This window comes from Canis lupus, chromosome 5, assembly GCF_003254725.2.
Source record: "Canis lupus dingo isolate Sandy chromosome 5, ASM325472v2, whole genome shotgun sequence".
In the NCBI taxonomy this organism is placed as follows: Eukaryota; Metazoa; Chordata; class Mammalia; order Carnivora; family Canidae; genus Canis; species Canis lupus.
In genome coordinates this window covers 15,655,916-15,726,936 of record NC_064247.1, presented here as the reverse complement: position 1 = coordinate 15,726,936, position 71,021 = coordinate 15,655,916, and the positions used below count along the sequence as shown (strand labels likewise).

General features: G+C 48.1%; 2 protein-coding genes across 2 annotated transcripts; one reads left to right on the top strand and one right to left on the bottom strand.

Annotated features, from left to right (window-relative positions):
* Positions 1–28,273: 28,273 nt before the first annotated feature.
* IL10RA (interleukin 10 receptor subunit alpha) lies at positions 28,274–40,887 on the top strand. Its single transcript, XM_025465357.3, has 7 exons — positions 28,274–28,450; positions 30,724–30,844; positions 31,422–31,606; positions 32,498–32,667; positions 33,283–33,430; positions 34,825–34,946; positions 38,214–40,887. Exons 1-7 carry the CDS (start codon positions 28,384–28,386, stop codon positions 39,117–39,119), a joined length of 1,719 nt encoding a protein of 572 aa, XP_025321142.1. The 5' UTR covers positions 28,274–28,383; the 3' UTR covers positions 39,120–40,887.
* A 576-nt stretch (positions 40,888–41,463) lies between these two features.
* On the bottom strand, positions 41,464–56,477 carry SMIM35 (small integral membrane protein 35). Its single transcript, XM_035715843.2, has 5 exons — positions 56,282–56,477; positions 54,912–55,028; positions 53,879–53,912; positions 53,048–53,180; positions 41,464–49,728 (listed from the first exon to the last, which is right to left on the bottom strand). Exons 1-4 carry the CDS (start codon positions 56,475–56,477, stop codon positions 53,081–53,083), a joined length of 447 nt encoding a protein of 148 aa, XP_035571736.1. The 3' UTR covers positions 41,464–49,728; positions 53,048–53,080.
* Between the last annotated feature and the right edge of the window lie 14,544 nt (positions 56,478–71,021).

Here is a 71,021-nt window from a genome sequence, read left to right as displayed (position 1 = left end):
CCGGAGACCAGGCCCCAACCAGGAGCGCATCCAGAGCTGCTTCATTAGAACAAAAGATACTCTTATCAGGCAGGAAATTCCAAGGGTCTTAGGAGCCCTGAGTCAGAAACTAGGGTCAAAGACTAAATATTGGAATAAAAGATTCTCCTAGCACCCCTATTTACAAGGGTTTTAGGAGCCCCATGTCACAAACTTAAGACAGAGACATATATTTCTTATTATTTCCCAATGCATCTCATTCAATTTAGACAGTATGACTTTTATTTGAACTAATTGCCAAAATCTAGAAATCCAAAGAAATCTGGGCTGCCTTCCAAGATGGGCCAATACTTTGTCCATAACATGCACTAAGTACTCACTAATTGATTGATAAAACTCATTTGTATCCCCCTCACAATGCCTAACACAAATCCAAACAGTCTGTTTGTCAGTCAACAAGTCTTCATTGAATCTCTACTATGTGCCAATCAGGCTTACTTAATAACTAACTTGCTTCCACTGCTATCTCCATCACACACATGCACACACACACACACACACACACACACACACACACACACACAAAATACTACTGCAAAGAGGATCCATCTCACAGGGCCATGATACAAACATGGCCAGTACGAACCAGGATGATGTGCTTAGAGCCATTGCACAGTCTCAGTGCTCAGTAGATGTTCACAATCAGACTTGGTTACAGAACGTCAGAACTAGAAAGGACCTCAGAAATCCTCTTTTCTGAATCATTCATTTAAATTTCTGAGTCTGGGGGTAATCCTCTAACACCTTGTGGCAGAGTCTTTGAGAAACCAGGATAAAAAAGACCTGCTTCCTGCACCCGGCCTTCACCGCCAAGCCTCAGCCCACACCTTGAAGTCTGAAGATTGCCCAAGGCTGCTTTGGTTCAATACCAAACCACAGGGCCTGGTATACCAAGATTAAAGCTTTGAGGCAAACCACGAGGTTAACCAGTCAGCTCGCCTCAGCCCTGGCTGGAACAACCATGGCCCCATCTGCTCTGGATTCCAGTTCGGGAGTGAGGATTGAAGAAGGCCAGAGAGCCCTCCTGCACAGCCACTACTACCCCTCCCAGTGCTGAGTGTCCTAGCTTTCCACTTGTCCCAGGTGTCTGGAAGATCTAGTTCTCCCAGTCTGCACTGGGGCCAAAGCCGATGTGATGCAATATGGCCCCAGTCATCAGCCCCAAGTTCAGTTTAATTATTCACATGTGCAGATGACACATAGAGAGGGGCTAAGGAGTGGTAATTACCCGGGTGGGGTTACAGAGCCCAGGTGACTAAGAGAATACTTTGCTCTAGCTGCAGAGAGCTAGGAAGAAAATTACCAGGAGCCCCTTCTGGGCCTGGACCCTGACTGGCCCTCTAGGACATCATTTGCATGAGGTGTCCCACAGCACCCCTGAGGTCCTTTCCAGTTCTGACATTCTGTAACCAAGTCTGGGCATTTCCTATAAATGGAAACATATACTATGTAGCGTATTGTAACTGGCTTCTTTCACTCATCATAATTTTCAAGATCCACTCATAGTGGAGCTTGTATCAAAACCTAATTCCCCGGGGCACCTGGATGTCTCAGTCAGTAGAGCATGTAACTCTTGATCTCGGGGCTGTGAGTTTGAGCCCCGTATGGGGTGTACAGATTACTTAAAAATAAGACCTTTAAAAAAGCATTTCATCCCTTTTTATTATGGAATAATAATCCATTGTATTATTATACTATGCCTAGTTGATCCAGTTGTCAGTTGATGGACATTCGGGGTAATTGTTACTGGGTTATTGTCAGTTGATGGGCACTTTTTGGCTATTACAAATAATGCTGCTATGCGTATTTACATGCAACTGTTTATGTGGATATATGCTTTCAGTTCCATTTAGCATATACCCAGGAATGGAATTGCTGGGGCATATGATAATTCCACACTTAACCTTTTGAGAGACTTTTCCACAAAAGATTTTGAAGGCCTTCCTATGTGCCAGGCCCGGGCCGGGTACTAGGTATTCTGAACAAACCTAATGAAAATGTCTGATCAAACTTTAGTGAACAAAGCAGATGTGATCCCTGTCCTTGTGGAGCTCAAATTCTAATAAGGAAGACAGGAAGTAAGCAAGTAAAAGTAACTAGGCAAAATCGTTACACACAGTGATGAAAAGAAAACCAATGAATCAGGGCAGATGGAAGGAGTTGCTTTGGATGGAGCAGTTAGGAAAGGTCCCAGAGAAAGAGCCAATCAGGCAGATTAGAGGCAGTGTTCTAGGTAGAAGGAAGAGTTCAGTGAGTTCGAGACACCAAAACAGGAGCATCGTGGTGGGAGTGGAATCCACAAGGCCATAGAAGTCCTATGGCCCTACAGATCACAGGCAGTGTTCTGAATTTTATTCTGCGTGCAATGAAAAGCCATTGTGTCCTCTTAAGTAAGTGGTTGGGGAGTGAAGGGGATAGTAGCATGAGCTGATTCTTTTTAAATTTATTTAAATTTATTTTTTTAAAGTAAACTCAACACCCAACATGGGGCTCAGACTCACAGCCCTGAGATCAAGAGTCACATCTTTACTGCTGGAGCCAGCCAGGCCCCTGCTTTTTTTTTTTTTTTAACAACAACAACAACAACAACAACAAAAACAGATTACACGAACTAGAATTTATGTACAATAAACTTCACCTTTCTAGAGTACGAAGTTTGATGAGCTTTGACAAATATCACCATTGCAAAGCTATGACCACAATCAAAATATACAGTATTTCCATCTCCCCACAGGTTTTTCTAATGCTTTTTCCAATCAATCCTCTGTCTACACCCAGCCCCTGCCGACCACAGATTCATTTCTGTGTGCCTTTCTCAAATGTCATATAAATTTAGTCATATACTACTTAGCGTGTGGCTTCTTTCACTTGGCATGATGTTCTTGAAATTAAGCCATGGTGGAATATGGAAAAAGTTTGTTCCCTCTTTATTGCTGGTGTATTCCAATTATATGGTTATGCCACAATTTGTCCCTTGACTAGTTGATTGACATTTGGGTTACTTTTAGTGGCTAATATGAACAAAGATTCTATGGATATTCATGAACATCTTTGTATGAACATGTTTTCTCTCAAGTGAATATCTAAGAGTAGAATTGCTAGGTCATGCAGTAAGTTTATGTTTAAATTTATAAAAAATACAAAACTGGGGCTTCTGCGTGGCTCAGTTGGTAAAGCATTTGACTCTTGATTTGGGCTCAGGTCATAATCTCAGGGTAGTGGGATTGAGCCTTGTGTTGGGCCCCATGCTCGGTGCAGAGTCTGCTTGAAATTCTCTCTCTCTGCCCCTCCCCCTATTTGTGCAATAAATAAATAAATAAATAAATAAATAAATAAATAAATAAATAAATAAAATTTTACAAAAACACTGAACTGGTCTCTAAAGTGACTTTACCACTTCACATCCCCACCAACAATAGATGAGAATTCAAGTTGTTTTGCATCCTTACCAACACTTAGTATTGTCACCTTGTTTAATTCAGCTATGCCAGTGGGTGTGTACTTGTATTTAAACGTAATTCAATTTGCATTTCTCTAACATCTGAATGTCGAGCATCTCTTCCTGTGCTGATTGGCATTTCCATGTTTTCTTTGGTGAAGTGTGTGTTCAAATCTTTTTGTTCCACTCTCCTGTTTCTATCCAGTTGTTTCTTTCTTTATTATTGAGTTGTAAGAGTTCTCTGTATAGTCTGAAAACAGGGTGTACACTCTCAATATATGTTTTCAAGTATTTAATCTGTGGCCTATTTTGTCATTTTCTTGACAGTGTCTTTTAAAAAGCATTTTTTAATGAAATCCAATTTATCAACTTTTTCCTTTGCAGTTTGTGTTTTGTATTACTTACCTAAAAACCTTTGCCTAACCTGAGAGATTTTTTCTCCTATTTTCCTCTAGAACTTTTATAGTTTTAGCTTTCACATTTAGGTCTATGATCCATTTCAAGTTAATGTTTGTGTGTGGTATGAGGTAAGGGTCAAAGTCCTTTTCTTTTTTTTTTTTCTTTTTTGTGAATATCCAGTTGTTCCAGTACTGTTGGTTGAAAAGATTATCTTTTACCCATTGAATTACCTTAGCACTTTTGTCAAAAACTCAATTGATCATCTGGACCTAGAGATCTCTTTCAGCTTCTCTGGTGAGGAGTGAGAGAGGCCACGGCAGAGGTGGGAAAGAGGAAGAAAAGAAAAAGAAAGGCCAAGGCAGAGGTGGGAAAGAGGAAGGGGTATCATCGATTGAATCCAGGCCTAGTGGGTATGCCCAGATGGAATCAGTTAGGAGCCCAGGTAGTCAGAGGTAGATGACCAAGAGACTAGCAAAGGAGAGAAAAAGGGAGAGAGAAGAGAAAGGTACCCTTCTGTCATTGATAGAAACAATGATAGCAACACAGGTCAGTTCTTGGAGTTGGGGGATAATTAATTAATGGATTTCCAGGTATAAATAATTCTCCATGGATCAGAATCAGAGCACAGAAAAGGCTTTAGAGTATCTAGAGCAATGGTTCTCAAACTTGGCCCCATACAGCATCACTGATAGGTAGGTATCTTGACAAATCTCTGGAAGTAAATTCTGGACATTGGTATTTTCAAAGTACTTTCTTGGTTTTAATTAGCATCCAGGACTGAGATCCCCTGTTCTAGTTCAACTTTATCTTACAGAGGAGGAAGTTGAGAAGCAGAGTTGGGCAGAGGCTAGAACAGAGATTCCTGGGACTCAGGGAGTTCCCAGGATGCAAGATGTTCAGTTCTAAAGCCAGGAGAGTCCCACCACGTGGGACTTTCAGTGCCAAAATTGGGAAAGTCCTGAGTAAACCAGAAAGAGTTGGTCATTCTACCTAAAATGTTCATCTCCCTATTTCCAGTAGCTCTTTCCACTTAAAATGATAGACTTAAAATGATCAGTGAATCCCGTACAACCAACTGGGTATCTTGCTATTTAATCAAACCCATAATGTAGTAGAACTTTCATTTCTAGTTGCCCCTCAGGACATCTCCCCGATTCAGATACATGCAGTCAGTCATCAATTAGCCTTCTGAGGGGCCAGAAGTCAGGGTGGAAATAAGTGCTTAGTAGTAGCCACAACTAGCTTTGCTCAGACATGTTCCTATGCTGGTTTCCTGCCTCTGTGGGCGGACGGAGGGCTTCTCTTCCAGCTAAATTCTCCTAAGACAAGCTTTCACATCCCCATGTACCTCTCCTCCATAGCACTTAACACAATAGTAAACTCATATTTGTATGATAACCTGTTGATGTTTGTCTTTTGTTAAGATTTTAAACTTATTGAAGATAGAGCCATGCCTCTTTCAGCTCATTGCTACATCTCACTACTTAGCACAGTATCTGGCACATAGTAGGTGTTCAACAAATGGGTGAATGCATACATGCATACATGAATGAATAATGAATATCCTTACCTATTATTATGCCCAAGGAACAACACTGACGTGTATCTTTATACTACCAGGAGATTTCAAGCCAGTAGGGGTTAAGTGTTAAGTCCTTGCTTTGTGGGGTACATACTGTTATGATAAATGTAATCCACATTCATCTGAAATATAGAGAGAGGTACAGGAATGATAACGAGGTTGGTGATGGCCTCGCAAAGAGGCCTCTCTTTGTTACCTGCTTCCTAAGACACAGCGGCTTCTGCTCAATCCATATTCAGTCCATGCACCTCTCTGACTCAGTGACCTTTGACATCTTTATTAATATCTGTGACACTCAGGGCTTGCCAGGCTGGGCCCCTGTCACATTCCTAGTACCTCATTGCGGATGGCACATGGATTTATCATCATCATCATCAGATCTTTCGTGAACATCCTTGTGTTCTAGTCACCATACTGAAAGTTGGAGAAGCAGGGGCTGGGGTGGGAGCTGTGAAGATAATAGTGACTAATAAAGCATAATTCCCGATCGAGCATGTTTTACCATTCTGCTGGTTGGAGAGATAAGATATGTACTTAGAAAAAGCTTATCAGACAGTGGGGTGGTTTATAATAAATGCCAGAGATGTGGTATAGCTGATAAGTGTACCTCCAGTTTCAGAGAAAGGAGAGTAGAACTGCAGGTTGGGCGGGGCTGGGGTATTCTCCACTGTGTCAGCAGGAGCCCCCATTCTCCACACTCGGACACCAGCCCTTGGCCTTCACTCCCATCCTCTACTATACTGCCCAACTCAAAAGGAACAGGATAGGGGTGTCTTTGAGGAAACGTTTGCAATGTCCCTCGGGACCAGATGCAATGCTTTGTGCCTTTATGAGCACTTATTTAATGCCAATGAATGTAGAGTGAGTGAATGAGTCAAGACCACCCCAACTGCACCCATCACCTCAGATATAATGAGGTGGTACAGTCGCCCTGGGTCTCAACCCACTGAACCTAGTGAGGAACACCTAGTGGATGAAGTCATCCTGGTGAGTCATTTCCTGGGATGTAGCCTGGAAAGCAACCTCCCACGTTGTTCACTCAGATTTCTAGCACTTGGCTTAGGGTGCCACCTGGTGACACCCCTAGGTAAAGCTCTCCGGCTCTCCTGCTCACTCCAGGCTGGCCAGCCTCAGAATCCTCCAGGCTGAGAAACACCAGAGACCAGGACCCCAAGGTCTCAGTTCTGCAAAATAGCAGAATCAACCATCTTCCAACCTCCCCCCATGCATTCCTGCTGTGTGGCCTTGGCCATGAGCATCTTCTCAAGGGAAAATGACACCTGTATGTCAGCTTCTTAAATGTACCTAAAGCATCCAGCTGTCTGGGGTTACCTGATGCTTCCCAGGCCATGTATGGGAGGGGGGGAATCCAGGATCACTTGCCACACCTCGAAGGATTCTGGAGGAGGGCTTGCACTTCCCAGTATTACCTACAGATCTACACTCAATCGGAACGCTGGCTCACTGCTCTGGGTATTACGTGCTGCTCCTTTTCTGTACCATGTAACCCCAGTCTCTTTACTCCTCAAAGTGCCACCTACTGAAGGCAGTGCATGTGGCACACTTTACAAGGTTTAGAGTCAGAGAGGAGGAATCAAGAAGGAAGTTACATTGGCAAAAAAACTCAATGCTGAGCAAGGGAAGAGGAGGGCTAAGGTCAACATGATACCATATACAGACCTAACCTTGTTGTGGGAAAACAGTCTTCAAGACAGCACAGGTCAGTTCCAGAGAAGAACACTGTATGGACAGGACACCCTGCCCCCATGATGCTTCTTATATTCTAGCAGAAGGAGATGGGAGATAAACAACTAGCTGGCAAATAATTAATTACTTCCGTGGTGATATATGTTATAAAGAAAATAAAGTAATAGGGAGTGGCTGGTGGGCAAGGGGACACACCTTTATAAAATGGCGTCAGGGATGACTTCTCCAAGAAGGTGACACGTGAGCCAAGACCCAAAGACTGAGAAGGAGACAGTGAGAGACGGAGAGGACAAGAGTGAACAGTTAGGAAGAACAGGGCAAGGACTCAGAGTAATGGCCCTCCCGCCCCTGAGGTGAAGTGTCAAAAAGAGGCCCCAAAAGCAAGGTAACCAAGGTGACTCTAAAGGATGGGCATATATATCAGTGCGTCAGTTCAGTTCATTAGGTGTGCGATGAGGGATACAGTGTGGTCCCTCATTTTCAGTAAATTGATCACACAAATGATTTTTGCAAGGGGGTTTTTACTTTTTGCTTTTGTTTCCATTCTGGTTTTGGTAGAAACCAAGGGAAGAACTGAGAACTGCCACTCACGGAGCAGAAGAGAAAACACACATCTGAAAAGAGAAGCTCAGAGCTGAAGGCAGGCGTGAGTGAGCTCATGAGCCCCTGGCAGTTCCTCTGGAGCAGGGCTTGGACCACACCAGGCCTGGGGCGGGGGGGCAAGCTCATCTTAGCTCGCTCCCAGGGAGCAGGCTGGCATGGCTGACATTTAGGTTATAGTTCCCACCCTTTAATGTGTATTTACAAGCACTTTACTCCCAATATCACATTCTATCTTTGCACCGAGGCACATTGTTATTTCCAACGTTACAGATGAGGCAGCTCAAGGCCTAGAGAAGCGAAGCAACTTGCTGCTAAGTGGGAGGGGTAGGATTTGAATTTGGGTCTGACTCTAACCCCATGCTCTGAACTACGCTCTCTATAAGACATACGAGAATGAGTCTAAATGTGAACACTCCTCCTGTTTGCTCGCCCCAACATCCAGACACACAGAGACACAAGAAATTCCTCTTTTGAATCCATCAAAGCAGTTGGTCTGGTGAAATTTAAAATAAATCTCAACTACATAGAGCAGTGGTTCTCATCCAGGGCACATTTGGCGATGTCGGAGACATTTTTGGTTGTCACAACTGGTGGTGGCGGGTGGGTGCCACTGGTAGCTAAGGGGTAGATGCCAGGGTGCTGCTGACTACCTAGTGAATCAGACAGGCCCCACCACAAGAATTATCCTGATTAAAATGTCCCTTTTGTCAAGACTGAGAACCCTATGTAGAACATGTCATCAAGGAAAGGAGCTCTCTGGCCAGATGTTATACATCTTTTATTTTTTTTTAAGATTTTATTTATTCATGAGAGACACAGAGAGAGAGGCAGAGACATAGGCAGAGGAAGAAGCAGGCTCCCTGTGGGTAACCTGATGTGGGACTCAATCCTAGGACCCCAGGATCACGACCTGAGCCAAAGACAAACGCTCAACCGCTGAGCCACCCAGGCATCCCCAGTGTGACATTATCTTGATGGTTTAACCTCAGTCTGTTTCTCAGGTTGTAGAAGCTAGAAACAAGAGTTGTGAATTCTCTGAGATGATGAAATCCCGAACAAATGATTCACATCAGCACCACCTCCCCAGGGCTGCTGAGGTGGCACCCAGGGACAGGACAGACACCAGAAGCAGTCCTTCTAGAAAGATCCAGACCTGGAGATAGTCCAAGAGCCACATGGACAAAGCCAAAGGGAAAAAGCCCAGGAAGGAGGCCAAATACCATCAGTTGAGACCACTGAATTCTCCAAAGCTGTGCTCATTAATTTACCACAGGGAAACCCAGGAGTCATAGTCTAGAATTTTCTCATCGGCATAGAAATGAATTCTCTCCCCAGAAGCAAACCCTTGGAAAACCAACTGCTTATTCAATTTGGAGGGATCCCCACAGAGGAATAGACACATAATAGGTTCTTCAGTCTTTAAAAGTATATATCCCTCAGTCCCAGGACTGATCAAGCCAGGTCCTTCCAGAAAGATTCTAGTACTGAATATATGCTACCTTCAAGCTCCACTTTGCAGTCCCACAGAGACCTGGATTCCACACTGCCGACCCTCCCTCCTCCTGCTGGCACATTGACCTTCCTGCAGCCTGAGGCCAACAGGTCTCTTGATTTGACCTGAGACGTGTTGATTTTCTGGCTTAGCCTCAGAAGACCCTCTGGTTTGCTGTGTTGACCAGTGCCAGTTCATGGGGGCGCCTCCCTCCTGGGCTCTGGCCCTGTGCCAGTTCACCTGTCACTTTCTACACTGTAGCAGTTCCCTGAGTGTGTATCTCCATACACACTCCACCACTAAGTCTAGAGTTGGCACCAAGGCACGTCTCACAGCACAAACTCTCAATTTGGGCAAAGTCAAGGTGATGTCCCAACTGTACCACACACGGGCTGTGTGACCCCGGGCTGATTTAACCTCACCCAGCCTCAGTCCTCTCACCAGTAATCAGGGCTCCTCACCACCATCTTATTGTGGGTGTGAGGATTAAATGAGTTAATGCATATCGGGTGCCTAGCACAGTACCTGGCTAATGTTGAGTGCTCAGTACATGTTAGCTTCCACCACTGCCGTCACCTCGAACGGGCCTAGCAAGGGTAGTTGGTACCTACACGGCACTTCCCACAGCATATGTGCCCAGCACCCAGGGAATCAGCATGGAGCCCCTTGTCCAAAACTTGCTTCATGCACGCGTGCTTGTCTGGCCAGTGTGGACCCGAGACAGGAGGGCAGAGAGCTAAGTGGTGAGGCACAGTCTGAGGCCTGGGCATCCATCCTGCCCCTGCCGCCTCCCAGAGGTGTGACCCCGCCAGGCCACCTAACACCCACCTTTCAGATTCTTCCTCTGAAAAGTGAGGAGGTGAGACAGAAAAGTGATTAGGTGATCCTAATATCTTTTATTTAACCCAAGCTATCCCAAAGCTTATCAGTGTAATAGGTAATCAATTCAAAAAAATTAAGGGGATATCTTATATTCTTTTCTTGTAATACTAAATCTTGGAAATCCCGCTCAGATTTTATATGTACAGCACATCTCAATTCAGACGAGCCAGATTTCAGGTGCTCAGTAGGTACGTGTGGGGAGTAGCTGCCACTCTGGACCGTGTAGTTGTAAAAATTAAGTGAGTTAATGGAGATAAATTTGTCAGTTCCAAGTAAGTGAATGGTAAATGTTGGTGTTAGCACTTTACTTTAAATGGACAGCACATGGGTGGTGTTCGAGTAATTGTGTCTAAGTATTTTCTTAATCTTCCTTTTTTGACATTATGGGCCTAATATGCAGTGTAGTACAGAGGCTAACACCAGGTCAAACTGCCCGGGCTGGATCTTACCTGGGCCACTTACTAGCTGTGTAGCTGTGGGCAAATTACTTAATTTGACTATGCCTCAGTTTACTTCTCTGTAAAGGGGGTTAGAATAGTACTTTCAACACAGGGCAGTTGCTGGGATGAGATGAGGTCACTGAAGAGCTTAGAACCCTGTCTGCCAGCAAATGCCACACATTTGTGGAAGAAAATCTGAGGATACAGAAAAGCTGGAGGAAAAATTAATCAGTTAACCCCCGAGAGCCTTTTCCATCCAAAAAACCACAGTTAACATTTTTCTTCAGTGGTTTCTTGATAAAACAGGGGGCCCCACTAGTTCTGCAACACATTCTGAGAAATCCTGTAGCGTAAGGGTGATAATTCTCTTTGCAGCTCACTGGCATCTACAGACACAAAGACCGAGCTAGACAAGTGATAGTGACAGCTACAGTGAGAGAGTGGAAGAGAAGTGGGGGGGGGGGGGGCAGCCCTGTCCTTCTTCTTGAGTGTGTCACCCACAGTCCCTTCCTTTGAGGCACAATATCTGCCTTCAAGCCCAGCATAGATGGCACCATTCACTGTTTTTAAAATGGTGTGACTTGGGGGCGCCTGAGTGGCTCAGTCGGTTAAACCAACTCTTGGTTTCAGCTCAGGTCATGATCTCAGGATTGCGAGATGGAGCCCCACGTTGAGCTCCGTGCTAGGCATGGAGCCCGCTTAAGATTCTCTTTCTCCATTTCCCACTGCTCTTCCCACCTCTCTCTCTCTCCCCCCTCTCAAAACATAAGATGAAAAAAAATAATAAAATGGTATGACTAGCACATTACATTCCAATGATAATGGAAACAAAATATTATATCTGGTGTCAAATCTTGACTTTGCAACTTATTAGCCATGTGACTTCAGGCAAGTGTCTTCCCTCTTGAGTCTCCATTTACTCATCTATAAAGTAGAGATAACAAAGCCATTATCTCTCAGGATTGCTATGGTATTAAATTTGATAATGTATGTGAGCAAACTTAAAGTAGCACCTCCTACATCGCCAATGCTCCTTTTGTGTGTTCAACAAGTACTTATTGGGTATCAATATGTACCAGACTCTGTGCCAGCTCTGGGGGTATAAAGATGGACCACAGGAGACACCTTTCTGCAAGGTGTCCTCCAAGTGCTAGAGGAGGCAGGCCATGGCTGGACTATGAGATAGAAGAAAAACCAAAGGTAATTTGCTATGCATCCACAAGTTGGGGAGTGGCCCATTGAGACCCAAATGCCCCCTCTCTGGGGTTGGCCACAGAAGAGACATGGTCATAACCTTCAGCCCCTGTGGCAACTAAAGCTAGTCTTCAGCAAAATTCAAATCTGCTGAGTGAGCCAGGGGAAGAGAGGCTGTCCAGGGCACAAAACTCTTGCCTTAAGGTACATCAAAGATCTTTAATATTTATATGTGCTAATCATCCCAGTTCTTGAAATTTCCTTAAAGGAAATGATCTTAAAAGGAGGAAAACTTTACAAATGAAAATGATACATCAAAAGATATTTTTTAAAAAATTCCATGACCCTTAACCCAGGAATTGCACTTCTGGAAATCTATCCTCAAAAAACAGAGAGCCCCACAAAGGCTGTGGTGTATAAGAACGCTCATTATAGTGTTTTAAGCAAGAGTTTCTACTCTAATGTCAAATAAGAGAGGAACTGGCAAGGTAGACTATGGTATTTGCAGAAGTAATATTCAAACACTGGACAACCAGTGCAAATGAGGGCTCTGAAGGGTGTGCTGTGCCGGGGCTTCACCTTACAGTTGCCAGATTGTGAAAAGGCTGGGGAGGGGTGTCCCGGGTGGCCTGGAGAGGAGCAGAGACTGAGCAGATAGTTCGCTTATCTACGGATCTCAAAATTCACATAGGACTCAGAGGAGAAACATGCAGTCATGAAGAGTGATCATGACACATGTATATATGTTTGTCGACACTCACCCAATTATACACGGAAGACCTGTGGATTTTACTATATGCGGTTTTATCATAATTTTTTAAATTATCACGGTATGGGGTCGTGGTTAAAAGCCTGCATTCCGACCTCAAATGGATCTGGGTTCGGAATGCCAGCAGCACCGATTCCCAGATAAGTTATTTAACCTTTCTAAGCCTCCGCTTCCTGACTGTAAAGCGAGGATAATGATAGTTTTCACATGATAGTATTGCTGTGAAATTAAGCAGGATAATTAGTGAGAAAAACACTTACACAATGCTCAACATTCAGTATTAGCTATTAATGTTAGCTATCATTTGATAATATGGAAAAATACATATTATATCATATCACATACGATATGCGTATGTATCATACATGCGTATAATCATGCACAATGTATTATATGCATCTCATATGTGCATCATGTATACATATAATCATATACAAACACGTATCATTTGTGTGTGTATATAGAGATATATACACACCTAGGATATAATATAAACTATAAAAGCCAAATACAAATTATATCTATGGTACAATTAAAATCTAATGTATTTTTTAAATGTTTAATCTATTCATAAAAGAGGTAGGGGTAGGGGCTCCTGGGTGGCTCAGTGGTTGAGCATCTGCTTTCGGCTCAGGGCATGATCCCAGGGTCCTGGGATCCAGTACTGCAACGGCTCCCTGCAGGGAGCCTGCCTCTCCCTCTGCCTCTCTCATGAATAAATAAATAAAATCTTTAAAAAAAGAAAAAAGAGGTAGGGATGGAATAACCCCACGAAGATGACAATATAAGTTGTTTCGACTTGGCTTCCCCTTACACGTGGAACAACTGGTAACTATCTATAGACTAGACACCACGGTCTAGAGAATCCTAGAACAGGGGCTTGAGGCTGAAGCACCCCCCAGCAGAGACAAGACAGACTGGATTGGAAGGGTAAGAGAAGCTGCTATGCTCCGACCTCACCGCCCCTCCCGCAGGCCAGTGAGAGCCCCCAACCCCACCGAGGCTACAGTTCCTCCAGAAGGATAAGAGACCCTGGAGTGGACACCCAGCTCCCCCCAGCATTGGGGGTCCCTTGGTGGGAGTGCCACTCTGCTCTTACCTTAGGGAGATCACAAAGGAATCGGTGGAGCTGGACCACTGGGAATGGGATTGTAATGCAGAAGATGGGGAGGGGCTTGCAGCAACCAGGGCGCAGATTTGGGCAGACGGAGCTCCTACAGCAGGGCCCAAGGAGTACTCCCCACCAGCAGCTTCCCTCACCTGCAGAGCCGATACAGGGGTGCAGTCTGACCAGGACACTGGGCAGAGCACAGGCCTGCCTGATTTGGAACCTCGAAGAGCCTGGTTGGCCCTGGAAGCTGCTCTGCCTCTACACCTGGGCAGGGGAGCCGCCTCACGGTTCTGCCCACTGCTGAATACAGCCTGCGATCCTGCGAGGCAGGAAGCCCAACCAGAGCTCCTGGGAATCTCTGTAGTCTGCCCTGCAGCCCCCATGACAGCCTCTCTGGAGCGGAGAGCTGGCCAGTGGCCCTCTCCGTCTGCAGAGCAAAACCAGCGGCCAGGGAACTCTGGCCAGGGAACTCAGTGCACGGATCTTCCTGATTTGGATTCTTTTTTTTTTTTTTTAAGATTTTATTTATGTATTAGAGACACACAGAGAGAGGCAGAGACATAGGCAGAGAGAGAAGCAGGTGTCCTGCGGGGAACCTGATATAGGACTCGGTCCCAAGGCCCCGGGATCACAACCTGAGTCAAAGGCAGATGCTCAACCGCTGAGCCACTCAGGTGTCCTGACTTGGATTCTTAAGCAACAAGCCATACATTCTGCTGTGAGGCCAGGACAGAGCAGCTCATTCACAACCCCACCTGCTGCTGAGGAGAGAGCCCAGTACCACCTGGCTAGGAAGCCTGACCAGAGGACCCACATAACCATGGAACCCATCCTATAGCCTTGCATGGGCAGTAGCCCTACTCATCTGTTCTCAGCCAGGAACACCCCCCTCCACTGGAATTTGTTTGATGTTTTCCTCATGGCTATGCTAGGATTATAGGGTTTTGGGGGGAAGACCACAGAGGTTAAGTGCTATTCCCATCACATTGTGTCAAGTGTAGGTGTTACCAATACGACTTAACCACGGTTGATATTAACCTTGATCACCTGGCTGAGATAGTGTTCATCAGGTTTCTCCTCTGCAAAGGTACTCCCTCTCCCCTTTTCCATACTGTCTCTTCTGGAAGGAAGTCATTATGTGAGGCCCACACTTAAGTGGGGAAAGGGGATGCTCGCCCTTCACCGAGGGTGAAGTGTTTCATAAGTGATTTGGAGTTCTTCTCCATGGGAAACTCATTTCTTCTTCTGGTTGGGATTTCTCACAGTTTATCCAGTGTCTAATCATTGTTAGACATCTGCTATCCCACCATGACCTGAAATGGATCTTCCCACATCTAACTTTGTTGGACACTTACTATGTACCCTGCACTATGCTGGACATCTTTTGTGTATCCTGTGTCACTTAATCCCTGCCATAACCTTATGCAATGAATACTATTAGACCCACTTCACAGATAAACTGAGACTCAGAGACTTTCTCTACTTGGGAACCCTGTTGTATTCCTATGTATGCTTTGCATACCATACCATAAAAATTGGAGTGAACTTCCATACATTCTTTGCCTACCCAGGTTCTGGGCTGCTAGGTGAGCCCTAGGTCTGAATAGGTCTGAATCCTCCACTTCACAAATTGCCTAGCCTCTCTCTGAGGTTACCTATCCTCTCTTCCCTGCTGGTAGTAACTGGATGCTCATGTCAGCTTGCCCCACAGCCCACCCCAGAATCCAGTCCCATGGTTTCCCCATGGTTGCCTGAGCTCTGGAGCACAGCTGGCAAGACCTTGGCCATTATAGCTCAGCCCCAGAGCGTGAGCGGTCACAATCCAACACTGTTGCTCACATGGAAAGTTCTCTCCCTGCCGGAGGACAAAAACAACACCTCACGCCCATGAAGACCTGACAGATCTAGAAGCCTGTTTCACACTCTGAACAAAATCCCCCACCCAGATGCTAAAAGGCGAGAGAACACGGAGGGAGTTGAACATATAAAAGCCACTACGGTTGGAAAAGAAACCAAACAAAAGATAACTTCTAGGCGGTTAACCCACCTGCCCCCATGACAGCCCCTGGAGGAGGTATCACTCAATGGCAGGCTCCGTCAGCTTGGGAGAGTTCAACCACTCAGTGTTCTCCTTACCTCCACCCTTAGGTCTCAAATTGGACACCACGATAGAGTCAAAAGAGGATTTGGGGGCAGAATGTCTCTCTTTAAAAAAAAAAAAAAAAAAGATTTTATTTATTTGAGAAAGAGAGAACACGCTAAGGGGGCAGAGGGAGAAGCAGACTCCCCGCAGAGCAGGGAGCCTCACACGGTGCTCAATCCCAGGACCCTGGGATCATGATCTGAGCCAAAGGCAGATGCTTAACTGACTGAGCCACTGAGGTGCCCTGGGACTCAGGGGCAGAATCTAATCCAATTTTTCCAGAAGCCCTAGAAGGATGGCAAGACAGGCATTTATAGCCTCACTTTACCGTAGGAATTGAGATTTAGGGATGTAAAGTGATTTGCCAAACACAGTACAGTGAGTTGGCAAGTTGACCCTGCCTCAGGCCCTTCCCACAGTTGGTTTGATGGAAGAGACCAGGCCCACTGCCATTACCAAAACTCCAGTAGAGGCAGCTGGTAAAGATGTGGGTGAAAATTGTTGGTTAAAACAGTATGCAGTTAAAAATAGACCTGCACTATGACCCAGCAATTGCACTGTTGGGGATTTACCCCAAAGATACAGATGCAATGAAACGCCGGGACACCGCTGTGCACCCCGATGTTTATAGCGGCAATGTCCACAATAGCCAAACTGTGGAAGGAGCCTCAGTGTCCATCGAAAGATGAATGGATAAAGAAGATGTGGTCTATGTATACAATGGAATATTCCTCAGCCATTAGAAACGACAAATACCCACCATTTGCTTCAACGTGGATGGAACTGGAGGGTATTATGCTGAGTGAAGTAAGTCAGTCGGAGAAGGATAAACAGTGTATGTTCTCATTCATTTGGGGAATATAAATAATAGTGAAAGGGAATATAAGGGAAGGGAGAAGAAATGTGTGGGAAATATCAGAAAGGGAGACAGAACATAAAGACTCCTAACTCTGGGAAACGAACTAGGGGTGGTGGAAGGGGAGGAGGGCAGAGGGTGAGGGTGAATGGGTGACGGGCACTGAGGGGGGCACTTGACGGGATGAGCACTGGGTGTTATTCTGTATGTTGGTAAATTGAACACCAATAAAAAATAAATTTATTAAAAAAAATAGTATGCAAAGTTGGGGATCATTCAGGAAGACTAGAATGCCTAGTGTTCATCAGGGAAGGTTCTCCATCGACAGTGTTAGTTATTCTGCAGGAGGGAAGGGGAGGCAGATGGGAGGCCAAATGGTCCACACTCCTAGGACACGCATCTCCTCTAACTGCCATTGCCTGGAGCTCTGTGCCTGGTATGGGGTCCCGTGTAAGAAGCCCTTGGTGGCATGTGCCTTGAGAACCCACCTGAATCAAGCACTACAGACAGCACAACTGGAGCTGGAGTCCCAGGAGAAGAAACCAGAAACTTCAGTGTTCTGTTTCCAGGCAGACAGGTGTTTGAGGGTTGCCAGCACTTGGCCTACTGCCTACCACAAAGTGGAACCACATTAAGTATTTCTTGACTTGAGTGAGATGCTCCTGAAAGGGACAGAGGCACAGAGAGGTGTCATTCTCCCATGATCACACAGCCTATAAGTGGGAGAAGTGAGATTCAGCCCAGGTCAACACAATATTCAGCACTTACGCCCTATGATGCTTGCATCTCTACCCTATAGTCTCTTGCCTCCAGGACCAGAATAGTGTCATTTTCTCATCCTGTAATCCGTAACTTCTGGCACAATGTCTGCCACACAGTGGGCTTGACCAAAGCTTAGAGGTCTGCCGCAATACGGAGCTGGGGGGGTGGGTTCCTTGCTAAACCACATGCCACACTGGGCAGGAAATGGAAGGATGGGGCCTGAGAGGGGAGCAGTGACGAAGGTCCCCTGGATCCTGAGCATTGGCCACAGGCTAGGATTGGGGTCAAAGGTGGAAAGATGACACATGATATTGGCCCCCACGCAGCTCCCAAAATCCAGATCCCTCTCCTCTGGGATCCACACCAAGCCCGGCACATCCCACCAGGGCTGATCACACCCAGTTCTGCCATCTGTCCCCTCTCCCAGAACACTCTTCCCTCCTCTCTTTACCCCCAACTTGTCGCTCAGATTCCAACTCAAGCAGCACATCTTCATGGACGTTTTCTTGGGTCTTTCTTACCAGGTCAGGTCCCAGTTACAGACTCTCCTAGCACTTACCACAGAGGCAATTTTGCACCTTATTCGGGTGGTTACTGTACTAACATCTATCTCCCCTTCTAATCCAGAAACTCTAGGAGGGCTCTGCTCAGCTCATAGTACATTCCCTGTATCCTGCAGTGGTATTGAGTAAACACTCAATAATCCTATGTCGAGTAAGGAAATGACTGGATGAGTATAGGAACTGATCAAATCTGGGGTAGGACGAACAATGGCTCCCCAGAAGATATCCAGTTCCTAACCCCTGGAACCTGTGAATGCTACCTTCAGTGGGAACAGGGTCTTTGCAGATGTGATTGAATAAAGGATCTTGAGACGAGGAGAGTATCCTGGGTTACCAGGGAGAGTCCTAAATGCCACCACATTCAGGTTCATAGGAAATTTTTGTTGTAAAATATAGGCAGAGAGAGATGTGGCCACAAGCCAAGGAATCCAGCTGCCACCAAGAGCTGGAAGAGACAAGGAAGGATTCTCTTCTAGAGCCTCAAGAGGGAGTAAAGCCCTGCTGGCATCTTGATTTCAACCTCTGGAAACTGACTTCTGGCCTCCGGAACTGTGAGAGAGTAAATTTCTGGTGTCATAAGCCACCAAATTTGATACAGCAGCCCCCAGAAAGTGGTATATGTCCCCAAGCTCTACCTGCCTCCTCATTCTGACCCCCAACCCTCCTCCTTCACCAGTTTTCTCCATGGCCAGCCCCTTGAGGTTTGGGAGAGGGAGAAGTAATAGGAAAGAGGGGAATCAAGAAGATAGAGAGGAGAGGGCAGGACAAAAGGCTGGAGTGTGAGCTGGCAGGGGGAGTGTATTTTACTCAGATGCCAGAGTCAGGGCCACAGCTGCAGAAAGAGGAGCCCCATGTTCATGCTTCCCCTCCCCCACCCCAATAACTATTCTTGAGAGGAAGTGGGAGAGATTGAAATTTCTCAAGTCCTTTCTCTGCCTATTGGCCACTGGCCATGATCCCCAAAGAAGAGCCAGGTGAGCCTTACTCATCGGCCTCCAACCCCCCCACACACACTGGTCTTACCAATCCCAAATGTGCCAGGTACACTCTGACCCCAGGACCTTTGCACTTGCTGTCCCTCTGCCCACAATGCTCTTTATCCGCACATCCATATGACTCATCTCCCACCTCCTTCGGGTCTTTGTTCAAATGTCACCTACTGGGTGAGGCCTTCCTTGACCACCCTACTTAAAGTGAAACACATCACCCCATTCCCTCTACCCCTCCCTTACTTGTTTCCTGTAGCACTTACCACCATCTGACAGACTACATATGTATCTAACTTATCAATTATTCACATGTCTCCTCCCAGCAGCATGGACACTCTATGTGGCAGGAGTTTGGGCTACCTTGCCTAAAATGAAGCCTGGTACATGGTAGGCAGTCAATAACTATTTGCTGAATGAAGAAACATTCTCAGAGGGCTTTCCTCTGCATGAAATGGAGAGGCGTCAGGTAGGAACAGCTGGGAGCCAGATGAGAAAGCCTTTGCTTTGGAAGCCTTCAGCCCAGCCCCCTCCTCCATAGGTCTCAGGGCCAAACACAAACCCCATCGAGGACTTTCTTACTATTCCTACTCATTTTCATACCCAGGGGACCAAGAGGCACCACAGAATCACCACGGATCCTGCCCTGGCTGCTTCTGGTTCTGAGTCTCCCACAGGGGCCACAGCAGCACCTGGACTCCAGCCAGCAGGCCCTACCCTAACTCTTTGCTTGGCAGCCCTCCAACCAGTTTATGTAGTTGGAATTGTCACCCTGCTTCTTTTTTGTCTGTGGCTGGCAGGGGGAGGTGGGGAGGGGAGGAGAAACATGGTGTAGTAGAGGACAGACCCAGGCCACATCGTTTGCTGATAACCTTGGGAAAATCATATAACCTCTCTGAGACTCGGTTTCCTACTCCATCAAATGGGAAAGACCACCCCATCTAGGATCAGATGAAGTAATAGCAGCATATTACCCAACACAATAATGAATGCCAGATTTCCTTTCCTTCCCCCTCTCCAGCTAAACATCTTTCAAGCCAAACACGGTGTCTTTTCCCATCTTTGTACTCTAGTGCATAGCACAGTGGCTGACACATGGCAAGTACTCGATGAATGTTAGCAGATTTGAGCTACTGACCCAAGGGAGAGAAGGGCTATGAGGAAGATGTGGCAATTATGGACTCTGTTTTATTCAAGTGGGACGTCAACAGAGCTGAGTTACTGACTTAGGCAGTGACCAGAGTTGGCACGGGAAGGAGAAGGGGAAAGAATGAAGTCCTAAGCTCAAGAACATGGTGTAATAGAAAGAGGCTATTGGATTGAGAGCCAGAAGTATCTCTTTTTTTTTTTTTTAAGATTTTGTTTATTTATTCATGAGAGACACAGAGAGAGAGGCAGAGACACAGGCAGAGGGAGAAGCAGGATCCATGCAGGGAGCCCAACATGGGATGGACCACGGGATCACGCCCTCAGCCAAAGGCAGACGCTCAACCGCTGAGCCACCCAGGTGTCCCCAGAAGAAGTATCTCATTATGTGGTTAGACAAGGGAGCATCTCCCAGGACTAGTGGGTAGGCAAGCGTCCAGTACTCATATGGAAACCCTTCTGTTCATTTATAAATGTAGACACAAGTAGTGACCACTGATAAGACCTTCATGAACCTCAGAGCATTTGTTTGTTCCAGTTTTCTAAAATTAGGCTTAAAATTTCTACAAATTTGCAGTGTTAAACATGACTCACCTATTTGGAACTTCATACTGTGTATCAAAGTATCTATTAAAATGGTATGTATTCCTGAACATCTGTTATTTAATCAAAATATTTTTATGTGTTAAAAATTGATTTACCGGACACCTGGTAGCTCAGTTGGTGAAGCGTCTGTCTTCGGCTCAGGTCATGATCCTGAGGTCCTGGGATGGAGCTCCACATGGCATCGGGCTCCCTGTTCAGCTGGGGGGTCTACTTCTCCCTCTGGCCCTCCCCCACCCCACTCTTGCTCATTCCTTTTTCTCTCTTTCTCTCTCTCTCACAAAAAATGGATAAATAAAATCTTTAAAGATAAAAAAGAATGGGTTTACCAAACCAAAGTTATACGAAGTATAAAAAAATAATGGCACCATACGCAAGACCTCTTAAAAAAAAAAACTGCAGAAGAAATGCCAATTTTGCCCCTCCTGGGTCCTGAGAATTATCCAGGTAGGTTCCTTTGGCATCCTGAGAGGGGGTCGGAGAGGAAACAGTCTGCTAGTGAAGGCAGGGAGGACATTGGCTGCTGGCCACCAGAGAAACCAGCAGGATCTCCTTGCATCAGTCCCCCACTGTCGGCTAATGAAAAATAGTATAGAAGAAGGTGTAAAGAGCATGAGCTCATTTGTTCTTATGTCCTCAAAGGTCAGATGGCCACAGAATGAATCTGAGGGTGAGGTGTGAATCTGCCATTCTCAAAATGAGCTCTTCTTCTCTGACTTTCATTTTCTTATAAATTATAAGAACGTCAGCTCCAGCCTAGGAATGTAGCTTCCCTCTTCTGTGACCCCTTCCCACATACTCCGCGGGGCATACATGCACACTCAGCACTTAACATCCCCAGCTGACCTCCAGTTACTGTTTCTTGTACTTGCTGTTAATTCTGTGAAAGAGGAGAGGCCTTATGTCCAACATGACCTGGGACAGAAGCAGGAGGACAGATGAACTGACCTCCACACAAGAAGTCCAGGATTCCATGGGGGCGTCAGAATCTCGAGCTGTGGGGGACAGATGGCAACAGGTTTGGGGTTGGGAGCTGGTCAAGGTATGCTTGGCTTGGCAGTGAACAAAAAGAAGACCCCATCCAAAAAATAAACAAGGGTACCAATACCCTGCATGTGTTTCACACCTTGAAGTTGACAAACCACTTTCTATCCGAGCTGATCCTTCTGATAGTATATCAGAGTTATTTATTACAGGTTTAAATTCCCTGAAAGTCCATGTGCCCAATAAGGATAGTGACTAATTTTTGTACCCCACAGTGCCTAGTTAAGAGTACCTAAAAAAACGACTGCCTACAGCATTCCTGTCGGCAACTCGATGAAAAAGCATTGTCCTCATTTCACAGGTAGGCAATCTGAGCCCTGAGACCCAGTCACAGGTGACAACTGACAGCTGGTACTTTGAACCCCTACCGCAGGTCTTCCTAGCCAGCACTTGCTGCCAGTAGAGCTACAGTGGAACATAAACCTTTAAATACTTGAAACTACAAACTGAGGTTTGCTGGGTGGCTGGCAGGGGGCTGGGTTACGGAGGACATTTGTTGTGAGGAGCACAGGGGTGTAAGGAAATGATGAATCCCTAAATTCCATCCCTGAAACCAATACTACATACACCATATGGTAACCAACTGGGACTTAAATAAAAATTTGGCAAAGAAAAGTAAAATAAATACCTAAAACTACCTGTAATGCAAGGGATGACAAGCAGTTTCTTTCTTTTTTTTTCTTTTTTGACAAGCAGTTTCTTTGACACAAAGTAGTAATTAAGATTTGTCATTAGATGGGAGCCTCCCTCTTCCTGGGTGAACCTCGTTAGTCACGTCAAGTTCATGTCCCTCAACTTGGGCAAAGCTCTGGATGTCCATGCTAGGTCCAAAGCGGGTGTCTTACATGAAGCATTTGAGGTTTTGTTCGGCAACGTCCACTGAATGGAACCATAGACCCAAGAAGGTAGGTAAATGGTTCTCTCCAAGTCTGACTTTAGGCTGTGCCATCCAATACCTGGAAAACCATCCTCCTTTGTCCTGGGGTTGCTCACAGAAGACCAGGAGCCCAGACATGGGCTGGAGGAGCAGAGAGACCTGGTCTTGCACCCCCCCACGACACCCCCCCCAACCCCTGCCATGGAGGAATGACCATGGCAAGGCTCTGGATTGGGCCTGACATGCCACCCCCTGGGCCAGACAGCTGCTGTCCCAGCTGTACTGTTATTTAAGACCAACGCAAATGTGAGAGAACATGCCAGCAACCAGCCCTCTGTGGGTCATGGGAGCTCTGACTATATATTTGGGGGGGGGGGGGGCTAGGAATTTCCCCTGAATATACTGATGTTTGATGCTCCTGCTGTGACTCCCCTTACAGCAAAACAAAACTAAACTAAAAAAGTGGATCCTGAGCAGGGGAAGGAAGGCGCCCTCCTCTCTTGGGGCAACCAAGGTGTTCAGAGAGGCCTGGAGACTTCCAAAGGTGGCAGTTAGTTGGTCTCTCCCTACTGCAATAATGCTAGAAGCTCAAGGAAGTTTCCAGTAGGGGCTGAACCTGTGGGGGCTCTAAGTGGCTACTGCTCAAAGTAACTGCCAACTAGTTCTCTGGTATTTTTGTTATTTGTAAGCACTCAAATTGCATTTAAATTTAAATTTAAAAATGCTATGGTCACCGTGTCCACACCTGAAGGCCACCACCATGAGACGGTGACAGCTGAGCTGGGAGGCCACTGGATGGCTCTGGGCACAGGAGGCTTCCCTGGAGAACTCCATGAGTTCTCTGGGAATGAGAACCCAAGAGCAGACAGACTTCCTGCAATCGTGGGATGGGGGCTCAGACTGCTATTAATTTTAGAACTAAGTGGAAATGACATCCCTATAAATGCGGACCACGCAGGTGCCTCCCGAAATGACATGGGATATTTTCAGCAATGTTCTGTTCTCAACCTGCTGTACCCCAAGTTGACAGAGCAATGACAATGGATTAGGTCTTCACCATTCCTGACCAGGGGATCTCCTTAAAAATCACTTTCCTGGGAGAGGTCCCAGTCGCCGGGGTGGAGTGGAGCTTCCCACCAGCTGGAGGGTGGAGAGACAAGTGCACACAGACACAGGAAAAGGGCTGGCTCCCTCTGACCAGCATGAGGCCTTTCTGCTGACTTTTTCTATTAACCACATACCTCCTGTCATCTGGCAAGCCTTTGACAGTTGTCAGAGCACTTTGTATCTGGCCTTACAATAGCCCAGGAAAGTTCCAAGGAATCCAATCCTGTCAGTGGCTAATAGAGATAAAAGCACCGGTTCAAGGGCACACAGCTGGCAGTGGCCATCCTGGGGCTAGAACTAGGTCTCCCACCTCTGAGGTCCACAGGCTTCTCCCAGTAGCCTTGCGAACCTCGGGTGCTGAACCCAGAACACTCACCCAGGCAGATGATGGGTGTGAGAAAGCTCTTTGCTCCAACTCGGCCGATTCAAGGGAATTAGCAGGGAAGTTCCTCACCTGGGAGCTTAATATTTCTTCCTCTTTCCTCTAGGCTGATGGGCAAGACACCCTCCCATCATCTTCATGGTTCTATAAGCTTAGCTGCTGTGAAATGTCAGTCAAAGAGAGTTGAACTTCAACCTAGAGACTGGGGTTTGGATTCTGCAATTAACTAGCAAATCCCTCCTCGGCTAGTCACCTCCATGCCCCAGAGTTTCCCCTTCTATTTGAAATGCAAACCTGCCATGTCCCTCTCTTGTCCCAAAACCTCCAGGGATGCCTATCACCCATCCAACTAAAATTCAAACTCCCTATTCCAATCTGAGTCACTATCTAATCCTATGAGAGAGGGGCATTCAGAGAAGAGGCTTCTGTCCCTTCTGAGCTCTTCTATGTTCAGCCATGAAGGAATCAGGCAGACAATGAAGGGAGGTGGACATTAGTTCTGTTCCATAGACAACAGCCAGAAGCTCCTTCTGGAGCCAGGGCTGCCCTTTGGTGGCTCCCTCAGCTTACATCTACAGTTCTCCTTGGCCCATTGACTTGACTACAAAGTGTCCCCAGGCGGTTTCCTACCCCCCCACCCCCCCCTCGGGTCGGTTCCATCTAGGGCTCTCTCCCTGTTATGTATAGCTCTGACACAGTGATCACAAGGCCTGGAACTTCCCCAATCACCAGTTCAGGCACAGAAACTGCGAGTATGCCTGTTACCACAACTGAGCATGGACTTCCTACACTCCCAGATGTCCACTGTACCCCCCAGCAATGCCTATTTAAAAACATCATCCGGAAGACCATGATGAAGTAAAGTGAAAATGAGACCATGGAACCATCCAGAGCTCAAAATTTGCCCTAAAAATTTCCCAGTGTAGCCATGTGGACAAACATGTCTGCCCAGAGCCACCCACAGTTTCCCTGGGGTTCACAACATTCCCCCCACCCACAACACTCAGCCCTGAGCTGCTGCTGTCCCCCCCCCCCCCTGAATTCACTATACTTTGTCTTTTCCAAGAGATCTTCTAAGATGAGAAAAGGCATTATTTATACAGTAGTGAAAGCACGAGTTTCTCTGAAGTCAGAGACCCAGGTTGTAACCTTAGCTCTGCCACTCACTGGCTGAGTGCTGCAGACAAGTGACTTAGCTCTGACCTCACTACTCCATCTGTAAGACACTGGTAATGAAGCCAATCTCATGGGGTGCTCATAAGGATTAAATGAGACAATGCACCTCAGTCAGGATACTAACACTAAGCTGGTATAACAAAACTTCCCAAATCTCAGTAACTAGATACAACAAGAATTCACTCCTTACTCAAGTCACGGATTGGGTGTCTTTCCTGAATAGCTCCCCTCTAAGGGGTGACTCCGGGACCCAGGCTCCTTCTATCCCCTTGCAGTCCTCCACTGGACCCCCTCCACCTAGCTCACAAAATAACAAGGACACATTTCCGGGCCAGGCCAGGAAGTAGCACCCACCAACTCAACTTTACATTGGTTAAACCCAGTCACATATTCCACCTACCTGCAAGGGAAGCAGGATACACAGTTGTTGTGAATACCAGAAATTACAGACGCTTAGAGTGGACTTTTTAGAACACCTAGAATACATAACTGAATGCAAACATATCATTTTCTTTTTTACAAAAGGTATGGTAATCATATGCTGGACATAACTCCTGTTTTGAGTGCTTTCTATGAAGCAGCAGGATACATTAGGACAGCCTACAATCAAATCTGGGCTCTGTCTGAAAAAGACATTAACCTATGTCAGCCATCGTGATTTTCTCATCTTAAAACAGGAAAGCTAATTTGTACAATTTATAAGGTTCTTCAAAAGCGCCATGTTCCATAAAGACTCCTGACTCTGGGAAACGAACTAGGGGTGGTGGAAGGGGAGGAGGGCGGGGGGTGGGGGTGAGTGGGTGACGGGCACTGAGGGGGGCACTTGACGGGATGAGCACTGGGTGTTATTCTGTATGTTGGTAAATTGAACACCAATAAAAATTATTTTATTAAAAAAATAAAAATAAAATAAAATAAAATGCAAACAGCTCATTAAAAAAAAAAAAAAAGCGCCATGTTCCCCCATCTCTAAGTTTATACTTCTGTCTGGAACACTCTCCCTATCTGCTCTTCACCCAGCTACCGCCTACTCATCCCTCATGAATCAGCTTAGATGTTACCTCCTCCAGGAAGCCTTCTCTATCCTCTACCCCATTGGGGTTGAGTGCCTGTTTCCTGTCCCTCCATTAGCTTGTACCTCCCTTCCCAGCACATTTCTCACAGCATATTAAAGTCTCTGTTTAGGGACGCTTGAGTGGCTCAGCAGTTGAGCATCTGCCTTTTGCTCAGAGCCTGATCCTAGGATCTGGGATCAAGTCCCACATTGGGCTCCCTGTGAGGAGCCTGTTTCTTCCTCTGCTGTGTCTCTGTCTCTGTGTGTGTGTGTGTCTCTTATGATTAAATAAATAAATCTTTAAAAAAAAAGTAAAGTCTCAGGGATCCCTGGGTGGCTCAGCGGTTTAGCGCCTGCCTTTGGCCCAGGGTGCGATCCTGGAGTCCGGGGATCGAGTCCCACATCGGGCTCCCTGCATGGAGCCTGCTTCTCCCTCTGCCTGTGTCTCTCCCTCTCTCTCTCTCTCTCTCATGAATAAATAAATAAAATCTTAAAAAAAAATAAAGTTTCTACCTTCTGTCTCTAGATAAATTGTAAATGTCTTGGGAGAAGGGACCTTGTTCTGGTCACCAGCTTTAATACCGTATGTGGCCCAAACTGAGTATACAGAAAATGTTTGTCATAGGAGTGAATTAAGAAGTCTGATCCTCCGTCAAAATGGCAATGGGGTAAGACTTTTAGACTCTTATTAACTCAACAACAACAAAAAGAAAGTAAAGAGTAAAGGCAAGTTCAACAAGAAACTGCACACATGTCCTCCTCCTTTGAAAGGTCAGTGGGAACTGAAAAGTCATTTCAAAAGGCAGCCACACCCCTGGGGTCATGCCTGGATACTTCTGAGCAACTGGCCACACTCTTCATCTTTCACTTGAGCAACAGAGAGTGCAGGAAACATTCAAACACTAAAAACCCTGGAACTCTTTCCCCTAGCCAATCTGAGGGTGTGGCAACAAGAGCTGTCTCCTTAGGGTGGCTCCAGAGACTGGGTCCTGTGTCTCGTTGGCCTGCATATACCACTCTCCACTACCCACAGAGTTGGAGCATCCCTGACCTTCACTAATCATCTTCAAGAAGTGAGGTCTTCCTAGTTCTTAAGTAGACCCTCGGACCCCGATAGGGCCCCCTCCTCAATACTTGCACATATTTTGAAGCAGGTGTCACGACGCAACGAAAGTGAAGCGGACAAAGTTTGTCTCCCGCGCTCTCACACCTTCCGCGCACCTGGAGTGAAATCTCAGATGAGTCAAGTAATAGCGAAGCATGAGTAACCCACGGTGTGCTACCCAGTTCTCTAAGAATGCTAGTGCCCCGCAGGGGAGGGGGGAGAAAGCTCGAAACGTGAGAGCTCAGGCAGGCGAGGGGAAAGCAAAAGGAGCTAAGGGAGGTTCTGGGCACCCCTCCAAAACTATGAAGTCGGGCAGGGGACTGCCTGTTTTACCGCTGGTTTGGCTCAGAGCTCCGCATCAAGGCACCACCAGTCAGGCAGGCAGGTGCCCCCGCCACGCTCCCTGAGCGCCTGGGACCATCGCCTTCCCCATCCCCGGGGCAAGAGGCGGGCCTCGGCCACCGCTCCCAGCCCGACCCTATTCGGCCGGCGCGATCAGCTCCGACGCCCTCACCCCCCCTTCCGCACCACCGCCCCCACCCGCCCCCACCCGCCCCATCCAGGCTGCGCGATCGCGGGGGGGGCCCTTGGAGGCCTGGAGGGGAAGTTGGCCGAGCCCCGCCCCCGCCCCGGGACAGCCCGGCGCCCGCGCAACCCCCGCAGCCTCCTCCCCTCCCGCGGGGGCGGACCCGGCGGCGCTGCGGGCAGCGGACCCCACACCCGCATCCGGACGCGCGGCCTCGGGGGCGGGGCTTCCCGGGGCCCCGCCCCTTCCCTCTGACGTCAGCCCTCGGGGCGCGGGCGGCACCGCCGGCGGGTCCCGGCTCGCAGAGGCAGAGCCGCGGGGCGGCGGCTGGAGGCGCGCGGACCGGCTCTCGCTCCGGCTCCGGCTCCGGCCCCCGAAGGATGCGGCGCGCCCAGGATGCTGCCGCGCCTGCTCGTGTCGCTGGCGGCGCTCCTCTGCCTGTGCCCGGGCCCGGGTGCGCACGGTAAGGATCGCGCCCCCCGCGGCCCCCGCGGCCCCCGCGCCCCCCGCGCCCCCGCTCCCCCCGCTTCCCCGGGCCCCCTCGCGGCCCTCGCGCCCCCCGTGGCCCCCGCTCCCCCGCGGCCCCCGCTCCCCCGCGGCCCCCGCGCCCCCGGCCCCCCGCGGCCCCCGCGGCCCCCTCGCGGCCCTCGCGCCCCCCGTGGTCCCCGCTCCCCCGCGGCCCCCGCTCCCCCGCGGCCCCCGCGCCCCCGGCCCCCCGCGGCCCCCGCGGCCCCCCGGCGGGGCTGCGTCCGCACCCGCCTGCCACCCCCCAGCGCCCCTCCGTTCAAGTTCTGCGTTCCTGGAGGCCAGTCCGGCTGTCCCCGCGGCGGGGCGGGGCGGGGCGGGGGGGTTGTCGTCTACGCTCTCTCGGGAGCTCCGAGGTTCCGGCCAGCCCGGCTCTCAGGCTCCCCACTTGGATGTGGGAGAGCACGAAGGTGACGGGGCGGGGTGGTGGTGGACGGAGAAGTTAAAGGACACCCACTCCCCAGTCTGTCTTCCGTACACTTTCGGGCGATTAGAAACTAGTAGTCCTGGCCTTTTTTGCTGTTGTTCTAGTTCAACTGGTACGAATGCTTTCCCCTCCGGGGAATAAGACCTTGCTTGATCCCTCACCTGGCTCCACCTTCCCTTAGCCCTCCACTTAATGCTTCCCCCTGCCGTCCTCCCCCTCCCACTCCCCCCCTACCCCGCATCCCAGGTCTTGCCCCCTACTATCACCTGTCGCTCCATCTGATCATCCCTGCTCCTTCTTTAGCTCCTAATGTACTCCCACTGCCACCTGTCTCGCTCCCCCTCCTATCCCACAGCTCAGCCTTCTAACCCAGCCAGCCACCCTGGGAAGCTGCTGCAAGGTAGAGGAGTAAAGCCTGGAGAGAGAATGAAAGGGCAGGGAGGTGGAAGCCGGAGTGTGGAGCCAGGGAGAGCACGGACTGAAACGGCAGTCTCCGCCAAAATACAAAGTCTGCCATTCACATGATCGAGAGCCAAGTCGGGGACATGCAGCCCCAATACCACAAAGACCCGCTGCATTTCTCACTTTCCATCTAACATTTTGAAATCGAAACACAGCCTTGGGGATCAAAGATATCGTAAGAAAGAAAGCAAGGGACAGCGGAGATATACTTTCTAAGCGCAAACGGCAATTCTAGAGGGAGCATTACTAGAGAGATGGTGAGAAGTCACAGAACAAAGGAAGCCCCTGCGAGTGGCTGGCAGATGGAGAGACATTAAGGGATGGAGGAGGAGAAAAGAGGAACCAACTGGCTATTGACCTTGACCTACCTCATTGCACTTGATTGGCAAGACTCTTAGAGTGGGCATATTTATTACATTCTAACGAATGAGAGGTTCAGTGAGGTTCAGTTGTTTGCCCATCACACTGGCAAGTGTTAGTTTGAGGCTCTAGAAGTTGGAGTGTCCCATGGTGAATGGCGTGGGGGGGCCGGAGATGGAGTTAGGCAGTGGTATTTAATATCTCACCGTGGAGCTAAGTGGGCTGGCTCTGTGTGGAGATGTTGTCAGTACAGTCTAGAACCAGACCTGCTTCATTCTGTCTGTCCTCACCCAGCCTAAAGTCATTCTAGACTTGGGGGATATGGACAAGCACTGGGCTTGGGGTTGCCCAGAAGACCTGTGAAGAGAAACAGGCAGCTGCCAGCAAGCAGGCTCCCTTTATACCCGCCAAGAATTCCAGGCCTTGGACTGGAACTAGGGCTGGGGCTGGGGGCAGGCCTTGGGCTGAGGCTGGAACAGGGACAGGAATTGGGGAGAGCCAGGGACTCGATCACCTGAGATGAGAGCTCATTGCAGACAGATATACCTTAGCCCTCAGCCTGTGCCTTCTCTCTGGAGATACATCAGACTCAGCTTGGCTCTTCTCGGCACCACTTCTGCTTCTGATCACAGACAGCACAGGATAGCACTAAGGGTACAACACTAGTTCTGGAATCAGACATGTGTCACCTGCCCCTTCCTAGCTCCATTGGCCTTGGGCAAGTCACTCAACCTTTTGGAGCTTCCGTTTCTTCTCTAGTAAAATTGGGGTGGTAAATGCCTACCCTGTAAAGCTGGTTGAGAGAATTAAGTGAAACAACATATGTAAAGTACTTGGCAGAGGGCCCAGAGTAAAATTCTTAATAAATGGAAGCTGCTAGGATGATTGCCACCCTTGCCATGGTCATTGTCATCCCTGGGGATGGGCTCTGCGAGCTCTGATATTGACACTCTTCTCCCCAGGGACAGAACTGCCCAGCCCTTCATCTGTGTGGTTCGAAGCAGAATTTTTCTCCCACATCCTCCACTGGACTCCCATCCCGAAACCATCCAACAGCACCTACTATGAAGTAGAGCTTCTGAGGTATGGAAAAGGGAGGATGGAGAAAGGGGGATGGTAGGTGTGGGAGGGGCAGACCCATCCCCTTCCTTGGCACAGGAGGACATATCTGTCATTATTGGAGTACCCCGGGAAGACTGTGGCATATATCCATCAGTTGACAAGTACAGATTGAGTCCCTTATGTGTTGAGCAGTGTGCAGGGAGTTCTGTGATGAGAAAGCCAAGGTATTGCCTTTACCCTCAAGGTTTTTCCATCTTACTGGAAAAACAGGAAATGTGTCCATAATATAATCGGAAAACAAGGAAGCCCTAACGGAGTGCAAATGTGATTGGAGAAAAAAAGTCAGGCTGTATTGCAGTAGGTAGCAAGTCTTCCTGGAGGAGTTGGAGATCTGTTAGATATTGCAATTTAAGAGAAATTGGTACATGGTCCCAGAACCAAAAGAGATCCTCTTGCAGTTAGATGCCCAGGACCAGAGAAGATACCTACAGGCTGTGGTGTCATGGGAGCCCTCTTCATCAGCCCCTTGCTTTCCTCTTAATGGAGGTAAGTTTGAACACAAGTTCCTCTACCGATGCCTATCCTGATATCTCCCCAGGTATGGGTTAGAACCCTGGAAGCGCATCCCCAGCTGTAACCAGACTCAGGTGCTGTTCTGTGATCTCACTATGGTGACCCTGGACCTGTACCACAATAATGGCTACCGAGCCAAAGTCCGCGCAGTAGATGGAAACCAGTCCTCCAACTGGACATTAACCAACACCCGCTTCTCCATGGATGAAGGTGCTTTCTTGCCCTGGGCCTACAAGATGGTTTTGGGGGGTCCCTTTCTGCCAGGAACTCTAGTCTAGAATGTGCTCTGTTCCCGTAGCTCACCATCCAGCCAGGCTTCCTGGCCGAGGAGCTAGTTGTCCAAACAACTAGTGAGGACTTTTGAGAAGACTTAGATGAAAATAGCCAAGTTATTCAAGATTTAAAAGGGAACTGGAGTTGTTTATCCTATAGAAGAGGAGTCTTGGGGTGAGTCAGAGCAGCTGGATGAGAAGGGCCAGACCTGTGTACTTGTAGGCTTCTAGAAGAGGAAGTGAATCCATAAGCACTCAGCATAGGGCTGCAAACAGTAGGCAGAACTGGATCCAGTCCTTGGCCCCCGAGGGCTAAACTCCCAGTGATGAGGGTGTGAGGCTTTGAAGTGAGGCAATGCTGCGAAGAAAGTTTTGGGGGTCTGTCTCGGCAGAGGGAAGAGAAAGGGGTAAACTCCAAACCTGATGGGATTTTTCTATTCCACAAATTGGAACTGACCATGCTTGACGTGTGATGAGCCTGCTCTGCAAAGTTCAGAGTCAGAACCAATGGTCTTTGAAGTCATTGGCTCCCAAATGCCTGTCCACAGGCCAGGGCTCAGCTGGTTACAGATACATTACCTGGGGACTGGGTTTAAAATAAATGTATCCAGGCACCAGCTTTAAAAATTCAGATTCACTGCGTCTTGAGTGGACCTGGGGTATGTGTATTTGTCAGGTACTCCCCAGGAAGTCCTTATGTGTGGCTAGGTTGGAAACAGGTGGCCCAGGTTTTAGGGTGGGTAAGCTTGACTCTACAGAGGCTGGACATGGGTGGGGCACCCAGGATCTCCCCAGCCTGCAGGCCTCATAATTTTGCCTCCCTACTCAGTGAATCTGACGGTTGGCAGCGTGAAGCTGGAGGTGGAGAACGGCATCATCCTCGGGAAGATCCAGCCCCCCAGGCCCAGGATAGCCCCTACAGGAGACACTTATGAAAGCATCTTCCAGCACTTCCGCGAGTACAAGATTGAGATTCGCAAGGTGCCAGGGAACTACACGGTATGTGCTTCCCCAGGGCCACAGGACAAGTGTATTAGTAAGGAATGCAGCGGGCTCCGTGGGCCTCCCTGTCGCTTGGGCGCCTTTTGTGCATCCCCTGGGGAATTTGGCTGGCTGAATGGGGGGCAAGGCATGGGGCAGGGGAGGGAATTGAGATGACCTCCACCTTCAAAGCAATGCTCCTGCCAGGTGACAGGAAGACACTGCCTACTAGTGTCAGGCACCATACAAGATATTTGATAGCTATTATTCTGGATCCCCTTGCAGGTAGATATTTTATTCCATTTTATCAATGGGGAAATGAGGCTCCAAGAGGCCGCGTTGTTGCCCACGGACATCCCCATAAGTGGGAGATCTAGAATCTGCCAGACCCATCCTCTTCCCACCATTTGATTCCAGCCCCTTCTAGAAAGGTCCTCAGCATCTATAGAAATGTTCCTTTCTTCTTTTAGTATGAAATAAGTAATGTTAATCACAGAGAGATCTTGGTCTGTATTGATAATACCGGGTTTGTTATGTTAGAGAAACATCTCCGATGGCTCCCCTGTTCTCAGCTTCCATGGTCCGTGAATCAAGGGCATTTTGTTTATTGCTCTGTTGTTTTTGCTGTTTCAGTTTACAAAAACAGTAAAACATGAAAACTTTAGCCTCTCACCCCCTGGAAAACTGGGAAATTTCTGTGTCAAGGTGAAGCCATCTGTGAGCTCTCGAATGAACAATGGGATATGGTCGAAGGAGGAGTGCGTCGTGCTCACCTATCAGTGTGAGTCTACGGTCAGGGCTGCTGCCTGGGAGGCGGGGGTCTCACACAATCTGCAAAGCATTGGTTGAGGGCTGCCAATGCCCTGGGCACTCCCCTGCACAGCCATATGAGGAAGCTCCCATTGTCTCCATTTTAGAGATGCGGGAACTGAGGCTCTGTGGGTGTAAACAGCTTTCTAGGGCATGGTGACAGAGCCAGGTCTCTTGATCCTACCGGTGTTCCACTTGAACACAGCTGTGAGAACAAGAACCCACCCCCCACCCCAGCCCCACGCTGTCAGCTGTGGTAGTTCCTGTTTGTTACATTCCTCCTTGTCCTTTCTTAAAGCTGGACACGGAGGGTCTTCTCCTTATCCTGCCTCCCCATCAGAATCCAGCTGACCCTGTCACAGCTGCTAAGGCCAGGCTCTCCGCAGGTGCCAGGGAGGGGAGGGAAGAGAGAGGACCTGGGATGTGAAGGCTGTGGTCCTGTCCACGAGGATCTCCCAGTCTGGCTGGGGAGATAGGGGGTGCTCAGAGGAAGCTGTAAACAGCAGTTCCAGGCATGACTTGTCCAGCGCCCAACTGGTCATGCCAGTCCAGTGTGGGCAAGGTCCAGCAAAGACCACAGTAACTCCCTACATTTCTACGGTCCATCTCAGTTCATGAAGGGCACTCTGAAGCTCATGGTCATTTAGCCTCACTCTCATTTAAGCACAGGTAAAGCCCCCCACCCCCCCCACCCCCACCCCCGTGTCAGGCGGCCTTAAGAGCTTTTTCAGCATTCACTTACTGGTAGAAGAAATAGTTTTGTGTGCAGGTCTGGCATCAGATCTCAGCTTTGCCACTTACAAGGTATGTGACCTTGGCTGAGTTACTTAAACTCTCTGGGCCCCAGGATCCTAATCCGTAGAAGGATGGTAATAGCATCCACCTCCTGAGGTTATAAGGAGCAGATAACATAAGGACCTGCTACATGATCAGTGCTGTGTACTTTGCAATCACTTGGGAGGCACTATTATTTTTCCTATTTTATAGCTGGGGAAACTGAGGCTCAGAGAGGCTGAGTAATTCATCCATACCCTCACAGCTAGTACTCGGTGGAGCTGGGATTTAAGCCCAGGTCTGGCTGCCCCCACAGCCTCCACTCTTACCTGCTGTATCATCCTGCCCTGCTGTTCCTCAGGCTGTGGTGCGAATTGTGTGCAGAGCTGGAAGCAGAGTCCCTGTGTCTAGTGAGGGGATCCCTGCAGGACAGGGGTTGGAAGGTCAGGCCGGGATTTCTAAGGACCACTGGGCCTTATGGCCCAAAGGAAGCCTGGCGGGTCACATGGGCCACTGACTCTGGGCTGCCAGGAGCCGCCCCTCCACGTCCCCCAGGTGCCAGGCCACAAACACATCTCTCTTGGCCTACAGATTTCACCGTGACCAACCTCAGCATCTTCTTCACCTTCGTCCTGCTGCTGTGCGGAGCCCTGGCCTACTGCCTGGCCCTCCATCTGTACGTGTGGCACCGGAGGAAGCTGCCCCCTGTCCTGGTAAGTCTCATGGGGAGGCCACCGCCCCACCCTTCCCAGCCGTACCAGGATGCCAGGACACAGGGGGCTCCCTCCCAGGCAGTCCCTTCCCTCAGCCCTGACATTATGAGGCACTTTCACCAAGGACCATGAGGACAGAGGGGGAGCTTAGATGCAAAGCCAAGTGCTGAGAACATTCCCTTCCTGGGGCCCTGATAAGACACATAATGAATAGTCTTAACCCCTCCATATGTCATTTTGTCCCTATTTACTAATAAAAGACCCTGGGCCAGCACCTCTGCATTAGTACCTCTGGGTGGGGGGCTGCTTATTATCCTCAGTTTACAAGGTGCTTATTATCCTCCATGAGGCATGGGGCGATTGTTACATGCACCAGCCCGAGAGCCAGGAAGTCAGGACAAGCCCAGCCCTTCCCACCCCTACCAGCTGGTGATGACCAGTGCTCCGTGCTCCGGAAGAGGAAGAATAGAAAGCTGGAAGCCCCAGCCTAGGGCTGCTGCCAAGCTGGCATTACTGCGGGGAGGAGGGAGGACAGGTGGTGGAGGTGGCCAGGGTCTCCGCCCCCCTCCCAGAGTATTTCCTCTTGCTGCAGGGAGCCTTGTGCTAAGCCAGCCCCCAGCATTCCCAAACTTCCGCCTGTCCCGCCAGGGCTTCAGGCCACTCCACAGGCTGCAGCCACATCCTCACAGCTGCCATCACTGCGATGGGAAGCACCGGCTCCATCAGGGAGGCAGGGGCCCCAGGAAAGGCCCCAGGATTTCTAGGAAAAATAAGGAGACAAAGACCTCCTGGATGTATTTTGAGTTAGCACTCTAGGAAGAGGGGAGGTGGGGAGAGAAGGGACTGCCTGGCCTAATTAGGGTCTTGGTCCAGGCACCAAAGGACTGTGTTCCTAGCTCCAGGGCCCTGGGTAGAGCGGTATGACGAGGAGACTGGGGACTGCCAGCCCCTACAGCCTTATGGGATTAAAAAGTTCTTCCTTATGTCTAACTGAAGTACGTAACTCCTCATCCCTTCTCTGCACTCTGGGGAGAGTCAGTTCCACAAACCCGTATGTGTCAGCCCGTTTAACAAGTGCTTTGAGCCGATTCTACATGCAGGGCCTGGAGCCGGGATGGGGTGGCTGAGAGATGAGTGCGCATGGGCGCTGCCCTCAGGTATGGATAACTAGAGAGCAGAGAGGTCGGGGAGGGGTGGACCTGGTAACCGGAGCAGGGATTCCTAGTTGGGCATCAGGAAGAGCATCTAGGAAGAGATCAATGAAGTGGCAGTCAGGCTACAGTTATTAAGCATATGCCAAATGTCGTCTGGGAAGAAGCGGATCCTTGTGACCCCTGGTCGGGAGGGGCTTGATACAGCCTGGTGGGGTGGCCAGCGTGTAGAATCTGTTCATTCTAATGCAAACCAGGGAAATGGGCCCAGGTACAAAATGCCAAAGGAGAGGAGCAGCCTCTGGGGTTTTGTTCCTTTGTGCCTTTTGGATCCCCAAAGAGAGCTGTCCTTGAGAACGTTTTCCTCAAGACAAATGCAGCCCAGTCACCTTCCTCTAATGGCGGTGCCCGTTACTAAGTTTACGAGTAACTTAGAGCACACGGAGCACTTTCACATTCATTTGCCTACTCCCTCTCATGAGTTGTTTTGATCTGATCTTCGGACAAATGGGGATATCAAGTCAGGACAGTGGAGTACAAATCCCAGGTTTGTTCTTTGCTGCTGTGACTTGGTGCAAGCCATTTTACTTCTCCGAGGTTCAGTTTTCTCCTTAGAGATTGGAAAGTAAAATTCAATGCGCCAAATATTTACCAAGTGCTTTCTGTGTACCAGGCACTGTTCTAAGCACTTGCCGTGCGTTAACTATAACATGAGAAGCAGATACTGTCATTATTTCTATTTTATCGGTGAGGAACTAAAGCACCGAGAGGGCAAATAATTCAGCTAAGGGGTCAGCTAAGGGAACATAGCTGATAAAAGGCAGAGGTGGGATTTGAACCATTGGAGTCTGGTTCTTAGAAGCAGATATCCTTAATCACCAACCTGTGTGATGTTAGTAGGAACTCAACCCATAAGAATTGCATTAGAGTCAAAACTTACAAAGGAAATGAAGGCAGAAGTGCAACAGTGAGTCAGTAAGTCAGTCAACAAACCTTATGAGTGTCTCACTTGTGCCAGCTCAGTTTAAGCTCCAGGAACTGAGTGGCAAACAAAACTAGACAGCTCCTGTCCTCAAGGAGCTTATATTCTGCTGGGTGTGGGGCTATATAGCAGGTCGTGGTGGGAGGCAGAAAATAAATTTAAAGAGAATTTCAGGAACCAAGTGCTAGGAGGAAGTAAACAGGGTAATGCAGTGAGTGTCAGAGCAGTGCTTTAACCAGGATGATCGGGAAGTCCTCTCTGGGGAGTAACATCTGAGCTGAGGCCTGAATGATAAGGACGACACAGCCATATAAAGCACTGAGCCAAGAGTGTTTCCACCACAGGGCATAGCATGTGCAAAGGCCCTGAGAGCACTGAGCTGATGCATTCCAGAGCACAAAGAACCCCAGGGTGGCTGAGACAGAACAGCAAGGAGGAGAGGGATTAGGTGACCGTCCCTGGGACTCCCGGCAGTTCATGGGGAGCAGGTCCTCCCTGCTAGGGGAGCAGACCCCTGCTAGGTCTGTGCTTGTACCCCTGCCCCACATGGCAGCTGCTCAGGGAGTAGAGAACTTAATTTGGTGTCTCCCATGCAGCATTTTCAAAAAATGAAATGGACAAGCCAGGATAATGGCTGGGCTGGGATAGGACAGGGTGGAATAGACTAGAACAGGAGTAGAACAGAATAGAGTCGTGGTATAGATCACGGTACACGAGTAGTAATGATTAGTATTTTGTAAAACTGCCTTCGGTTTACTGGCTATTTATATAGATTGCCATGTAACACAGTTCTTATTCTGGATCACAGTCCAAAAAAGTTTGAAACACACTTGTAGCTCTATCTAGGTAAGTCTGGCTGACTCTCAGGTGTGGAAAGCCCTGCTGATGGAGCTGAGAACATTCTCCATTCCCCGCAGGCTCCCGTTCTGTCTGCCATTCCATCTGGTTGTGAGCATGCAGGCCTGAGCCACCTGAGAATTGCTTTAAGAGGAAAGGTTGATTCTGAAATGAAACAAAAAGCCCCTCAGTTAGAGCAGAGCTTCCTTGAGCTCGCCTCCTGCCCCCCCAGGGCCTCACCTCTACCATCAGAGGGGGTTCCTGCATGTATCCCTCACTCTGCCCTCTCCTCTCCAGATCTTCAAGAAGCCCCAGCCCTTCAGCTTCATCAGCCAGCTTCCCTACCCTGAGCCCCAGGACACTATCCACCCCCTGGACGAAGAGGCCTTCCCCAAAGTGTCCTCAGAGCTGAAGAACTTGGAGCTGCATGGCAGCACGGACAGTGGCTTCGGCAGTGCCAAGCCATCACTGCAGAATGAAGAGCCCCAGTTCCTCCTCCCTGCCTCCCACCCCCAGGCTGAGGGGACCATGGGAAAGGGGCCATCCCTGGAACCAGGGAGCAGCTGCAGTGGTGGCAGCAGCAACAGCACGGACAGCGGGATCTGCTTGCAGGACCCCAGCCTGAGTCCCAGCACTGGACCAAGCTGGGAGCAGGGTGGGGAACAGCCAGGGGACCAAGATGACAGTGGTATTGGCCTAGTCCCAAACTCCGAGGGGCAGCCTGGGCATGAGCGGAGTGGCTCTGCCTTGGACCACATTGATCCCCCCGGGCCTGAGGCACCTGGGGAAGAAGACCTCACCTTCCGGGGCTACCTGAAGCAGACCAGATGCACAGAGGAGAAAGCAGCCAAGGCAGACTGCCTGGAGGAAGAGTCCTTCTCTCCAGATAGCCTTAGCCCCAAGTTCAGGACCTGCCTGGAGGCAGGCTGGCCTCCACCAGCCCTGGCCAAGGGCTATTTGAAACAGGACCCAGGAATGACTGTCACTCCCTCAGGGACCTCAACTGGACAGTGGAACCAGCCAACGAAGGAATGGTCACTCCTGGGCTTGACCAGCTGTGGTGACCTCAGAGCATCTGACTGGAGCTTGGCACATGATCTTGCCCCTCTGGACTGGGTGGCAGGCCCCATGGGTCTCCTGGGCAAATTTGACTCAAACCTGGCCACCCTGCCACTGATCTCCAGCCTCCACTCAAGCGAGTGACTCAAGCTGAGGGGCTGATTTGATTTCAGCCACGAGGGGCCCCAGGGGTCAGAAGTGATGCATGAGGCCAGTGTGGGCACTCTTCTGCAAGCCCAGTGGAGCCAGCCCACGCCAGGCCCAGCAGGGCCAGCCAAGGTACCCAGGGCAGAAAGAGACAATCTTTCTAAACTGTCACAGGGTATATGAGTGGCATTGGCTGGTTGTGCCAAGAGAGCTCCAAGGTCTCTGGCAGAGCCAGGAAGGGCAGGGTGGGGCTCTTCCTGTACTCTGATGGATTGTCTGCTCAGGGGAATCACAAGGTTTTCTGGAATTGTGCTGAGTCCCCAGCTGAAGTCAGTTCAGACCCAGGCCTCCCCCTTCGACCAGGCAAGTGCCAGGGCCTCCAGCAGGATAGAGGGCTGGGAGGGTTGGGGCTTGAGGGTTTCCCTGCAGGGGTCACTCCTAGGAGGACAAAGGAGAAAACAGAGACCACATTTGAACTCTGGGATGGTGCGAACTGGTCAGCCTGGGATGGTCACCTGGAGAAGCTTCCCAGCTGGCAGTCCTCCCAGGCAGGGAGCTTGTCATGGAAGATCTTAAGATGCATCTCCCCTGGTCGGCCAGTCTGCCAACCACTGTTACAGAGCCAGAGGGGGATGTAGCCCCTGTGGCTGAGCCACTCACTACCTCCACCCTGTTGCCCCCACCATCTTGCTGACAGCACCAGAGAAACCATGGTTCTCTGTATTGGTCAAAAGTCTACCCTTCAGGTGGTCTCTGAGCTTGGGCACCAGCTCACCCGCCCCAGTGTAGGTTTTGGGACCTATACTTGTGTTTACTGCTAAAAATCCCGCTGAAGACCACCAGGACATGGCACTGGGCTCAGATCCCTGCTATCTAGGAGTCAGCTATGTGAGCATGGGCCAGCCACTTTTCAGGGGGCTTGTTATCCTCTGATAACACGGGTGGAATAATGACTTAATCTCCAGTGGCCTCCATGCCGGATGTTAACCCAGCTGGCATCAGGGGTGACGTCTGCAGCCCGGTTTGACCCTGGCTGGGGCGGGGAGTGGACTGCGGAGCTCCTATCTGCACAAAGCCAGCTTCGTTCTCATGCTGAGGATGAGCAGATTTAACAGAACTCCGTGGTGTCAAGCTAAGACAACTCCCAGACCCTGGGCCCAGAAAGGGGACAGGTGTGGGTCCTGCCTCCCCACTCAGTTTGGATTCTATCTTCAAAGCCAGTTTACAGTCCATGGCAAGGAAGCTGGGAATGACAGGCCTGGGGTCTGCCCCCCCACACACCTGAGGGTCACCTCTCGGCCCTGCATTTTTCCGGGCATTCTGAGAAGAGACACTCTAGCTCAGGGAAACCACCCCCTACTCTCCCACCACACTTTCCCAAGAGGCTCCTACGTGCTAGTCTGATAATTGAACTCCCTCTGGAAACTTAGGCTCATGGGAAGATTTCTCAAGGTTCCCCAGGAAGGTTTATTTATTTATTTTGTTCACTTATTTATTGAAGCAGCAGCGTGGTACAGTGCAAGAATTATGGGTATTTCAAGAACCTGGAGGTTCTAGTTCTGACCCCTCTGTTTCTGGCGTTTCCTCATCTGTAAACTGAAGCGGCTCGGCTTCTTGATCTGTAGAAAAGCATACCTGACGTGCAGTTCCCAGGGATGGGAGGCCCTGCCGAGGCAGTGGATCCCCGTGTGCCTTGAACACAAAGCTCTTTGTAAGTCAGTGACGTATGTCTTTTTATCTTCAATAAATTGTCAGGACTTCAGGAGTCATGTGAAACCAGATTTCTGACAATGCGGTGGCTCGTGGAGGACTCAAGTTGTTGATCGTTGAGGTTGATAATGAGCTGTGTGATGTCACTTTAGCAGTAACGAAGGCCGGGGCTGGCATCGCCGACAGGCTCGCGAACGGGTGCTCGCGCTAACGTGGAGTATGTGTTGGGGCTGGACTGCAGCGAGAGGCGCTCTCCGGAGGCTGGGAAGGAGAGGTGTGACACAGGGTTTTGAGTGCAGAGTCTGACCAGCTGGAAAAGAAACCAGACCTCCCTGAGCCCCGCCACCTGCTCCCCTTGACGTGGAGCTGCGTCCCAGGGGCGCTTCTCATAAGTGCGGAAGCCATCTGCATGCGATTCTGAGAGCAGCCTGCTCTTTCCACGAAAAGCCACACTGTGGGTTTGAGTCTCTCCCCGAAGCTCAGCCCTGCAGATGGAGACTCAGGGCCCCCGGGGCCAGAGTCTCCAGCGCTTGGCCCTTTGTCCCATACTGGATCCTCGAGGAGGTGAGTGGGGACACCTGATCCCCTTTCCTCTCTGTCATCTCCAACGATGCTTTCCCCATTTCACTCTGAAGAAATAACCAGTTCTAGGGAACCGCTGATCCTATCATCTTCAGAGAACTTGACTAATACCCCACCATTTGGAACTGCTTAGACTTTTGCCCTGGAGGCGTCCCCGCCCTGGTGGCATGAGATGTGGGGTCAGTCACTTTCTCCAGGAAGTGGGTGTTGGAGATGGCCTCTGCCCCCAGGAAGAGGCCCTTGAGGGGGAGAAAGGTAAGAGGAGGCATCCACAACCCGCCAGTTGGGCTGGAAGAGACAAAAGCAGAGCAGCTGGAAGAAGGCGGTCCGAGGGCGTGGGCCCCGCTGCAGGCCTGGCTGGCGTCCCTTGGGAAGCACCAACGGGCGTTTGCACTGGTCTCTTCATTTCTGAGCACAGCAGGGCTTGTGGGGGAAACTGAGTCCTTCATACACCTGCTGCTCAGACACTCCCGGGCTTCTCGGAAATTGGATTCAGGTACCCCACTGAAGGCCCCATTGGTTCTTAAAAGGAGTAATCTCCCTCGAGGGCTTTTCCAGGCTGAGGAATGTGTGATTCTGGGTTTCTATGAGCTAATGGAACTTCCTCTTGGTTAAGGAGAGGGGAAGTGGACCAACATTGACCCAAGAGGAAATTTCTGTTGAACTGTGTTTTCCCAGCTTTCTGAATAGCTGTATCAAAGTCTTCCTTGTCATCCCTGAGAAAGATCTCGACCCGCCTCCGCCCTCCCACCTGCGAGGCACACGCAATCCCAGAGGACACACGGTGGCAGAGGGCGGTCACGGCCCCAGAGCGCACAGTGCCCTGCTGGGGGGAAGCTCTCCGGGCCCTGCGTGGGGACGGCGGTGGGGGGGGCCTCCAGGCCACACTCCCACAGGACAGCGCACTGGTGACCATGAGAGGCAGGTTCAGAAGCGAGGGCTTGACTTTCTGGAGCCCAGCTTAGAGGACACCAGGTAGTGGGAGGCGTGACTCATCCATTTCCTGTAGTGCTCGTGGGTTTCAAGGTTACTTTTGAAGCACATCCACAATTTGAAATTAAATGCATTTTTATTAATGATTCACAGCACCTTTCCTATCAGCTGGATCTTCAGTTCACCTACCTCCCGTAAACATTCGAGAGGCGGGGCTGGGGGGCAGGGGTGGGCCCAATAAACACTCCGAAAAGGAAGGCTTGGGTGGGGTGAAATTAGTGTTAAAAAGATAACCCTGACCAAGCGTAAGGCATGAGTCAGAAGGGACAGGGCAGGATATAGGGAGACCCATTTCATTTCTTCAAGAGACATTTTTAAGCGCCTGCTGTGTGCCGGACGCAGTGCTCAGCCCGGGGTCCAGAGCAAATAAAAGAGGTGCCGCTTCCTGGAGGGAGCCATCTGGCTATGAAGATAAGCATCAAGCTAACAGACTAGCAGATCTATCTCTACAATCAGTGATACGTGCCGTGAAAGGAACTAAGACGGGAAAGCAAGGCACGGAGACGAGAGGCAGAGCTGAAGCGGAGGCTTAGTTTGCTCGGGCTGCAAACATACTACCATAGACAAGAAACATCCCTCACAGTTCTGGAGACTGGAAGTCCAATATCAAGGTGCTGGCCAGTTTGGTTCTTGGTGAGGGCTCTCTTCCTGGCTTGGAGAAGGTCCCCTTCTCCTTTGTCCTCATGGGAGGAAAAGGGGAGGGAGCGGAGAGGGAGAAAAGAGGAGAAAGAATAGAGAGCAAGCTCTGGCTAGGCTGGTACCCTGGTCTCTTTGCCTTTTTTTTTGTTTGTTTGTTTTTTAAGATTTTTTTTTTATTTGAGGGACGCCTGGATGGCTCAGCAGTTAAACTCTGCTTTCGGCTCAGGGCGTGATCCTGGAGTTCAGGGATTGAGTCCCACATCGGGCTCCCTAAGGGGAGCCTGCTTCTTCCTCTGCCTGTGTCTGTCTGTCTGTCTGTCTCTCTCTCTCTCTCTCATGAATAAATAAAATCTTTTTATTTTATTTATTTGAGAGAGTGAGCAAGCAAGCATCACACATCCTTGAGCAGGGGGAAGGGGCAGATGGAGAGGGAGAGAGAATCCCAAGCAGACTCCTCACCAAGCAAGGAGCTGCAATGCAAGGCTCAATTCCAGGACCCCAAGATCATGACCTGAGCTGAAACCAAGAGCTGGCCGCCCAACCAACTGAGCCACTCAGGCACCCCTGTCTTCCTCTTCCTATAGGGACCCCACCCTCATGACCTCATCTAATGCATAATAGCCTCCCAAAGGCCCTACCCCATGATAAATGATCACATTAGGAGTTTGGGCTTCGACATATGAATTTGGAAGGGACACAAACATTCAGTCCACAACAGGCTTAAATGGAAATCCGATCCAATGACAATACTGAGCAGGACAGCGGGAATGGAGAGCAGGTGACATTCAAAAGGCATTCTGCAGAGAGCGCTGGCAAGACTCAATAGCAGGCTGAGTGATGAGGAAAGTGAAATATATACAAGGAAGGGAGACATGGCACCAGGGAGAGGGGAGGTGGCGAGTCCTGGCTCCCTGTGATAAGTCACCCCAGGAAAAAACCCTCTGGCAATTGGTGACACAGGCCTGGCAAGAGGGGAGGGCTCAGAGCTGGGGGTTCAGATGTGCTCATGCTGACCCACCAGATGGGGGCACACACCTGGGCATGGAGATGAGGACACTGATCTAGAGAAGGCCACATCCCCCACAACCCACCTGCAGGAAGAATACTCACCTGTTGACCTCCTGCCTCAAGGATAAGCAGGCTACCACCTCTGTGCTTGATTTCACACACACACACACACACACACACACACACACACAATCTTCCCTGTCTTCCCCTTCTAATGATGCCATCATTCACCTAGTTGTACAGGACAAAACCAGGAGTCATCCCTTCACATTCCACATCTAATCCATCAGGAAGGTCCAATCAATTCTACCTTCCAAATATGTGGTGAATGCCATCACTGGTCCCCACTCCCATACTATCATCCAGGTCAAATCCATTACTGGGTCTCACCTGGACCACTATTCAACCCCTTATTGTCCCTCTGCCTCCACGCCTGCTGCCTTAGTCTACTAAAGTGTGAATCATACAGCATTGCTTAGTCTAGTACAGCAGCCAGCGTGATCTTTATAAAATATAATTCAGGTCATGTGAATCCCTGGCTGAAAGCCCTCTCCTTTGCCTCTGGTCCAAATGAGAGACTAAACTCCAATGAGTGAGTATCTGCCGATTCCCCCCACAACACCTCCTGCACTCTCGCCCTTGCCCACCCCACTTCAAGCTCATTTCCACCTCAGATCATTTGTTCCAGTATCTTCTTAAATGCAGCCTCCTTGGGGAGGTCTTTGCTGACCACCCTATCCAAATATCCTCCCTGTCTCCATGACATCCCTCCCTAGCTCCAGCTTTTTTCCTTCAGCACACTTATTTTTTAAGTGATATGACCTATTTGTTTATTAGCTTATAGTCTCTCTTTCCCAGTAAAGTAGATCTATGAAGGCAGAGACTTACTCTCTTTTGCTCACTCCTGCAGGCCCACAGCCAAGAGCACATAGGTTTGTATGTGCTGAATGAATGAGAAAGTAAATAAATAAAGATAAACTTATAATGCAAGGCGTAGCCTAGATCTTCCCTGCCAAGAAGTAAGAACCTGATTCAAGGAGTTGTGGGTAGGTGGTTTATTTGGAAGATGATCACTGGGAGCAAGGGTGAGATACCAGGAGAAGAAAAAGCCCAAATAAGGATGCATTATCAAGCCAGTAATGCTGGGAGCAACTGGGTCTTGATCCCACTGGAATGTTCCCTGGAACATGTAGAGACCTCTTCCAATTGTCCCCTGAACATTGACAGGAGAGGCCCTGATCCATCCGCTTCTGGACTGGCTGAGGCTTCCCCCAGATGTGTTACTCTCTCAAACTGCTGGTGCACGCGGCTGCATGGGCTCCCCCGGAAGAGGAGGAGCCAGGGCAGACAGCAAGTGATGTACAGTGGGCACTGGAGTCCAGATTTGTGAGCACAAAGCTGGAGCCCCTTCAGAAATGTCTGGAATGAGGGGTGGAGCCGAGGATGTAAGGCGGAACATTGAAGCACCTGCTATTCATGCTGTGAGGGAGATGTCCACAGGGGTCATGGAGTGTGTGACCCACCTAGGGTGTTCAGTGCACATATTTTGGACTGAACTCACAAGAGTGAAGTGACATTTATTAAATTATGCTAAGATTGGGAGACTCTCCCAAAACTTGAGAGATTATAAAATCTGAGCCCACAATTCAAACTCAGGGCAAAGAGATGACACATGTAGTCCAGCAGGCACTGCGTGGCACAATGTATTTTGGAAGGAAATAGGACCCTCATGTGACAGGAGTGTCCAGGAGTCACTCAGGCTAATGGGCAAGTCCATAGACAGGCTTCCACGGCCAGGCTGCTTGTCCGGAGACGCCCCATGGGCAAAGACGCAGCCCCACGGAGTGGAAAGAGGGCTGGGCTGGCCTGGAACTCAAGAGAAGTGGGTTCTAGGCTCATCCAGCTCTCAATCATGTCATGTCAGCTCTGGGCCTCAGTCTTCCCGGCCAAATGCAGAGTGCTCTTCAATCCGACTTCTCTCTGCACTGCCCAGGCCATCCCGCTGCCACTGAAAATACCATGGAACGTACACTTATTCCACTGTGAGCTCTAGAGAACAGAAACTTCCCTGACCCATTTCTGTATCCTTCACGCCCAACCGCTGCCTAACCTAGAGGTGCTCAGTGAGCTTGATGAATAACGCAGGCACAGCAAATGGATTCTCTCACAAGGAAAAGCATATGGAAGGAGTGGAAGAAGTAGGATAGCCAAACATGACATGGCAATGCAGGCAATGGTAGCTTGAGGCTGGCTGGGTCCTTGGGAGACATTAGACTGAGCCCAAAAGAAAGCAGGCTGTACATAAATTGACTTGAATTTTATTTTCAGGCCTGTTGTCGTCTCAGCTTAGTCATATTATACCATAATTATTCCTTTCCCTGCAATTTTTGCCCTACAGCTCTTAGGTATTGTAGGGACTCGGGGCTACAGACCAAACAGGAAGCCTAGAGCAAGGGGATGTGGTCAGGAGGCCAGGCAAAGGACCGTGAAAATATTCAGCACGCAGTCATTCACTCCTTTAGCAAACATTCATTGAGCATCGGCCTAGGCAAGCCCTCTGGGAATACAGATCCTTCTCCTCCTTGGGTTAGCTCTGCAGCACGTCCACACACATGCACACGCACACACATGCACACAGGTGTCTCTGCTACCTCCTCCCCTGCCCCCTCCCCCAGCCCTGTGGAACTGAAGTCACCCACGTTCTGCAACAGCCTCACAGCTGGAAGGGACCTCAGTGTCCTCGAGTCAGATGGCAGCCTTACACAAACAAGGCACCGGGGCCCACCGGCTACTGGGGCAACACCGGAAACATGAGGCTTCTTCCATTTTCCACCCATCTCCTTCCCAATGGCTCCCTGCTTTTATATATGAAAAACCTTAACTTAAGGCTTTGGGGAGGGCAAGACAACCCCCACACCCCTACAGGTAAAAATCCAGGAGACAGGGACCCCAGCAAAGCCTTGGCCTCCAGCGCCGCCCCACCTGTTGTTTTGTTGGCCTGTTGCTACTCTGGGCACACAGAACATTTTCACTTCTGGTCCCCAAATGTGAGAATTCACCAGGCCACTGGCTTCCTGTTTTGTACCAGATCTGCTTGAATCTCACTGCTTCTAGACAGTTTTTGATCACTAAGCAGTTTTTTAAATTTTGTGATGATACACCTATGTGCTCCCACTCGGAGGTTCTCAGAGCCCTGGGGCACAGAGAGGGCACAGGAGACGCTGGCCCCTGCATGGCCACCCCAAGGGAGCACAGCCCCCTCCTCGCCTGCCCAGTCTCTTCCCGGGTTTGATCATTCCTTAAGGTAGCCCTTACACAGAAAACGTCACTGTCTGGGTCTGCTGTGTCTAGATCTGTATCTGGTGATGACCACAGGGTCGCACATGACTGAGCATGAGCAGAGAAAATCAAAAACCTTGGTTTTCAGAGCACTCAAGATTGGACCAACAATAAAGCAAAGCCCAAGGTTCCCTGACAAGACTGAGGAACTGTCAACATACATGCCTGAGACATTCCTGGCTACGGCCAGAGCCATAGAAGCTACTGGAGAGAATTCAGGGAGGGTAGAAGCTGAATTTTGCCTGCAGAAAGCACCCATCCGGAGAGGGAGCACAGTCGATCTCAAGAGAGACTGGATACCCCCACAGGGTCTAGCAGTTCCAGGCATATTCTAGAAGCTGCTTGAATGAATGAATGAATGAATACAAGGGGAAAGTCAGGAATTCAGTTATGGGAGCCAGAGAGTATTTGTAATTAAAAGTGAGAAGATGGGACACCTGGGTGGCTCAGTCAGTTAAGCCTCTGCCTCTGGTTCAGGTCATGATCCCAGGATCCTAGGATCGAGCCCCACACCTGGCTCCCTGCTCAGTGGGGAGTCTGCTTCTCCCTCTCCCTCTGCTGCTCCCCCTGCTTGTACGTTCTCTCTCTCTCTCTCTCTCTCTCTCTCTCTCTCAAATAAATAAATAAAATCTTTAAAAAAAAAGTGAGAAGACAACAAGATCTACCAATCTTAAGGAAGTCTCCTTGGGGAAGTGAAAATTGAATTGGCGTAAATAAGGGGCAAAATTTGATGATCCGGAAGTGAAGGGGTGTAAAAAAAAAATTAAGGGAAGACTGAGAAATGGGTCAGTAGAAGCTCAGGGCTGAGGACAGGGGCTACTCTCACCGCCCCAGGGGAACCAGAAGAGAGATCAGAGGCCAGCGGGAGGGGCCTGTGCCTTGGGGCCCACGGAGCCCAGGCAAGCTAGGAGCTTGGGCAGAGCCTTTAAGCGGCTGACCAACCATTATTAAAAAAAACACATTCTGGCCTGACCTTCAGCAAATCATTTCTCCGGGCCCTGATCCCCCTGTTCCCTCACCCTTGAGGATGAAGGGAGACTGCATACGGAGCCCCTGCCCTGAGCTCAAATACGTGCTTAGCAAACGTCAGTTCACTGGTAAAGAAGGATTTGGTTGGGAATGACCCAGTCTTAGGTGCTGCTCAGATTTATCCAAAGTCAAAGAAAGGCTGAGGAGTATTTCGGATCCTAAACTATTAGGACCTAAAGGAACCGCAGCGGTCACCTGTCACCTCCTAGGTCAGAAAGCACTATACTTTGTACTTGTATCTTTTGTTTAGTGAACACCTACTATGTGCTGGGCCCTATGCTAGACACCAAGAAAAGAGAGATTTTTAAAAAGAGGAGCCTGGATGGTTCAGGCGGTTAAGCATCTGTCTTTGGCTCAGGTCATGATCCCAGGGTCCTGGGATGGAGCCCTGCATTGGGCTCCCTGCTCAGTGGGGTGTCTGCTTCTTGCTCTCCCTCTGCCCCTCCCCTTCAATTGTGCACATGTGCGCATGCACTCTCTCTCTCTCTCCCAGGTAAAGAAATAAGACCCTTAAAAAAAAAAAACCCACATGAACAGATAAAATCCCTTTCTCCTTCAGGTAAAAGAGAGGAGCCTTGGAGAAGTGGTCTGATCCCTTAATGTCCAGATGCTAAAATACATGTCCATGGTGGTGAGTGACTGGCCCGTGGCCACACAGCATGGCAGGGTGGGTCAAGACCAGACCTTCTTCTCCAGTGTTCAATCCTCATCCCGCTAAGCCTGGGGTCAGGCTGCATCTGCGAGGCCTCCACCTCTACGCAGACTCCGGTGCAGCTCGTGGCTGTGCAGCCTTAGGCAAAGCATGCTACCTGCCTGAGCGTCAGTCTTGCCATATGCAATACGCAACCAGGAATGATGCCCCACGTCACACGGTTGCCACAAGGCTAAAGCCACAGTAACATGCACAAAAATAATTTGTTCTCTGGAGACTGTGTGTTGTGCAAGCAGTTCCTGCTCCTTCTCGGGTCACCAGGGTTTCTTTCTCTAGGACAAGGCAGCTTTCTGTAACCACATTGGGTGTTTCTTCTCCACTCAGCAGGCATTTATTGGGTACCTCCTACATGCTCCACTTTTAGTGGCTACTGAAGATCTCTGGGACGTAACCCTGACAGCCAAGGGCTCACCATGGTGAGGGAACAGGACAAATGGAGGAAACGTGGCCATTTGCCACCAGGATCAAGTGGGTGGCAGCCAGTCTGCAGTCCTGAGGGAAGCCACAGGGAAGATGACACTTGAGTCAACCATGGAGACTAGTTGTGCCGAGGAGGGGTTGGCAGGGAGGGCGAAGGCATCCCCAGAAGGCTTCCTGGCAAAGACACCAAAGAGGAACAGGGTGGCAGAGGGACTGGGGGGTGGCAGCATAGAAGTGCTGGCTCTCCTGCCTGCCTCCTGGCTCTTGGGGCCAGTGGAAAGAACAGTTAGGAGGAGAGGAAGGTTCTAGGGGAGGCGCCCCCCAGACCCACTGGACCTGGATCCAGACTTCTAGGTACTGGTTCCCTAATCATTTCTGAACAAGCTGGAAGCTGCCATTTTAGGGCTCTCAACCAAAACATGTTGCATCCTCGGGTGAGGCCTGGGGTGAAGGGCAGTGCTGCGTTACGTTAGCCAGCGGGACTGCGGAAGTCAGGAAAACAAGAAGGAGGCAGAGGGGACCGGGAACACGTCAGAGGACCCCAAAAGAGGAAGTAGCCCAGTCTCGGTTCCGCTCCCGAGGATGGGAAATACCCTCCGTTCTCCCAGCCCTCGGCAGCTGTCCCCATGCCCTTACCTGAAGCCACCAAACCTGGGGCAGGACCACATGGGCCCTGGGCCTCGTCCTTCCACGGTTCCCCAAAGTCACTGAGTCCTGAGTGTATTCAGGGACCTGGGGCAGCCCCCGATGGGGCATCATGACGCCTGTGGGTTAAGGAATGGGGCCCAGCGAAATCCGAAATCTGAGGAAGGATGTCAATCCCCCTCCTCCCTGCTCTCCCAATAAAGACTTCAGGAAAAGGAGGGACCAGAAGCCAGGAGGGGCTCAGCCCCACCTCCATCAACTCATGGATAGAAATTCTGGAGCCCAGATGAAGACCTCCAAATTCAGAAATCCGGTTTATTAAGTCATTGCTGGGCTAGGCTAGGAGAGTGGCCCCCCAGTCCTGGTAGGAAGTGAGGGGTAGGGACTGGTAAGGCTCCTCTCCCCTCCCCTCCCTTACCCTCCCCTCCCTTCTCCTCTCCCCCCCGTCCCCTCTTTCCCTCTCCTCTTTCCCCTCCTCCCCCCTCCCCTCCCCTCCTCTCCTCCCCCCCCTTCTTTCCCCTCCTCTCTCCTCCCCTCCTCCCTCCTCCACAATTGGCTAGGGACACCTAGGTGGCTCAGCAGTTGAGCACCTGCCTTTGGCTCAGGGAGTGATCCTGGAGTCCCGGGATCAAGTCCCACATCGGGCTCCCTGCATGGAGCCTGCTTCTCCCTCTGCCTGTGTCTCTGCCCCTCTCTCTCTCTCTCTCTCTCTCTCTCTCTCTCTCTCTCTCTGTCTTTCATGAATAAATAAATAAAATCTTAAAAAAAAATAGAATCCAAAGCAAGAAAGAAACCAGGCCCCCAGGAAGTGAGGATAGAAAGACAAATAATGTGACTTCTCTCCTCCTTGTTTCTCACGGTCCTGGGCTCCCCAGGACATGTCTTGTTGGCCTGGGTGTAGTTCTGCCTGCAGTTTCAGCAGCGGCTGGGCTCCTGTCTGGCCTTGCTCCGTCCACAGCTGCCCCCGGGAGCACAGCCTCTCTGGATAGAAGGACTCTGCATTAAGGGCCTCCTGAGACAACATCCAGGTGTGGACGCCACCTCGGGTCCAGTAGGGCAGACCAGAGGAAAAAGTGGTGATTCACAAGGCAAACAGTGTTGCTGTCCACCAATCTACACTTGGTTTGTGATTTCCCTTGTGCATTAGCTGGGTTGGTGGTGGTTGTTTTTTTTGTTGTTGTTTTTGTTTTTTAAGATTTTATTTATTCATTCATGAGAAATACACAGAGAGAGAGAGAGAGAGGCAGAGACACAGGTAGAGGGAGAAGCAGGCTCCATGCAGGGAGCCCGACATGGGACTGGATCCAGGGTCTCCAGGATCACACCCTGGGCTGAAGGCAGACGCTCAACCGCTGAGCCACCAGGGCTGCCCTTGGTTGGGGTTTTTTGTTGTTGTTTTTAGCCTGGCCTGGGTTCCTCCCCGACTCCCACTGTTTCTGGTCCACCCTTCCCGTCACAGGGTAAGCCTGGCACAGGAAACACACGACACAGGGAGACCGAGATCTCCGCCCCCAACCCATGCCCACCCATTGCGGGAGCCTAGAAAATAAGATCATGCTTCTAGACTGTTTTAAGAACTGCTCTCCAAATGGTTTGGGCAGCCCTGAGCCTCAGCAGCAGAGCCAGGTGGTAGACAGGAGTGTGGGAAGGTTGAAAGTACCAGAATGAAGCACGGAGTGCAGCAGGGCAGAGCAAACCCTAAGAGCAGCCTTCAGCTCTTGGGGAAAGTAGGAAGGTTAAAAACAGCATCTGGAATCACCCCCACTCCCACATGACTTTGCTATTGAAGATATGACTGGTTTTCCAGCCTCTGGAGTCCGTCCTTTGAGGGGAAGTGTCTAGGGGACGCCTCGTGGAGAGCTCCCCTCTGGGTCTGCAGGCCTTGCCCACACCGGGCTGAGCCAGGATGGCTTGGCTCTCCAGGACACCTGGAACCACCACCACCCCCAGACTCAGGGGCCCCCTGGGAACCAGTCTCTACTCCTGAGCAATGGCTACTTTCTTTGTTTGGAGGAGAAAGCCATTGCCACTCTACCGGACTCTGTCCAGAGTCCAGACCCTTCCTGGGGGTCCTCCTGCTGCAGGCCTGCAGTGCACCCAGAGTGACTCCTCACTGTCCACAACAAGGGACCAGGCCAGGCCTTGAAGGCCCTGGGGGATGAAGGCAGCCCGGGAGCCTGGGAGGGGCAGGTGCCTGTACCAGGAGCTACCTCCTGCAGAAAAAGCAAAGGGAGGGCAACAAAGAGATGAGGCCTGGAAAGGATTCCTCTAAACCACTGCCTCTGGTGAGGCTTCTTCCAAGCCAGAGGATCAGCTCAAAGAGAAACTGGGGGTACATGAGGGATGGCTGGAGGGAGAAAATGGATGGAGGGGAGATGAGCTTGAAGGCAAGTGGAGGGAAGGTGTGAGCCAAGGGTCAGGTGGCCATGAAGCAGGGATCACTCCTGGGCTTTCAGTTCAGAAGTGACACCCTGGAGTGATCCTTCTTGGGCAGAGTAGCCATCTAGAACCTTAAACTCAGAGCAAAGGTTGAGACAGAAAGCTCAACTCTAGAAGCTGCCATCTGATTAGAAATAGAACATCCCCAGGAAAGAAAGGCAGGATGTGGATTGGGTACACAGGCGAAAAGGAACAGTCTGCTACCAGCAGGTGGTGGGGACAGCATGACCCTGAGCCTTGATACCTGAGATCACCTCCCACAGATCCACCCCCCAGAAGTGGTGGAGGATGAACTGAATGATCTCTTGGGTTCCAAACAGTCCTCAATGCTAGACTTGGGTGTCTGCACTATCTGAGGACCTTATTAGAACATTAGATTTACTCAGGAGCTCACCAACCTTCCACTCACCTCTCTGGGGCTCCAGACGCTGACACTCCCCTATCAGACTAGCCTGTCAGAGAACTTCATGTAGCCACCATCTGAACTGCCGATGTGGCCACTGATGGTGAAGGGTGGTCCCACCTCCAGCTCCTTCAGATTCCTGAAAAAGATGATCCAATCAGGTTTTGGGGGCTGAGAACCTGACCTCTCCTTAGGAGCCCAACTCCCTAGACCAGAGCATGGGAAGAACTTCCTGGCTGTGACTCCTTGACTGACTCATCTTCCAAGAACAGGAACTGGCCCATGTCTCAGGGCCAGACCAAGAGCAGGCCTGCCCTGTGGCAGAGATTTGACAAGATGGCTTACCGCAGGGGGACTTTTTGACCCCCCTACTCCCTAAATCCCTGGTGGTCTCCATTTGCTCCTCTCTTTTGACACCACATTGTGTCTGAGACTATATTATTTGTAGTCAGGCCTGTGTCCACCACAGGCAGTGAAATGTCTAAAGATAGAGACTATGTTCATTGTACCCCCTAGAAACTAATATCACTACATCTGCAACAATGGATCCTTCCTGAATACATAATGGGTAGATGATGAAGGAATGAATGAGTGGATGAATGAATGGATTTACCCCCCTACCTGGGGGTAAGTGTTAGGAGGTTCACCATCAGTAGGGTCTTACATAATCCTGTCCATATTCAAGTTTTTATTCATGGTTCTTTCTACATAGACCCTGGCTCCTTCCTTTTCTCTTGTTTGGTCAAGGGGATGGGGAGGAACCAGAGCCAAGGAAGAGAAAGAGTGTGTCTTGGTTCCAAACCTAACCCCACTCAGATCTGTCCTGAATCCACTCACCGGATCTGGTACAAGTTGAAGACAAAATTAGGCCCTAGAAAGACAATCAGAAAAGAGAGGGTTAGTACCTCCAGGGAGACCTGCCCCTCACCCTTCTGGGAACATCTGGTGCTCTCTTACCCCATCTGGGAGGAGTTGGGTGGCTGGGCTGGACCTCAGGATGCTGTGGGAGGGTCCCATGTCCCTTCACTGTCTGCCACCTGCTGGTACCCGGGTGTACCCCATCTTCCCAGACAGAACCACCACTTTCGGGAGGCAGATCCTATGCCTAGGCATCCTCCCATTAAGGGTACCGATTACCCTGGGAAAGGGGCAGTCCTAGCTTAGAGCCCAAAAGAAGCAGACCTGGGCTTGAACCCAGATTGTGCCACTCTCTAACCCTGCAACTTCAGCCTTCCAGCTTCATCCATAAAAAACAGAGACTAAGAATTCCAACCTTAAGTGGAATTTTAAAGAAAATAGTATTAGGCTGAAGTACATTGGCACACAGTAGGTGCTCAACAAACATTCATGGAAGCTGTGGAGGAGGTTAACTGCAGGTCTGAGAAATGCTCTCTACCTCCGGGGACCCCAGCATGTGCCGTCATCTCTCCGAGGGCCTACGGGAAGCGCAGATATGGCTCAGAGCTGGGAGCACCCCAGCAAATTCTGGAAGATTCCCAGGGAAGCTGAAGCTAGCTTGAGAGAGGACCCCAAGATCACAGTCAGGGGAAGAGATGCCCAAGGAGCCAGAGTGGGGGACACCTGCCTAGCCCGCCACCCCTGGCTTCGAGGCCCACACACACCTTGGGGATGGACTCCTGTGGGCTCTGAGGGAAGAAAAAGAAGCTTCAGGCCAGGAGGAGGAGCCCCCACTCCCTTGGTGAAGGCCCAGTACCCCAGCCCCACCCACTCAAGTGCTCCGTCACCCTCACTCAAGTCTTCAACAATGTCAGCCGCCACAGGAAATATTTTTACATGATGCCATGCTGCAGAGTTTGCAGCCCCACCCAGCCTTGCCAACTGCTACAGGAGGGGGCAGGTGCACACTCACCCTCCCAGCAGTACCCGCGTTGGTACCACTTGGCCAGGCTGTAGCCCAGGACGGACACGAGCAGCAGCGACAGCCCCACGCCGAGGATCAGGCCCAGGGTGCTGATGGAGTCCTCACCTGCAGAGACACACGGCCCCCTCAGTGGGTCGGTCACCCATGGTCCTCCCCCTGGTTCCGAGTCTCCCCCCATCCACTGCCATCAGAATGATGGCTCCCCTAGGAATCGCCATCTGAGTAGCTGCTTGAGCTAAGTCACACCAGGATAGCAAAACCCTGCATTTTTAAAGTCAGCTTGTTTCTCCAAAGTAACAGTTTTGGTTTTTTGTTTTTTTTTACTTTCCTCATTTTTTTAATTGGAGTTCAATTTGTCAACATATAGCATAACACCCAGTGCTCATCCTGTCACGTGCCCCCCTCAGTGCCTGTCACCCAGTCACCCCCACCCCCAGCCCACCTCCCTTTCTACCACCCCTTGTTCGTTTCCCAGAGTTAAGAGTCTCTCATGTTCTGTCTCCCTCACTGATATTTCCCACTCATTTTCTCTCCTTTCCACTTTATTCCCTTTCACTATTTTTTATATTCCCCAAATGAATGAGACTATGTTTGTCCTTCTCCGACTGACTTGCTTCACTCAGCATAATACCCTCCAGTTCCAGGCACGTCAAAGCAAATGGTGGGTATTTGTCGTTTCTAATGGCTGAGTAATATTCCATTGTATACACAGACCACAGCTTCTTTATCCAGTCATCTGTCGATGGACATCGAGGCTCCTTCCAGTTTGGCTATTGTGGACTTTGCTGCTATAACACTGGGGTGCAGGTGTCCTGCCGTTTCATTGCATCTGTATCTTTGGGGTAAATCTCCAGTAGTGCAATTGCTACAGGCCTTCTGCTTATTGGAAAAGGCACTGCTGTTTTTGGGAGGGAGCCCAGAAGGTCTGTCCTCAGCCTCACCTGTGGCTCCCAGAGCGGAGACCAGAAGATCCTCAGTACCCTCCCCACAAAGCCCGTGGATGGCACGGCAGGGTGTTTACTTTTAAACTCCGTTTGTTGCTTATACTTATCGCTTCTTCCTTTTTTGTGGTATGAGCTCTTAGCTAAATTTATATTTTATTTGTAAAGCCAAACTGAGGGAGAAAGGGAAGAAGGAGGGACGGGGTGGGCCAGAGATAGGAAGGAAAGGAGGGAAGTGGGAGAGAGGGGAGAGGGGAGGGGGAAAGGAGGTAGGAGAGATGGGGGAGGGAAGGAGGGAGAGGAGGGGTTGGAGATTGGACTCCTCCAAGGAGATGAGATGGGCCTCAAGCAGAAGCAGAGAGGGAAGCCAGCTTTGCAGAACGAGGCTACCAATGGGAGCAGCGTGGAGAGACCCACCTGGCAGGCCAGGGAAGGAAGAGGAGGACCAGCCCGGCTCCTGCTGAATGAGCACCAGGAGTGTGAAAGAATCACCTGATCCTGGTCTTGGTGGCCTGGGGTCCTGAAGCTCCGGGGCTGTCTCAGGGGGCCAGGAGGCACAGTGGTTAAGCACAGCCTTTGGCACAGCAGGCTTGCTTCCAAAGCCCAGGCCCATCATTTGCAAAATGTGGGACCTGAGCAAATCCCTTCCCCTTGCTGGACTTCAGTTTGCTTTTATGGAAAATGAGCATGATAATAAAATACACTTAGAGTTGCCGGGATGACTGATGGAGGTGCGGCATAGACAGAACCCAGCAGACCGGGCATACACTAAGTTCACGAACATTAATTACAACATTGTTGTTGTCATTTTTATCATCACATGGCCTGGCTGCATTTTAAAAATATTTCACAATCTCCCCTGCCCAAGCCTTTCCTTCCCCCATGCCCCTTGGCCTTTCTTCCCATGGAAGCCTCCCAGCAAAGAAAAGGGGAAGGCTTTATCTTAGACCTCAAAAACCCAGGCCATCAGAAAAATTGAAAGGATTCACAACTTAGACAAAGAGATGAGCCAAAGCAAGATTGCCCTCCTCATTGTGCTAGAGGAGAAACCTCCAGCCTTGGGGACGGGAAGGGAAAAGGCGAAATTAAGACAAGTCGGGGAGGGTGGTGGTGGAAAGCACTGGAAAACACTGAAAAGATATCAGTGGTTCCCAGAGAGAAAGTCCTTGTTCCATGATCCAAAATTGAGCCCTGGGGAGACAACAGAACCTGAAGGTAGAGTTGTGGGATCTGAGGATGAGCCCCAGGAAGACAAGAGCCACCCTGGCAGATGGACCCTTGGACAGCCTGGGAGAGTTGCTGTGCCCTCTCACGACACGGGAGCAGCCAAATGATTTCCATGTCCCCGGGAGAAGCAGGGAAGTCACCGAGAAAACTTCTAGACCAGAAGGTGCCATGCAGCTGGGATCTCAGGGACACCTCTGCAGCCCCCTGCAAGCTCATGCTTCAGAGTCCAGTCCACGTGACAGCCACTGCCATGGGTGCCCATGTGAGCACATGGCATCGGGGGACTATGCCTTCCCCCGCTCCTTACATCCCCAAGAAATGGGGGTAATCCACTAATTACCCAGAGCCACTAATGGCATCTTCTCTGGGCCAGGCACTTGTTCTAGACACTTGTATCCCAGCAATAAATAAAACCTACATGTCCTGTTCTCATGGAAATTATATTCCAGTGGAGGGAGACAGACAATAAAGTAAAGAAAGAAATTATACAGTATCCTGGAAGGTGATGCATGGTGAGGGGAAAGAAAGAAAGCAGAGGAAGAGATGGAAAGCTCTGTGGGGATGAGGGTACAGTTTTAAATAAAGGAGTCGGGAATGGGCTCATGAAGAAGGTGACAGTTGAGGAGAAAGCCCTGCAGGAGCTGAAGGAAAGAACACGCCACGCAGGCAGCTCCAGCAAAAACGTGCGGGGCAGAGGGGGCAGCGGGTCCAACGGAGGCAGGAGCGTGTGGGGCAGGTTCCAGGAGTGTCAAGGAGGAGCCCCGAGTGTTGGGCAGGGGATGAGCAGCAGGAGGTGGGTAACAGGAGCCGGACACTATAGTGTCTCAGAGGCAATAAGGGGAGTTTGGGTTTTCCTGTGAGCAAGGTGGGGAGTCACAAGAGGATTTTGAGCAGAGAAGTGATGTGATGCCTTGTATTAAAAGGGCACCCCACTGGCTACCGTGTTAAGAAGAGACGTGGCGGGGGGGTGATGATGATGAAGGGCAGCCAGTCAGAAGGCTATGGTGAAGCTCCAAGCAAGAGATGGTCACTGTGGAGAGCAGTGCAAGCAACTGAGAGGCCAAAGTCCAGGAGACCATCTGTGTGGGCCACAGAGCGTGTGACAAGAACCCAAGAGCTTGAGCCTTCACAAACAAGGGGGAGGGTCCCAGGAGTGGTGGATGACTCAGCAAGGCATGGTAGGAGTGTTTGTGGAAGCTGAGGTCTTAAAGGGTTTCATCAAAGAAAAGAACCACAAGGAAAGCACCAGCAGGGAAATCACACGCCTTCCGGAGACCCAGCTGGTGAGGGAAGGAGATGCACAGGCTCCATTGGCTACCATTTTGTCCCCGCCCCTGATGGTGCCTTCTGGCTGAGACAGCTCCCAGACACATGAATTACTCTATTTCACCTCTTTATCTTCATAGGACACTTTAATATTCTTTTTTTTAAAGATTTTATTTACTTTTTTAAAGATTTTATTTATTCACTTGAGAAAGAAGAGCGTGTAGGAGCAGAGGGAGAGGAAGGGGGGAGAGGGAGAGGGAGAGGGAGAGGAAGAAGCAGACTCTCCTCTGAGCAGGGAGCCTGACGGGGGGCTCAATCCAGGACCCAAAGATGATGACTGTAGCTGAAAGCAGATGCTTGACCGCCTCAGCCACCCAGGTGCCCCAAGATTTTATTTATTTGAGAGGGACAGAGCAGGGGAAGTAGCAGAGGGAGAGGGAGAGAATCTCAAGCAGACTCAACACTGAGCATGGAGCCCAACACAGGGCTCAATCCCATGACCCCAAGATCACAACCTGAGCCAAAACCAAGAGTTGATGCTCAACCACTCAACTGACTGAGCCACCCAGTGCCCCATCTTTAACTAATATTCTTTACTTATTCTTCCTTTTGCATACCATTCCATTTTCCTTATAAAATATTTTATGCACACAGAAAGTACACAGAATAACATGATAAACATCCATGTGCCTACCACTAAGCTTCAAAGAATTCAAAAATTCCACCATTACTGCTCGTTAACTTCAGTGTAGCCTTCTCCTACCTCTCCAAGTAACTGTTCTCTCAAAGTTGATGTTTAGCTTCCTTAGGCAGGTTTCTTTATACTATCTCATTTTTTTTCCTATTACGTGTGTTTATATAATTGTCTTGCTTGTTTCCAAACTTCATGAAAATGAAGGTAGGATTATTTCCACTACTGGCCAAGACAGAATAATGGGAGAACAGATTTGCTCTCCCACCTTAAATAACTAGAAAACCAGACAAAAATAGGTAAAATAATGGAGAAAGGTCATGCAAGACAAGGATTCCCGAAAGGCGAGAATGAAACAAGGGGCGTTCTGCGACTGCCCAGCTTACTGCCTGGGGTGGGTTCCCAACTCCAAGTACAGGGACATGAGACCCAAAAAGAGTCCCACAGTCCAGGTTGAGGAGAAAGATTCAGGCACCTGGGGGGCCAGGATAAGAACACCAGAAAGGAAGGCTGCACAGAGAGATTTCTAGAGATTTACAAAGGGATCCCCTGATGTCTCTGGCTGTGGTTTGTCCTTTAAATTTGCTTACTTACAGCATCTTTTTGGGGCAGCATTTAAGTGTGTACTTTAAATTCATCCATAGTTGTGATCTTAAAACTCTTATTTAAGAAATCCATCCTGGGGCACCTGAGTGGCTCAGTCAGGTAAGTGTCCAACTCTTGTTTTCAGTTCAGGTTCATGAGATTGAACCTATGTTGGGCTCTGCTGGGCATGGAGCCTGAGTGGGATTCTCCTTCTCCCTCTGCCCCCTTCCCCTCTCTCTCCCTAAAAAATGAAATAAAATAAAAATTAAATCATATATATATATATATGATTCATATATATAAATCATATATATATAAATTAAATCATATATAATTAAATCATATATATATATATATCCATCCCTACTCCAAGATATACCCGTTAGTTTTCTTCTAAAAGATTTAAAGTTCTGTTTTTTGCACTTAGAATACTAATCTACCTAGTCTTCATTTTTGGATGTGTTCTAAGGTAAGGATCTAATTTTTTTAAGATTTTATTTATTTTTTAAGATTTTATTTATTTATTCACTCATTCATTCATTCATTCATTCGAGACATAGAAAGGCATAGGCAGAGGGAGAAGCAGTCTCCCTGCGGGAGCCCAATGGGACTCGATCCCGGGACCACAGGATCATGACCTGAGCCAAATGCAGACGCTCAACCACTGAGCCACCCAGGTGTCCTAAGGATCTAATTTTTATATGGAAAATTACTTCTCCATAATTTGCTCTAATGGTCTTCATTGTTTTCACTTTCACATGACATTTTTTCCATGTGTGTTTGTTTCTTTTCCTGGACTCTCTTGTCTTCTATTAGTCTGAATATCTATCACTATAACCCTCCTACATCATCTTAATTACTATGGCTTCATAATAAAAATTGAATCTTGATGACTGGTAAAATAAATAGTCTTCCTAATTCTCCCTCAAAAAAAGATATGTTATGATGGATACTTTGTCTTTCTCTGTGAATCTTAGAATCAGCTTTTCCAAGATTGCTGAAAACCTCTCTTAGAACATTGATTGGGACTGCCATGGATTTATAGTTTCATTTGGATGAAACTGATATGGAGTCTTCAAATTCATAAATATGGTGTATGTTTTCATGTATCTGTATCATCTTTTATAAGTTATCATATGTTTTACAATTTCGCCTTTAAAGGTTTTCCATACCTCTTGCTAGATTTATTCTTAGGACCCAAATCATACCTTCAGAAATGAAAACCACAGTGTCTGGGAGAAAAATACATTGGATGGGGTTAATGGCCGATTAGATATTATGGAAGAATCAAAGCTGTCTGCTTGAAGACTTAGCAACAGAAACTTACCCAAAATGAGATACAGAGGAATAAAGAACACATGAATGGAAAGAGCACCAGTGAAATATGGGATGACTCCAAGCAAACTAGTACATGTATAATTGAGGTCCTCAAAGGAAAAAAGGATAGGAAAAATAGTTGAAGGGATTTGGTCAAACATTTTCTAAACTTAAGGAATCCATCAACTATCTACTCAAACTTTTCCTTCCCTATGAGGAATTCTGGCATCCATGGTTAGGATAGAAAAACCTATTTTCCATTTCATTATATCAAAAAAACTCTGAACTACCTGTAGGGAAGTCAAGGGTTACATTTCCTTTTTACCAAACCTCCGTAAGAATCACTATTTTCAACTAGAGTGTATCTGTAAGGTGGAAAGTACACCAGACAAGTGTACATGGTCTCTGATAAGACCTTGATTGGAGGGTGCATTTTCTGTATTATTTATATAGGGCAAAACCAAATATTTAGAATGAAGCAAAGCAGATGAATACATTGGAGTGTATTTTCTCAGTAGAAATAAAGAAGCTTGACCCATCTTCTCTCCTGTGCAATGCCTGTGCTGAGAAGGAATGATCTTTAAGCACAGCCAGAGATTTCCTCAGAAATTATTTAGGATAGCTCTATTACTGGAATAATTCAAGATGAACAGGGAAAACCCTAGGATCTTGTATAACAAAATAATATTTCTTTGAACTCTGATACATTGCACTGAAATGCAGGTTTCATGTAAGCCTCAGTAACTGTGACATTATGTTAAACTAATACACTGAATAAAAACTATTTCTTCTCCACAAACTCCAAGTTTCATGAAGGGTCAATAAAACAATGTTGGTCCCAAAGATGGTGCTATACATGATAATTCTGATTTTTCAAATAGGCTATCAGCTATGCAAGTCCAAAAAAAAAAAAATCTACCATCACTTTTTTGTTTTTGCTTTTTGAGGCTGCAATATCATTGCCATTTTATATTTTAAGGAGACTGTAAATAAGGGCTTATAGAAGCTTACTAGTTACCCAAATCTGAGGAGCTCTATACAGCAGAGCCACAGCAAGAACCCAATTATTTCTGGCTCCAAATTCCATATCCCTTTTATTATCCTTTATTGCTTAAAATGACTTGCTCTGTAAGGCTATTAGACAGAAATTTTAAAAATTTCAGATGACATCTCTACAACTATGATAACACTTTTTTTGAATAGTTTATATGAAGCTTCCTTAGGTCAGTAGTTAGGTAACAGTATTAACTCATTACTGAGGCTATCCCTAATTTAATATACCCACCACCATCAGCTTAGAAAAGGACTCATCCTTTCATTATCTACAGTAGGGAGGCATATATCCACAGGACCCAGAAATAGCTTCAAATCCCTAAGATGTTTGTTTAAAATGATCTTACTTAAAATGGGAATCTTGGGCACATGGGTGGCTCAGTAAGTCAAACATCTGACTCTTGATTTTGGCTCAGGTCATGATCCCAAGGTCCTGGGACTGAGCCCCCTATTGGGACCCATGCTCAGTGGGGAGTCTGCTTGAGGCTTCTCTCCTTCCCTCTGCCAGTAACCCCTGTTCTCACTCTCTCTTTCTCTCTCAAATAAATAAATAATCCTTAAAATAATTGGGAATTGGGCGGCCCAGGTGGCTTAGCGGTTTAGCATCGCCTTCAGCCCAGGGCCTGATCCTGGAGACCCGGGATCGAGTCCCACATCAGGCTCCCTGCATGGAGCCTGCTTCCTCTGCCTGTGTCTCTGCCTCTCTCTCTCTCTATCTCTCGTGAATGAATGAATGAATGAATGAATGAATAAAATCTTTAAAAAAAAAAGAATTGGGAATCTTATTTTGTACCACTAATGGCTTTATTTGATGGTGGGAGGGGGGTGGCGGCATTTCTCTCCACCCTCCACTATTATCTTTAAGATGAAGATTTGTGTGTGGCTCAATAACCATGTGGTTAATAAGGAGTAATATTACTGTGATCTTTTATTAGTCCTGATCCCATAAAGGACCATGCGGCTCTCGGGGAAGAGATATTTTCAAGACTTCCCTCTACCTCTCCTTTCCCAATCTGCTCTACTACTCCCCTGCATCATGCTGATTGGCCCAAATTTACTAGTGGGCTGGGTCAGTGAGTGTCAAAAGGTCATGGTCATGGCTATTCTATTTTCACTTCCCCCTTCCATGTATCTGGAACAGTAAGCAATCAGTCTAGCCATCATAACCCCTCATTTATGCTCAGGCACTCTCCTTATGACAGTTCCCTGTCCTTGCAGACCAGAGCGTAGTAAGGGTCAGGATTTGGACTTGGGTGAGGAAGATGGAAAAAATGCTCCAAGCATCTTCACCCATGGTCACTGTTCCAGCCAAGTTTGCAAGACAGATCAGTGGGGACTTGAGGCACAAAACCTCTGGTACAGTGTTACTTTAGCTCAAATATTTGTCTCCTGTTTCTTTATATACATATATCCCAGAGATTTTTCTGTAGTCTATGGTACATAGACTTTATTTGGTACTTAAACTTTCTTTAAGTTTAGAAAATGTTTTATATTCCTGGATATGGCCCAAAAGTCAACTCCATTAAAATCCCTTTTAAAAAGACTATGCTTGTCCTTATATAAAATATTGATCTAGGAAACCCAGGTTTTTAGGAAAGAAGAAAACTAGCATAAAGCATACTTGGAAAGATGAAGAAGAAAGAGGAAAAAGTGGAATAGGAAAAGAAGAATCTGAGAACAAAAGAGGGTGAGAAGTATTTAGGAAGTGGAGAAGGAAACGAAAGAATTGAGAGAAGAAGAAATGAGTGAATATGTGGTTTGAGGTGAAATCGTAATCTCCCTTTTTGAAAATAGAATCAAGATGCAGGAGAATATAGTTGGTTGTCATTATGTCAGACAAACAGCTGGTCTGGACTTAGCCACCCAAATAAATGGCATAGCAACTACACATGCAAAGTGTAGCTTAAGTATATAAATGAAGCCAAATGCGAAGAAGGACCAAGACCCCAACAAAGAACAGAACATTACTCAAAAAATAGGAGTAAACTCCTCAAAATCACTCCACTCATTAGAAGCACTTACTAAAAACATACATAAAATAAAGGAAGGTTACAGGGGAAGAAAGATTAAAGAAACAAATTAAGGACCACATAATATCATTATGGAGACATCACATTCAATAAAAACAGTAAAGAATAGAATAGGTCTCATTAAAAACTAAATTACTAACATAGAGACAAAGCTGAAGAAAAGCATGAATGGGGGGAAGAAAAACTCAGAAATTAAAGCAATTAGAGAAAAAGCTAATAGTTATGGGTGACAAAGATAATCCAACTGAAGGAAAATTGATAACTCTGAGGTTGAGAACACAATAAATTAAATAGAAAATATTTTCAAAAAATATTTTCCCAAATAATAGGCACAAAAAATCCTAAAAATAGGACACAAGTGGGGCACCTGGGTGGCACAATCAGTTAAGCATCCAACTCTTGGTTTTGGCTCAGATCATGATCTCAGGGTCATGAGATCAATCCCTGCATCAGGCTCTGCACTCAGTGCGAAATCTGCTTGAGATTCTCTCTCCCTCTCCTTTTACCCCTCCCACTCATGCTCTAATAAATAAAATCTTTAAAAAAAATAGGACAAGGATGCCTGGGTGGTTCAATGGCTGAGCATCTACCTTCGGCTCAGGTCGTGATCCCAGGGTCCTGGGATCGAGTCCTGCATCAGCTCCCCACTGGGAGCCTGCTTCTCCCTCTGCCTATGTCTCTGTCTCTGTCTCTCTCTCTCTCTCTCTCTCGTGAATAAATAAATAAAATCTTTTTTAAAAATAGGACACAAGAGAATCTCCTTGAAAAGCCTGGGCAGCATCTGCAGATTAAGAGTATACTAGGTTCTGGGGAAAAAATTTGATTTGGAACACTTAAGATCAATGTATATTCTAATTAATTAAAGTGTTGCTCCAGTTAGTAAGATATTGTTACTCAACTTCAAGTCCAGCCTCTATTTTCAGCCTTGTGATTCTGCAGCTGGGACTCTGCAAACCACATTCCTCCTTTGTCAGCCAAGGGAGATTCTGCCAATAGGGAATGCTGGAGGAAGACTGAAAGGCTAGGGGGCAAAGGAGGACTTGCATCTGCTTCCCACTGTCTTCCCATAGAGCTCTTACTACTGTCAGCACCACCCATTGCTGCCTTCTCCCAGAAGTTTCTTCTACAAACCATTGAGTCTCGTGCTCAATTTGGCAGCGCATATACTAAAATTGTAATGATACAAACCATTGGGTCTGGTTTGCAGTTTTTTTCAAATTCATAAGACTAACCTCATTTCCTCCTACCCCCTACTCCAGAGACATGAGCACCAGACTGCCAAAGCCCCCCACCCCAGAGGGTAGAGGTTCTCCAAGCTCTTCCCTTTGCTTTCCCTGCCCTAAGAGTAGTGGCTGCCTCTTGCAATTGCTACCTTCATGACACCTTAGTGTTCTCCACCTGCATTTTCAGTTACTACTTAACAATTTTCTATGATAAATTCTGTCTGTTAAAATACTTGGTATAGGATGTCTGGGTGACTCAGCGGTTAAGCATCTGCTTTCAGCTCAGGTCCTGGGATCAAGTCCCACATTGGGCTCCCTGCATGGAGCCTGCTTCTCCCTCTGCCTGTGTCTCTGCCTCTCTCCTGAATAAATAAAATCTTTTAAAAATAAAATAAAATAAAAATAATAAAATACTTGGTATGGGGAAGGGGTTCCTGGGTGGCTCAATGTTTGAGCGTCTGCCTCAGGTCGTGATCCCAGGATCCTGGAATCGAGTTCCACAGTGGGCTCCCCGCAGGGATCCTGCTTCTCCCTCTGCCCATGTCTCTGCCTCTCTTTGTGTCTCTCATGAAAAAATAAAATAAAATCTTTAAAAAATATATACTTAGTATGGTTTCTGTGTCCTTATTGAACCCCAACTGTCCAGGCAGAAATATAAAATCTCTTGGGGGAATGGCAGGAGGATGCAACATTATTTAAGCTGACCTCAGACTTCTCACAGAAACTTAATGCCAGGAGACAATGGAGCAATGTCTACAAAGTTCTAAGGGGGAAAAAGTGAAACCCCCAAAAATATTTTATGCAGCCAAGATGTTGTCCAAATATAAAGACAAGAAGCAGACACTTTCAAATATGAAAGAACTTAAGAAATGGAATAACCATATGCTTTTTTTTTCTTTTTTTTTTTTTTGGTCCCAACTGAGTTGGTGGGAGGAGTGGCACCATGGTGGCCCTGAGCAAGGTGAAGAGGGTGTCTATAGAGGAGAACTACTCAATGCAAGGTGTCTGATTCCAGGTAGAGTGAGGATGGTATCCATGAAGAGGGGGTGCCTGGTGTGAGGAGTCAGGGATAAGTGGAGAGAGGAGGGAAACCATATGGAAGATTAGGGCAGTTGGACATTGGCCATAAGAGCCCAAGCAGGGTAAGGAGAGTATTCCTGAAGGAGGAATGGCACGTGGAATCAGAGCCTGAGTGGGATGAGAAAGGCATCCATGATGGGGTTGAAGGCGATGGGCCAGCAAAGGGAGTCAAGCCCAAGCAGGGTGCAGAGGACATCTCCTGGAAGAGTGGTGGCACTGCGTCAGGGCCTATGCAGGGTGAGTTGAAAAGCCATGTCAGGGTAGGGTAGCCCAACATGAAGTGTCAGATCCCAAGCAAGGTGATAAAAGCAAGGGTGGCAGGGGGGTGGGCAGCAGGGGGAGGAAGTGAATACATACAGGGGATTAATCAAATAAATAAATATATAAATAGTAATAACCAAGTTTCTCACTCTTGGCTGAAGAAATTACAAACACAAAAAGGGGAAATGTGGAATAGACCCTCTGGTGTTACACTGCAGCTGTTGATGTGAATTCAGATTTTCTACATATGATAAGATACATAAATAAAAGGACATGTGTATGTATGTAGCTTTGTCCTCTTGATCTCAGGGTTGTGAGTTCAAGCTCCATCTTGGGTGTAGAGCTTACATTAAAAAAACAAAAAAAAAGACATATAAGTCAGCTTCTGTTGGCCAAACCATGATAGTCTGAATATCAAAATAAATAATAGCAGTAGCAATCCACTGAATAACATAGGAACCTAAATCCCTACAGACATTAACTAACTAATGAAAAGTTCAGTGCATAATGGGGTATTTATGTGGTTTCAAATCCCTCCTCACAAAGTGCTTATTAATTAAAAAGAAAGTAAGGAGTAACTTTGCAGAGGGGAAGCCTGGTAAACACCCCTCTAATCAAGTAATAAAGTGAACATCCACAGAAAGGACACACACACAAAGGGTGTGTGTGCCTCCTGATAGGATGCCAGGGAGAAGAACACAGAATCATTTTCTGCCAAAGATGCAGAACCTGAGGGAGACATACACAAACCCAAATGGAAGACATTTTACCAAATAGCTGGCCTGCAGTCTTCAAAGGGTAAAGGTTATGAAAAGCAAGAGAATATTGAAGACATGTTCCCGACCAAAGCATATTAAAAAGAGATGACAACTAACTAGGACCTGTGATTCTGAACTGGGTCCTTCTGCTATAAAAGCCATAGTTGAACAATTGACAGAACCTGAATAATCTAACAGAGTAACATATTGATATTAATTTTCTGATTTTGATCATTGTATCCTGGTTATGCAGGGAAGTATCTTTGTAAGGAAACACTCTAGAGTATTCAGTTGTGAGGGGCCATCAGGTCAGTAACTTACTCTGAAATCATTCAGGGAAAATTTATTTACTTTTTTTATATATAGTTTCAACTTTTCTATAAGCTTGTAATCTTTTAAGATTTATTTATTCATGAGAGACACAGAGAGAGAGGTAAAGACATAGGCAGAGGGAGAGGGAGAAGCAGGTTCCCTGCGGGGAGCCAGATGCAGGACTCGATCCCAGGACCCTGGGATCATGACCTGAGGCAAAGGCAGACACTCAACCACTGAGCCATCCAGGTACCCCAAGCTTGTAATCATTTCAAAATAAAATTTAATAATTTCTAAAAAGTAGTTGGTCTCTATTTAATGGTTTACAAAATCTCCAAGGCATTTTATAAATGAAAAATCAAAGTTTAAAAGAATATGGTATGTACGGTGTATATATTTATATATTTTATACATATATTTGTACAAATATACTTATATATTTTATGTATATTTTTCAAAAGAATATTTTGTTACATGCATATACTTTGTACATGGATTTGTACAAATACATTTACATATTTTATGTCTATTTTTCAAAAGAACATATATTTGTTACATGTGCATATATAATTTACCGGACAGATACAGAATCTCACAATTCCAAATATGGGTTAAAACAGAAGAAAAATACTGTGGTGATCTGTCAGAGGCAGAGCTTAGTGGTGGCAGAAAGGTACTTTTATTTTTTATATCTTCCCTTATGGTTTAAATTTTATTACCAGGTACATATATTAGTCTAACTAAAAATAAATAAATAAATAAAAGTTTTCTGGAAAGTGAGATTCTGTACCATTTTTGTTTTTCTTATTTTTTTTAATTTTATTTATTTATTCATGAGAGACACACAGAGAGAGAGAGAGAGAGAGAGAGAGAGGCAGAGACACAGGCAGAGAGAGAAGCAGGCTCCCTGCAGGGAGCCCAATGTGGGACTTGATCCTGAGACTCCAGGATCACACCCTGGGACGAAGGCAGGCGCTAAACCACTGAGCCATCCAGGATCCCCTGTTTTTCTTATTTTTATGCATTCAAATAAACTAGTATGTTAAGCATTTGCATGTATACATATCTAAAAATGTCTATAATTACAGTAAAAGTTTTACAAGGATCAGGTATTTTCAATTAAGTCAAGGTTTGTATAGTTTTGGAAGCAGGAAGTCTTTATCTGATGTTTTATTTAATTTTGGCTTTTTAATTTAAAGACCTCAGGGATTCTCTTGGTGACCAATTAGCAAGTATTCTAGAACATATAGTCTTCAAGGCAGTTATCTCAGGATCATCTTGCTGAGAAAAGAAGCCTCTCGTTTATTAACATAGATCTGTGCTTTCACTTCTCTCAACAAAACCTCATCCTGTAGATATGTTTTCAAATCTACCCTCCTGTTTGGTTCTAAGACCTTTAACAAGCATTTTCCAGACTTAAGAGATTTTAGAGATAATAAGGTTAAATAGGGTTTAGATTATTAAGCCCCTGTGTATTCTCTTCCATATTTGTTTACGTGCTGCCTTATTAGTACAGTCAAGGGACTTTTCCTGTTGTTATTGTTGTATTTGGCTTCCTGATAATGTCCTTGTAAAATCAAGAAAGTCTACAGCAAGAAAGTCTACTCAAACATAGAATGCTTAGAACAGATTTTAGTTTTCAGTGATCTCTTGATAAGAGATGAAAGAGAAGCCTGCCTCTCTCGAGGCAATTACAGGCATAAGTTTCAAAAACCACTTCAGATGAAAGTTTACATGAAGTTTCAGAAGACCATCAGACAGCAAGAAATCACTTAACAGAATTCTAGAATCCCTTGGCAATACAGAACAGTTTTAAGAATTTGAGTGCTGGTGCCAAACAGACATGAATTTGAATTTCAACTTTACTTACAATGTGTCTTCAAGCAAGGTACTTAATCTCTCCCAAACTCAGCTTATTTATCTATCTAACAAAAATAAAAGTACCTACCACTTGAAATTAACTGCTACTTTTACTATTTATTAAGTGCTTTTTGTGGTAGAAATATATTATTTCAAATAGCAATTGTTGTTGTTATTGATTGCTTTTTTAAAAAATCATCACTGTCTTTATACCAATCTCGCAATTCCAAATATGGGTGAAAACAGGCTCAGGGACCACAGAGTTAAGAGCAGGAGTAAGAACGAAATGACTATTTCTTATATGCACCAAGATATTTTTCACAAATTGGAATATGTGTCCATTAGGCTGCCATGCCAGTTGGTAAGACCAGGTTGTAGCTATGAATATAAGTGGTGAGGATTTTTCTTCTGAACTTTTCATCTGGCTCCCTACCAGCTCTAAGCAGAGCCCCAGAACCAGCCTCCTATTCTCGGCATTCTATGCTCCATGTAGCATTCATTTCTACACTCAACAGGGTTTATGGAGTCCCTACTCTGCTAGGTCTGCACTAGACACTCGGCATAGAGTGGTCAAGGCAGACAGGATCCCTGCTCTCATGAGCTCATGCTCTATGGGGAAGAGGTATGTTAAATAATCATCCTAGTAATCAGTTGGTCAAAAAAAAAAAAAAAAAAACACATTCTAGGAAGAATGGTGTGTCAGCATGCTTTTAGAACAGGAGAACCTGAGTTATTCTGGGAGGTTAAGAAGCCTCCTCAGAGGAGGTAATATTTAAGCAAGACCTGAATCAGTAGAGCAGCATTTAAGGCAAACAGAACCATGTATGCAAAGGGCCTGAAATAGGACAGAACATGGGACATGCACAGTAAAAATTGCAAAGACTAGTGTGAGACCAGAGTATGTGCTGCTGTGGGATGAGGAGAGAGAAGGAGCAGGAAGTGGGGTACAGGAGGAGGTGGAAGAGATAAATGGGGCCTCACAGTACATGTTAATGATTTTGAACTTTATTGTAAGAACAATGGGAAATCAATCAAACATTTAAGTAGTATAGTGTTGTGACCAAATGTGTTCTTTCTAAAGACTACTCTGATGTGTGTAGAATAAATTAGGGGAGAGCCTATAGAGAGACAGGGAGACCACTTGGGAGGCAAGAGAGGGTGACTTGAACTTGGGTAATTATCATCTCAGCTATGGAGTATGTGGAGTCAGCAATCCAAAAATCCAGCAGCTGAACAGGTAGCTTTGGTGAAAGAGATATAGTATTAAGGCTTATATTCAGTTAATTAGGAAACTAGCTCAGGCCAAAACAGGATTTTACTGCATTGGTCGACAAGGTCTATAACAGCTTAAGGTTGTTCAAGAATAAAGGAGTCAGAGAGAGAAAATGTCAGCATTAGAAGATCCACTGTCCCTTCTCCAGTGAAACTGGTGAAAAATTAAAACAACAACATTTAAAGCTCTGGAAATGATTCTAAGGGCTCCCTCTTCCTCCC

What these genes read in the sequence shown, in the direction of transcription:
- IL10RA (XM_025465357.3), top strand. Translation starts at nt 28,384, where the DNA reads ATGCTGCCGCGCCTGCTCGTGTCGCTGGCGGCGCTCCTCTGCCTGTGC. An exon ending in TATGAAGTAGAGCTTCTGAG is followed by an intron (nt 30,845 to 31,421) that starts GTATGGAAAAGG and finishes ATATCTCCCCAG; the next exon opens with GTATGGGTTAGAACCCTGGA. An exon ending in GGAAGCTGCCCCCTGTCCTG is followed by an intron (nt 34,947 to 38,213) that starts GTAAGTCTCATG and finishes TCTCCTCTCCAG; the next exon opens with ATCTTCAAGAAGCCCCAGCC.
- SMIM35 (XM_035715843.2), bottom strand. Translation starts at nt 56,477, where the DNA reads ATGGGCCTGGGCTTTGGAAGCAAGCCTGCTGTGCCAAAGGCTGTGCTT. An exon ending in TTCCTTCCCTGGCCTGCCAG is followed by an intron (nt 55,029 to 56,281) that starts GTGGGTCTCTCC and finishes GTGTCTCTGCAG; the next exon opens with GTGAGGACTCCATCAGCACC. An exon ending in TTCAACTTGTACCAGATCCG is followed by an intron (nt 53,181 to 53,878) that starts GTGAGTGGATTC and finishes CATCTTTTTCAG; the next exon opens with GAATCTGAAGGAGCTGGAGG.